Below are 72,089 nucleotides of genomic sequence, written 5' to 3' on the forward strand. Positions count from 1 at the left end.
TGGCTAGGTGTGTTAAAAGGATGAATTTTTTGCTTTTATAATGTGATCGTTATTGTATATAGAAAATTCCAAACTTACCTTATCCAATCTTGTTCAAGATACGAATATGAGTGAATATACAAGACTATCACCTTCTTTAGTCATATTTTTCGAATTTTCTTATGCGCTAAAAAAAATTGATCTAAAAAATACAAGATTAAATTAATGTGAAAAACAAATTGTACGTGGGATCGCTATAGTATTGAAACGGGATGGAGTATTTTTTAAATGAATATTTTTTGGTGAATTATTTTTCACAAGTGTATCGCGTTAATATCCCTATTATCTTTTTCATTTTTCCTTGAAATGAAAAACCATATCATATTTTATGAGGAAAGCCAAAATCTCCTTGAAATTACTATACTAAATAAAATCAAAGCCCAAAATATAATGGGCCTTGCATATATTGGATCAAAATCTTGGACCATCAACCTATAACTACTCCATTAACACATATAATCATTGACAAAATAGCCAATTTTTAACTCATGTAATTAAAACATAGTCATTGTCATGAAATTTTAAATTTTATAGTAATATTTGAGAACTTTGTTATGAAGTTTCACCTTGTACATTTTATAATTCGATGATAATAATTATTTTTCAATTACAAGATTACAAAGTGCGTAATGAACACTATTTCTCTCATAACTTTGATCTCTAATGTAACGTGTTCAAACTCATAACTTATATATCATTTATACTTAGAATCAATGTTGATGTTTGTTTAGTTAATTATCATTACAAGTACTTTTGAGTTTGTTTGCGTGCATCTAAATTAATATCGAAAAATTATCTAACTGCATTTCTCTTTTCTTTCGTAACATTCATTACTTATTTTGCCAATGAAAACTAGGATTTAAATCCTCATGACATTACCTATCGTCCTCTTTGACCTAATGGACCTCGCAAATTTATTTCTTGGTCTATACCATCATCAAACCTGAAAACACGCGAAACATATGAATTTCTGATGTGGGGTTCATTGGTCCATATTCATTCCTTCTTCAAAAATTTGTCAGTCTAGAAGTATATTGATCCTTTTCTTTAATCGCCCACCTTCACCACGTAGTGTTTGGCATATAGAAGTACACCTATATACCCTTTTTGCCCATACAAATCCCTTGAGTATATTCTCATATCCCTATATGTACTTCCACCTAACAACAAAGCAAGCAAAACGTGTTAAAAACTTAACAAATGTGAGGGGAAAAAACAACCTAAGATCTTGTAATCATGTATTGTCTTCTTTTTTTTTTTTTTTAAATTGTATGATTGACAAAACTCTCATAATTTGCATTGCTTTGTTACTATGTATACCTACCAACCATTTAGGGGTAAAGCAAATAGTAGAAGAATTCTAATGGTAAATAAGTTGCCTATCATCTCTATTTTCATTATGATCCATCATATTTGGTATATGTTTTTAGTTTCTTACTCGATGTTCGGTACTTGTATTGAGGATCGATTAAATTTAAATTTGTAGCAGTAAAACACTCTCTAACAAAGAGAAAATTCACACTCAAAGCTCAAACTCGAAAACTCTTATTAAAAATGATCATATTTCAATATATGATAGTTAGCTTGGAAACATTATTGATTAATAATTTTTTAATCTCCAAATTATCTATAAGAGCCATCTATTGCCCTTAAAATACAAGTGATTTATTTTATACATTGAAATTAGTGTAATTATTTCATCATAACCGCGATTTCTAAGATAAAACAACCTGATAAATTGTGATTTAATGGTGCAAGGTTGAGAAATCTCCGGGAAAAAGGGAATTGCTCGGATTGTAAGCATCTAATTCCAAGTACAATCGCATACCCAATATAATCTCAAAGGTAGAGTCTGAGGAGAATTAAGTATATATAGATCTTATTCTCACGTCATGAAAATAGAAAGACGGCTTCCGATAAGTGAAGTATGAGATTTTAATATTTCTTTTAATCCTCATATAGAATTTCTGACCATAATTTTAGAAACAAAATGTGGATCTTGTCTGTTCAATTTAGCTCTGTTGCTACTGCAAGTCTGTAACAAAACCAGAGCTGCAAAATCTCTGCAAAAAAATAAAATAAATAAAACACATAGGTGGTGGTCTACATTGGAATTTTCATATATTCCTTTGTCCAAAGGAACATATTACTCCCTCGATTTGTATGTCGATGTTTTACTGGATACAAAGTTTAAGACGTTAGTTTGACTTGTATAACATCATAATGTTACAAGTCATAGGTGAACTAATCCAAGTTCGAACTCATATTTATCATTTATACTTAGAATCAATGTTGACGTTTGTTAAGTTAATTATCATTACAAGCTGCTTTTGAGTTAGTTCGCGCGTATCTTAATTAATATCGAATATCAAGCATGTTTCATAGTATAAGTACATTTTAATTATCCATTAAGACTTAGGTAAATAAGAGGAAATTATCTAACATTTCTCTTTTCTTTTGTAACATTAATCACTTATTTTGCCAATGGAACCTAGGATTTAAATCCCCTCATAAATTTGTTTCTTGATCTATATCATCATCAAACCTAAAAACACGCGAAACATGTGAATTTCTGATGTGGAATTCATCCATGATGTCATGTGTATCCCTTCTTCAAAAACTTATTAGTCTTGAAGTATATTGATCCTTCTTTTTAACCCGCCCTCCATCACCACAGCCTATAGAAGTGCACCTATATACCCTTTTTGCCCTTACAAATCCCTTGAGTATATTTTCATATCCCTATATGTACTTCCACCTAACAACAAAGCAAGCAAAACGTGTTGAAAACTTAACAATCAATGTGAGGAAAGAATTCAACAACCTAAGATCTTGTAATCATGTATTGTCTTCTATTTTTTATTTTTAAAAATATTATATGATTGAAAAACTCTCATAATTTGCATTACTTTCTTACTATGTATACCTACCAAGTACCAACCCTTTAGGGGTTAGAGCAAATAGTAGAAGAATTCTAATGGTAAATAAGTTGCCTATTATCTCTATTTTCATTATGATCCATCATATTTTGGTATATGTTTTTAGTTTCTTACTCGATGTTCGGTACTTAAATTGAGGATCAAATAAATTCAAATTTGCATCAGTAAAACACTCTCTAACAAAGAAAAAATTCACACTCAAGACTCAAACTCGAAAATTCTGATAAAAAAATGATCATATTTTAATATATGGTAGTTAGTTTGGAAACATCATTGATTAATAATTTTTTAATCTCCACAATTATCTATCAGAGCCAGCTATTGCCCTTAAAATACAAGTGATTTATTTTATACATTGAAATTAGTGTAATAATTTCATCATAACCGCGATTTCTAAGATAAAACAACCTGATAAATTGTAATTTAATGGTGCAAGGTTGAGAAATCTCCAGGAAAAAAAAAAGAATTGCTCGAATGGTAAGCATCACTCGTGTAAAAAGATTCTGAAACTCAGATAACGGACTCATCTTCCATTCGTGATGTATCTAATTCCAAGTACAATCACATACCCAATATAATCTCAAAGGTAGAATCTGAGGAGAATTAAGTATATATAGATCTTATTCCTACATCGTGGAAATAGAGAGGCTGCTTCCGATAAGTCTAAATTCGAAGTATGAGATTTTAATATTTCTTTTAATCCTCATATAGAATTTCTGGCCATAATTTTAGAAACAAAATGTGGATCTTGTTTGTTCAATTTAGCTCTGTTGCTACTGCAAGTCTAACAAAACCAGAGCAGCAAAATCTCTGCATAAAAATAAAATAAATAAAACACATAGGTGGTCTACATTGGAATCTTCATATATTCCTTTGTCCAAAGGAACATATTACTCCCTCGATTTTTTACTGGATACAAAGTTTAAGACGTTAGTTTGACTTGTATAACATCATAATGCTATACAAGTCATAGTTGAAACGTCTCATTGATATCTATTCTAACAAGATGGATATACATGAGAGATACAAAGCATCTGCCCCAAAAGATAATGTGGTCCGATACCCTTGCTAGATTCATTGTAACTCTCCTAACACCCAAGCATGTGGTCGATCAATCGTTGAAGTGTGTGAATATCATGAGGGACTACACCGGTCAGAAAATAACCTTACTAACCTATAATGCATAGAGTAACTCTATACCTATGTTATGTTGATGAGAGGTAACAAGTACTTGGTGAAACACTCGAGGGTGTACACAGGCTGACTCTGACACCATCATTATAGACTTAAAGAAAACACCATTGGTCCACATTAGATACCATGTGTCCCAATAGCTCAGAACTTTTCAAAACCATACAAGTGACAAGTTGTGGCCATGGAGGACCACTTGCTTCTAAAAAGAAAGACTTCCCAACATACAGAATGACAAACAAATTATTGTGTCACAACTTGTAACACTATAGATGGTCAGCATTCAATCTTTACAAACACACATTTCAATTGAAAAATTCTAGTCCTTACCTTTATCCTATTGAGCAAAAAGTAGTTTATACTTCTGTTGCTCGGACTCTTCAAAAATGTCAGCGGATGCGTGTCGGATTCTCCAAAAGTAGTGTATTTTTGGAGAATCCGACCCGGGTGCGGCAACGAAAGTGAAGAGTCCGCACAACTTAGGTTTATACTTGGCTATCAATATCATTTCACCTAGATTATCAGTCATAAAAAATGCAGAAAATTACTCTTAATAAGACTAACATTAGCAGGCATTCATGGATCCAAACAGTGTTTTTGAACAAGTTCAGGTGTCTATATGAAAGTTCATGGAGATAAAGAAACCGAACAAAATTCCGTGCAAGCACGATTATCCATTTGCTCATTTATATACATGAAGATTAAGCACTTTACTGAACCATAACGCATCAACACATGCTGATATTATGGCAAAACAAGTACTTGCATAATTCAAGAATCTTTCAACACAAAAGAAGAGCCATATTACCATGAACCAGTAGCAATTGCAGCAGATTCAAATGTAACAGGATTGGACATAATGCTTCGCATAACATTAGGAGAATCAGACCACAAACACTATGCTGCTCAGACTCTGTCGGATCCTCCAAGAGTAGTGTATAACATTAGGAGAATCAGACCACAAACACTATGCTGCTCGGACTCTGTCGGATCCACCAAGAGTAGTGTATAACATTAGGAGAATCAGACCACAAACACTACGTAGCTCGGACCCTGTCGGATCCTCCAAGAGTAGTGTATAACATTAGGAGAATCAGACCACAAACACTATGCTGCTCAGACTCTGTCGGATCCTCCAAGAGTAGTGTATAACATTAGGAGAATCAGACCACAAACACTATGCTGCTCAGACTCTGTCGGATCCTCCAAGAGTAGTGTATAACATTAGGAGAATCAGACCACAAACACTATGCTGCTCGGACTCTGTCGGATCCACCAAGAGTAGTGTATAACATTAGGAGAATCAGACCACAAACACTATGCTGCTCGGACTCTGTCGGATCCACCAAGAGTAGTGTATAACATTAGGAGAATCAGACCACAAACACTATGCTGCTCGGACTCTGTCGGATCCACCAAGAGTAGTGTATAACATTAGGAGAATCAGACCACAAACACTATGCTGCTCGGACTCTGTCGGATCCACCAAGAGTAGTGTATAACATTAGGAGAATCAGACCACAAACACTACGTTGCTTGGACTATGTCGGATCCTCCAAGAGTAGTGTATTTTTAGAGGCTCCGACGAAGGGAGTTGCAGCATTGTTCAGTCCGAGCAACATAGCACACAAGTTAGATTAACCTCAAAGCTGTTCACATATACAAGGAAAAATACAATCTATAACAAGGAAAAATGATATAATCAACAACTAGCCTGAAAAGTTCCATTCTTTAAAGTGTTCATCAATCACCCCTTCAAAGATTGCAACTTTAAGGCAAAATAATCCAACAATTCAATATATCAGTTGATGCAAAATGCACCAATTCTTTAATCCACATAAATATTTCAGTAAGAAACCAACTTTGAAGCCAAAAACACAAAGTTAGCACAAAGAACCAAGTAATTATTTCAGCAAGAAACCAACTTTAAAGCCAAAAACACAAAGTTAGCACAAAGAACCAAGTAATTATTTCAGCAAGAAACCAACTTTAAAGCCAAAAACACAAAGTTAGCACAAAGAACCAAGTAATTATTTCAGCAAGAAACCAACTTTAAAGCCAAAAACACAAAGTTAGCACAAAGAACCAAGTAAATATTTCAGCAAGATAGCAACTTTGAGGCAAATACCCCAAACAATTCAATATATTAATTGGTGCAGAAAACACCAAAATTTTATACTTGCCACATAAATGTTTCAGCAAGACCCCCCACCCCCACCCCCAACATCCTAATACCTCAGCTAAGGTTCCTAAAAGATAACAACTAATCAAAATTCAACCTTCTCCCTATAACTTATTAGTAACAGAGACACCAAGTTTTCCAGCAACAATAACAGTAGTAGCCATATCAATAAACATGCCATGCTCAACAACACCAGCAAGTCTCAAAATTGCATCACTTGCATCTTTCAAATCACCCATATCCTTCTTGAAATACAAATCAATAATATAATTACCATTATCAGTAACATAAGGCTCTTCACCTCCACTTCCACCTGCTGTTCTCAACTTCCCAACACATCCAGCTTCAATAAACAACATCTCAAGCCTCTTCAATGTAAACTCCCAACAAAAGGGCACAATCTCAACAGGCATAGCAAGTCCACTACCACCTATATAATTCACCAATTTTGACTCATCAACAATAACAATAAACTTCTTAGTAGCTGCCTCAACCATTTTCTCCCTAAGCAATGACCCTCCTCTCCCTTTAACCAAATTCATTTGAGGGTCAACTTCATCAGCCCCATCAATTGCTAAATCAACAATAGGGTGTTTATTCAGATCTGATAAAGGGATACCAAGTGAAACAGCTTGTTCATGAGTAATCTTTGAAGTGGGAATCCCTACAATGTTCTTTAACTTACCACTATGTAAAAGCTCAGCTATTTTGTCAACAGCATGCTTTGCTGTAGAACCTGTACCTAGACCAACAACCATACCAGACTCCACAAACTCCACAGCTTTATAAGCAGCTACCTTTTTCAACTCATCTTGAGATAGAATAACAGGGGAAACAGAGGAAGATGATGACACCATCAATGAAGTGTCAACTTTTTTTGTACCAAAAAATTGAGGGTATGCAACAGCCATTGCTAAAAACAACACAAAGATTGAGGAAAAATCAAGAATTCAAGATAAAGATTGAATCTTTAGCATAAAATTGTTAAAGGGGTTGGAGTATAATGAAGAATGAAACCATTAGAGTATATATATAGATGAAAAATCAAGAAATGGAGGAATCTGAATAAAGGGGTTTTCTTTATTTTGAAAAAAAAATTATTATCAAGATTGGAATTTGTGGAGGGGGAGAAGATAATGTTATTTGGCGTTTGGTTTATTAGGGTTTATGGAGAATTTATAGGGAAATTGAGAGGAAAGGAAGGAAAGTGAAGGATTCGTGGGGAGAAAGAGGTGTGACAGAATCCTTGAATCAATAAACAACTAGCAACCATTCACTGATTTTTTTCTTTGGTCTTTCTTATTATCTTGATCTCCAACTCTCCACTATATTTTGTGCGGCTCGTTTCGGGGCAACGCTAACATGACTCGATTTTAAAATTAATATAAAATTTATATTTAGGGTTTAAATCTAAGACGTTTAATTAAAGTAGTGTTTGGCTATAAATTTTTAATAATTTTGACAATTGATAAGTTTTAGCTGAAGTTTCACCATGTATTTCGTCATTTTGGAAAAATTATTTGATTTAAAAAAAATATGATCTATATCTGTAAATTTATATTATCATTTTATAATAAACTTGTTTCGTGAAAAGTCATGATAATGAACGCAATTTATATGAATCTAAAAAAGGAAGAAAAGAAAAGTAAAATACGATTGATTTTGTATACGAAAAACTATTGCTATTACTAACCGTAATTGGAAGTGACTTTGGAGAGCAAGTTCAATTTTTTTTTATATAAAATGTGTATATGGAAAAAAAAAATAACAATAATTTTCTTGAACTTTAAACTATTTATTTATTTCGGATCATAATTTTTTTCAATGATTCACCTAATATGGACTAGAGGAAATATTAATTTATGATACTAGTTTCGAGTGCCACCGTCATATGTCTATAAAAATACTTTTACGTATTTGCTTAATAAAATGATCAAACCTACACATCAAGAAATATGCTAATTAATATAAGATTATTAAAAGCATCTTATCTCTGAGCATTTTATATCCCATACAAATAAAGAAATAATCCAGTTCGTGTATATATATATATATATATGCTATGCCTTTACTTTTGATATTGGCCTCTGGTTTGAAATGAGAATTTTCTACTTTCACATGGTGTGATAGAGATTTTATATATATTATTTTCGAATTTAATATCTCGTATTTGAAAAATCACTTGCTCATTAACTAATTTGTGTTAGTTTCCTATATTTTATTTTGCCTTTCATTCTCTGTTTCACTAATTTATTATCCTATCTTATAAATTATTGTAGTGATTATCTTTAGTATCATAAGCAAAACATGTATATATATCAGCTTAAACAAAGTTTTCTTTTTTGGTATCAAATGTCCGTGAAAAAAACAACTTAAAAATTTATTTATATGTTATTATTTTATTTTATTTTAGAATTTATTTGATTATAAAATCAAACTAATAAAAAGTGTTGCTTTAAATATAAATAACGAGGAACCTGAAAAAAAGTAACCAATAAAAAAAAAAATTGCTGATAAAAGTTATCAACACACTCAAAAAATTTGCGTATAATATATTGATACAAAATCGTTGAAATTGACTATAGAAGCAGATTTGATTCTAAAGTGGGGACAATTATCTTTAGCATAGTTATAAAAATTTTCGAAGCAATGATAAAATTATCTTTATATAGTTAATACGTTACAAATTTGAGCCACAATAAATATAGAAACAATTATTAATACTTATATTAAGATACATTATATCTACAATAAGAGCAATGTTTCTGTGTAAGCTGCTAATATTTGATGCTTTATACACCAAACTATTATAATCGTACAAATTTTATTTTATAATCATATAGCAAATGTCTTTTTTTCCTATTTAATGGGGCCATGTGAAAAGAATCCATAATATAGAGATTAATTAGCTCTAATATTAAATATATTAATAATACTTAGTACTTATAGTAGGTGCAGGAAACAAGGCATGCATCTTGCTTTTCGTTCAATTCTCCGCATATGTACCAAAAATATCTATAATGAAATAATTAAGATTTCTCGACTCTTCATCAAAAATTTCGAATTTGATTTCAGAAATAAATTTTTTTTTGGTAGAAAGTGTTTAGTACTTCCCTTAATTAATGAACCTATCTAGTGTAAGTTCAAGATCAAACTAGTAATTTTGATTTTTTTAATTTTAATTTGAAGTATAAAGTTTAAGCTTTAAAAATAAAAAAATTCTTCGATATGAAGCTAACACAAATTCAAAATAATCTGAAAGAAAGGTAGTTTGTTGTTTTATGGGTAGCAATTACTAGCAACAATATGTGGGAAGTCTAGTTTTGCTTTTGGACATTGAAGGGATTATTCTATGGATATTCTAATCCATTTTGTAATGAGATTAGTGTCATTATTTGACTCTAAATTAATTCTCTCCATAATTCATGGAGAGGCGCAAGTGATTCATTCCAACTTTTTTAGCTTAAAAATAATATTTTATACATTAAACATGGAAATGAAATTCATGTAGTCCACATACTTTTCATAATTTTCATGTGTTTTCTTATGAAGAGAAATGTGTCAAACTTTGAAAGTGGTGAAGTAAACGTGTTTTTCTATCTTTAATTCAGATGTCAAAGTTCACCATATGAATTAACTAATCAAACTGTAAAATAAATATCTTCGAAGTCAAACATACTTTCTTGTTCTAGGTAAAATCTTTGTATTTGGACAAGAACTCAAATGCCATCTTGAATTAAAATAGAGTGTTTGACCATTCCAATATAATTCAAAGTCTTATTTGCCTAGTCAAATGGTCTTCTCTATTTCCATTTATTTGTTTTCTTTAAAAGAAGAAAAATCATTTTCTAACTTTTGATTTGGATAAGTTTCAATTCAAGTCCTCTAAATTTTAGTAAAAGTTTAGTTCTTGGTCCAAAGAACCCAATGTCCAGTTGATAAAATGGACCTTGAGTTGTCATTTTACACCCCCAAACTTCCGTCAAATGCACTTTTACCCCTCTTAGTCAAATACACCTTTTTCACATGTTTAAATATAGGATTTGGAAGATTAGAGAAGAATATTTATTGCCCAACTACCCAAATGTATGTCTTGTAAGAGCAAATCAAATTATTTGTAATCTTATTTTCTTAGTATATACTTCATATTTTTCTTTAAGCGGTTATCACTTATACACATTTCAACTATTTTATCATAAAGACGGGGGAGTGATTTATTAATTATTTATTGTGAGAAAGTGAGAGTGGGAAAATCTGAATCATTTCCGTTAACGACAAGGATACATATGAACTAAATTATTAACGGAGGTCAAATTTGGACCTTTTTATACTATGAAAGTGAGTTTAATCAAGTGAATGTTGTTGAAAAAACTCAAAAACAATGGTAGGAACGAAAATGGGTAGTTCAAACTTCATAAAACATTATGTTAGTTTTAAGACATTGATATTTCAAACTTCAGGAAGACATATTTGAAGTCCGTCCTCGATAAATCAAACTTCAAACATGTATATCGAAAGTTTGGTCTTGACAAGCCAATCTTTTAACGCGTATGTTAGAAATTCAAACTTCAAATGTGAATTTTGCAACTTTAGTCTGAAGTCATAGCCCAGCAATTGGATCCACTCAAAGCCCAATGAAATATTGATACACTAAGGCCCATTGGGTTATCACTAATCATACCCAGACAGGCCCAATAGGCTACTTGAAATAATAGCACATTATTTTTCATCAATTTCTTCGTAATTATTCGTTTCATATTTCCTTACAATTAAAAAAAGAAGAAGTGATCAACAACAACGAGTCCGCACCTTAGTCCCAGTTAGAGGTAGGCTATATGAATCCTCACTGACGATGTTATTACTAGACATATTGATCAAATTATTTGTCTTCAAAATGAATATAACACTATTCTATGTGCCAAAGGTTATTGTGCTAAATGAATTATTAGTTCCAGGATCTTGGTTATGTTCAAAAAGAAGTATTTCAATTTTCCCGACAGAGAAATAGAAACATATATGTGTATCGCGTGTGAAATACGTCTACAATAAGTTCTATATAAGTTCTTAGCTTTGACATTTAGTGTACCCTAGGCGAAGTCAGAAATTTTGACCTTAAGGGTGTTTAAAATTACTTTTAAAGGTCATGGTATATATGTATGAAAAATAGCATTTGACCTACATACATAGTGTTCAACTGACCACTCTTCGACATACATATAGCTTCCTCCTGCTACATGACACGAATTCAGATTAGTCAGCCAATTGATTTCTGGAAAAAAATATATAATGTCTTCTATGCAACATAGAGAAGCAAAAAGAAGTTAAAAAAGATATGAATGTATTGGAAATAAGAAATGTAGTAAACTTACATTAATCAACATCAAGATCAAGTGTGTCAGATACTTCAATATGCATTTTTGGAAGATTCGATACAGATGTGACAGTATTTTTGGAGAGTCCGAGCAATATACAGTTATGCATGAAATTAATCTCAGAGAAAAGTGAACAGCTTAAAGTAAACAACAATGTACAATGACAGTGAAAAAAGTGTTGAGGCTTCACTTACTGCATAGCCTCTCAAGCTAGCAATGGCTCCCAACAACACTGCACTCGGCGTTGTATACTGCAACAACAGCACGAACGTATACATATGATCACCCTCGAGAAGAAAATTCATCCAATCAGCCAACATAACGACTCCAATCCCCAACAGAGGAAGCACGAAAAGTCTAGCTATCGATATTCCAATCACAGTCCTAAGTTTGCTAAGAAGTTTGAAAGTTTCTTTTGGGACAATTTAATGTTTTTTTGTGAGCAAGAACTAATCAAAAAATTGCTAGTGAAAGAAATTTAAGCAATGGGAGTATAGTGTTGTTATTAACTACCTCACTCAATAATCTAAACATCTTTTTCTTCTCGGTAGAGAGTGCTTTCCTAATTAGAAGGCCCTATACGACACGAATTCAGATTAGTTAGAAAGTGAATTTCCCAATATTATTGAGCTTGTTGGAATCAAGAAAAGCTATAAATTTTGATTTCTTCTTTGGTAGAGAGTGCTTTTCTCTTTAGTGGACCCTACACGACACAAATTCAGATTAGTCAAAAAGTGAATTTTCCAATATTATTGAGGTTGTTGGAATCAAGAACAACTATAAACTTTGATAAACTTAAAGCAACTTGTTTTCACAGGTTGTTCGGACTCTTTAAAAAATATTGACACATTCGATGCACACGTCAACAAAGTGTCTTAAGCAACATAGTTTACAAGACTATATTACCAATATCAAATTCAACAATTTGGTATTAGTAAAACATAATACAATATCAAGACTAATAAATATTTGGAAGTGTCATGTTTATAGCATATTTTATGGAATATTAATGAAAATAAATCACCAAGAAACAGGGTAAACTATAATCATTATCATAAGATCAATTAAAATAGTAATATGAAATCTGAGAAATCACATAAAAAAGTTTATTTATATTAGTTTATGCATACGTAAAAAGTTGCCAAATATTGTTATCCCTTATCAGTTATCACATAGGACTCGAAAGTGTGAGAAAAAAAAAAATTATTCTTATTAAAATAAGTGTAATTTTTCTATGATCTAATAAAAAGCCGCTAGACGCTCTATCTAGTGATAAATTTACCCCAAAAAAGTGTAATTTTTCTATGCATCTACTAAACACAAAAAATATATATGAAAATCACTTCTTTTCTCCCGAATAATATTTTTTAGTTGTATTATATGTCGATACATCTCATCCAAAGTTGCATTCAACTCCACTTTTCATGTGAAATTTTCATGGAGTATCTTATATAGTTATTGCTATTTGATATGTATTCATTTTCTTAATATAGTTTTGCAAATCTCTATCCATTTCGGAGTAACTTCAGATATGAGATGTTTGAACGTTATTTTGACAAGGTCTAATTTTAGAGAAAAATGTCTGAGATTTAGAAAAAAATAACTTAATTCAATCACATGGATGCAATCATATAAAAATGGTTGAACTTCAACCATTTTGAATTTCGGCCGTATAAAATCTAATTTCAAACAACAACGCATATCTAAAGTTATTCCTAAATTGGTAGACTGACATTTTTTTATGCACTACGAATATGACTTAAATATTAGTATCCCAAAATTGAGTATTTGTGCACTTTGGACCCATAGTTTGCCATATCTAACCCAAGTCAAATTTGCGGCCCATTTTAATGGCCCAATTGATTTAAGAAGAACAGATGCCAATAAGCCCAAACTTGAACCTTGTGGGTTATATCAAGTAAGCCCAACTTTAAACATATTACCAACTGCGCGAATGAACCTAAGATGTCTGGTAACCTGTCTTATTTTTACGATTATAAATTTAGATCTTTATTAAGGGTTATTTATAAAAAAAATCTGTGGCTTGATAATGTAAGCACTTTTTTCAAATTCGTCGATATATATAAGTTAAACTCAAATGTTAGTAAAGTCTTCCTCAATCCTCAAACGGATATATAATTAATATACACTATTTATATTTAGCATGTAGTTATCATTTAGACGACTTGATTCTTGAAAAAAATTATTTTATAAAGTCATTGTATATCACTCTATTCATTCTAATTTATGTGATACTATTTGATTAGACGTAGAATTTTGTTTTTGAAAAAAGACTTTCGAATATTTGATCTTAAAGGATGATATTCTTTTTGGAACGAATGGAAGGAGTAGTTTGAACTAGTTAGGAACTAACTAGATAGTTGAGAACTATATAATTCTTCTCTGACCACGCATCTATCTCAAACTCCAAAAGCAACTAAAATTTGTCCTTTTTTTTCCAGGAAAAATACATTATAGTATCCCAAGATATTTATATTTTTGATGATAGATATTGTAAGGCTTTTTTTTTTTTTCAAAAGTAATTTTGATGTTAGATGACTCAAAGGTTGTTGTATTTTTCTTAGGATTCCCCTGATGTGTGGGACAAGAAAGTACCCCTTTCAAACACAATAGGCAGTATGACTTGTCATTTCAATCTGTCAACTCATCCATTTTGCACCATAACTTCACATAATTTCCATCTCTTTATTTTCTTCTTTGATCCCTTTTTTAAGGTGAAAAATGCATTCTTATATTACTCATCATAAACTTCCTATATAGTTGATGGATCATATGTTGTTTTTTTCCCCATTGAAACTTGTGTCTTCATTTGATCTTTTCTTTTGGAGTTCCTCTATTAACCTTAGTAGGGTAGTTTCAACATGATTTTGTAAATAGATTCTTTATATATGTTTACAAGACAGAGCAAGATTGCATACCCTACACTTTCCTTTTTATATTTAACTTGTGAAATTATACTAAATGTATTGTGTAACAGTTCAATTTATTAGTGATATTGTCCACTCTGAGTATAGGTCAGCACGACTTTAAAACACGTCACCTTACGTAGTGTGTAAGGTTGCTTATTTATATATCCAATATCTCAATCATGTTTTGTCGATGTAGAACTTCTTATCTTAAGCTAGGGTATCATATACACCCTCTCTTATGGACTCAGTGTTCTCGATGAGTTTTGCCCCACCGCATGACCCACATCAACAAAACTGACACAAGAGTGACTCTGATATCATTTGTAACATCTAAGACCGCTAGTGATAATGTCCGCTTTCTGTCTAGACCCACACGACTTCAAAACATATCATTAGTATGTAAGACCTACTTAATTATACTCTCAACATCTCTCCTGTGTTTTACTGATGTGAGACTTCTAATCTTAAGCTAAGATGTCACGTATTGTTACTGTACTATATTATACAATAACATGGTCCCAGTTGTTCATTTTTTTTAACATAGTTCCCTACTTTAAATCAGGTATGAGCCACTGGAAATGAAAAAAAACTCTTATTGAGAGTATCACTTTTAAAAATGGTTCCTACAATGCGTAAATCAAAATTTACTCGAATTTCAATACTAATACCGAATATCAAATAGAAAAAAGAAATTTCCTCTGAAGGAAGAAAAGAAAATCAACTTTCACTTTGTGAGTTGTGACCAAGACATTAATTACTGTACTATACTATAAATTGTGACTAATTTGATTTTATATTATATGTCCTCGTCTCTAAGTTTATGATATGAAATTATGAATATTGTGATATTTGAGGGCGGGCTCATAAAGGTGGGTCAAGAAAAAATTGACAAACTTCTTGATTGATAAATTTTTTAAAAAGGGTTTATGTAACACTTTAAATTAATCTCATATCGAAAAAATTATATTACTATATATAAGGCATAACACAAATTTATATGCTACATACATTTTTGAGTTTGATCATGGCATAGCCCAACGATTGAAGTCATGAAGAGATACGAGTTATAGATTTCAAGTTTGATCCTTACGTGTGAAATTTTTTTTGATAGGAAGAACTCACTCTTTTAATTAACCTTATACAACATGAATTTAAATTAGATATATCCCCAATATAATACCAAACATCGAGTAATTAGAAATAGAAGGAAGTCATCACAACCACTTATACCTATAATTTGACAACAAATTTCAGCAAATTTGTACTTCTTTTTAATTTCTTGAAGTTTACGTTAAAATAAAGTTATTTTTAGATGTATTGAATATCTCCGTTCATAATCAAGAATTTTGAATTTTAACTCCGAAAATTGAGAATTTATCAAGAGCATCATCTTAATGGGGTATGTCCGACATAAATTCAAATTAATCGGATCAGAAAACTCCAAATACTAAATGATTATTTTAAAAAAACAGAGAAAAAATATGTACTTATTTTGAATTGCATCATGTGGTTGGGGAGAAAAGCTAAATAGGATACTTATTTTGAATTGCATCATGTGGTTGGGGAGAAAAGCTAAATAGGATACTTATTTTGAATTGCATCATGTGGTTGGGGAGAAAAGCTAAATAGGATACTTATTTTGAATTGCATCATGTGGTTGGGGAGAAAAGCTAAATGGATACTTATTTTGAATTGCATCATGTGGTTGGGGAAGAAAAGCTAAATAGGATACTTTATTTTGAATTGCATCATGTGGTTGGGGAAGAAAAGCTAAATAGGATACTTTATTTTGAATTGCATCATGTGGTTGGGGAGAAAAGCTAAATTAGGATACTTATTTTGAATTGCATCATGTGGTTGGGGAGAAAAGCTAAATGGATACTTATTTTGAATTGCATCATGTGGTTGGGGAAGAAAAGCTAAATAGGATACTTTATTTTGAATTGCATCATGTGGTTGGGGAGAAAAGCTAAATAGGATACTTATTTTGAATTGCATCATGTGGTTGGGGAGAAAAGCTAAATAGGATACTTATTTTGAATTGCATCATGTGGTTGGGGAGAAAAGCTAAATAGGATATTTTTACCATTTTTGCTTTTTTATTCCTATGGAAGTACAGTCTACACACAAAGATCTGTCCTATTTTCTCTCAATTATTTTTGGTAAACCAATTTTATATTTTACCCTTTAATTTATATATTTAGAGTAATTTCACAAGTGGTACACATATTTTATCCCTAGTGATGACTTCTTTTGTTTCTTAGTAACTATTTTCGACAGATATTCTACTAAAAAAAACTATATCAAAGTAGTTCGGATTTTTTTTTAAAGAAAAGTCATGAAAAAATACTAAAGTAACATGACAAATATTTTTTTAAAAAAAAACAATAACTACAACAATATAAATATTATTATAATGAAAGTACAATCAATAACATATAGTAACAAAAATTGACGATTAAGATAAGAGTATTGTTATGAGTACTAGTATGAAAGTATAAGTGAGACAATACTCATCTATCCGAATATGTAACCTTCATATATAGTCTCTTATCTAATGGCATACCCTCGATAAGCTGAAACTACACCATGTCCTGCCTAATCACATTTCTCCGATACTTCTTCAGTTTCCTAAAATCATTCATAACCAACCTCTTACAACTGTACGTTGAAGCATTTGTACATTTCTTTTTACATGTTCAAACTATCTTAATATTTTTTTTGTATCTTGTCATTCATCAAAACCACTCCCACCTCATCCCAAATATATATTGTTGTGCCCAAAATTACTTTTTTTTACCACACAGGTGTTTGATTTAATGTATAACGAGTGTACGAGATCTTTTGTTTTTTTGACTGTTCTCGCATATATAAATTGTCAACTTGTACAATATTGATAAATGTAATGTCGTATCAGACATAGTTAAGTATACCAATTGTATTTTGTGAGTAAAAAAAATAATTTAATTATGCTCTTTTAGAAATATTTTGAATTATCAGTTATTATGACTATTGTACTTTTATACAATTTTTGATTGTGTAATTAGTTTTTTGGAAAAAAAATATTTAAAGTACATAGGTATGAATTTTTACATTGATCTTGGTATTCGCCATTTTGCCACATAAAATAGAACGATAAGAATACTATGATATTATATATAGAGAATGTAGAAAAGACATACTATCATTAGTCAGTACAAGTTAACCTATACTTTTTATGATTATTTATAAAAAAAAATCACCTCTAATTATTTTATACATAACTTGATTGTATAAATATATATTTTTATAGCGCAAGTGTACAAAAGTTAAACCCTAGAGAGTTTATAATTTATTTGTATGGCTTCGTACACTGCTCTAAATCTATACTTAGATTTTTCATGTTCCCAATTTCCCTCTTTATATATTTCTCTCTTTCTTTTAACTTGCCATTCTCACACACACTTCACTCATAAATTAAAGTATATATAATATAGCAAAATTTAAAATTTAATTTTTCTAGTGTTATTTTATGTCCCATGCATGTTTTCTTCTTCTTCTTTTTGTAGTTCAAAGTATGACTTCATGATATTATTTTTTTTATTTTCTTTGCATCTAATTAAAATTTTCTTCTTCTATTTAGGGCATATGGAGAAAATAAGGAGCTCTCTCCGGTCCAGTCCGAGGCAGTCGAAGGTTAAAAACACAGCTGACGACTCGTTGATTCTCAAGCACGTCAACAAACATTTTTAGAAATTGACGTGTTTGAGATTCAACGATGCGTGAGCTATGTTTAGCTAGAGTTGTCACGTCTTGGACTGAAGGGAGCTCCCTATTATATATCCACTACCCCTTAATTTTTCATGCATATAGCAACATGATGTGTCAATAGTTTGAATTTATGTAAGCTATTTATATAATTTAACATGTTATAATAAATTATGTGTGTTATAATTAAACATTTAAGTGTCATTATATTAAAGGTTGCTTAATTTGACTATGTAATTAAGAATATTATATATTGTCAGTATATATAACTTACATTTGATTTTCCTTATAGATTGAAAGAAGCAAACCTTAAACTTACCTTATAGTAGTTTTTTTTTCTCTATGTGATATTTTCATATATTTCTGAGCCAATTTCTTGATTTTATTTACTTTGCGTTTAATATATATTTTCATATATATTCCTTTTTTGCTGTAGGTTGTGTACAGCCATGGACAAAATTTCATAGTTAAATAAGAAAATCTCATCCTAATTTTATTTAGCTATAGATTAGCGATGGATTATAAGAAAATCTATGTAGTTGGGAGCTATTTAGCTACGGATTATCAAGAATGACGCATAGCAAGAGACGGCCTCAGAAGCAAAGAGAGGCAAAATAATATAATTTATGAATTGGAGATTATCTTGGCCTTTGATGAAGATGAATTGATATATAGACATTTTCTTCCATATCCTAACTCAGGACAAACTATCTTTGGCAAAGTGAAAAGTCGAATTGATTTGCATGTCCTTTTACTTCCAATGCCACTTTCTGGCTTGATACAAATTCAAATTAGTCGATTGGCCCCAAATCAAATACTGAACATCGTGTGAGAACTAAAAAAGTTGTTGAATTTGGTATATGGCACAAGTAGGGTTTATGGAGAAAGGTGGATGAATTCTCTACATGATTAATTGTTCTTGAAATGTATGAGATGGATAGTTATGATCTTATTAATTATTCTTGTAATTATGTGGTTAATTAATGTTACTAATGTTCTGCTTTATGGAATGGAATATCTTATTATCTTATTTCTTGAAACCTACGTTTTTAATCGTAGTAAAAAAATATTCTAAATTAATTAATTAAATTTTATTTAGTGGTTATCCCCTACCCCATTTATTTTCATTTCAAAATCCGCAATTTAATAAATATAGAGATGGATATATGCTCGATCTATATGTCTCTCTTCCTCCGAGCTCCCCTTCTCTCTTTTGAATTAAATATTCGTAAGTTTAAATTTTTAAATGAGATAGTTACACGTTTTTTACTTTTAACAAAAGGTAGATATATGTTACTCCTGTAATATCTACCCTTATTTATCCATGATTGACAGTAAAAAAAGAGAGGCTAAGTTCAAAATTTAAAAGAATAAAAAGAAATAAAACTAAAAATCATAAAAGAAAATTTTAAAAAAAAGTACAAATCCTGAATCCATGGCTGGGGACTCTTGATTTATGCAAGTTTTACTTTATTGGATATCAATGGCTAGGGCAATATTTGAAAAACATGTAACTCTGAAAATTTTCTATTTTTATGATTGCAAATAAGTACTATATTGTCTTTTCCTTGGGAAAGAGGATTAGGTGGGGCACGAAATAGTGGAACCGAGTTCAAAATATAAAGAAGTAAACACACGAAAAATAATTTTTTAAAAAAACAAAAGGATTCAATATCTTCTATACATACATATAAAATAATTTTAATCTTATATATACATACAATACAATGATTTTTTTTACCGAAAAGGATTCGAATGGACTCCCTGCTCCCCACTTGTCTACTCCGATAGGTATTAAGCTTTAATTTATTTGGGAACGATTTATTTCCTAATATGAAACTTTTCTAAACGAATCTAACTTCATCACATTCCAATATAAATATCAAACATTGAACGATTTTTTTTTAGAAAAAACAACAAAGAACCAATATGCATAAATCCAGACACTATTGAACAAAGAATGAAAAGAATAAAAACTTTGTATTTATTCTTGTGTTATAAATATATAATATTGTACATACCAAAAAAAAATCTTTAAAATATTATTCTACGAATGACTAAAAGATATGCAACAAGAAAAGTTAGGGTCAATCCCATATATAAGTGGGATCGATAGAAATGTTTTTGAGAATAAAATCGTAAAGCTAGTCCTAGCTATTGAATCAAATCAAGCAGACAATACTTTAGCCGTTACAGAAATATCTTTAAAAAAATATATTATCAAGCTAAAATTCCCTTGGTTAACTCAATCAAATGAAACAAGATCACAATAGTTGAAATGGGTACACTTAATCCAATAAGTGCAGCCATGCCCAAAACCAAACTAGGTCTTGTATCCATTAATTGAGATTGCAACAATCCCAATGCTTGACAAATATTTGCATCGTAATTAGCGTATATACTCTTTTCCCAATCCATCCAATCAGATGGAGGCTCGTAATTTCTTTCGATCATTTTCATCTCATGAATTCTCTTACGTAAAATAATTAAGTTCTCATCTACATTACGACCATTGTAATAGTTTCGATCTTGAGCTTCTCTCCCCATTGCCAACGTCATTGTCCTCGAATTTCGTGGTGATGATGATGATGATTTTCGTCTTGATGAAAATGGAGAAGATGAAAGAAAAGAAGTTGTTGTTGCCATTATTTAGAGTGATTAATTTTGAGAATTGTATAAATATTGAAAAATGAGATTTGGGTTATAATAGGCTTTGGGTGTTTGTATTTATAGATGTTGGAGACATAGAATAATGTTAATTAATGTATTAATTTAAAAGTATTAAGCCAAAAAATGATTAAGGAAAACCGTGTTATATTAACTGTCATCACCGATAATTAATAGAAAAATAGTTTAGATTATATCATTTGTCAAGTAGACATGGTCAATATATGATTTAGTCTTGCAACTTGCAACTTGCAACTTGCAAATATAATGAATATTAATTGGCAGCGGGCCGAGTATTTTCGCTAAAAGAATTCAAAATATATTTAAAAAATATACTTACTACTTCTATCTATTTATTTGCTTCATAAAAAGTGTCTCCTTTTATATATGAAAACGATTCAATTTTAAATTTTCAATTCTACGACGTTACTCGTACATGATATTTTTAACATTTCTTATCCTAATATATATGATATTTTTTGCTTTTTCAAAATTGTTAATTCGTGTTATTTACCGTACTTTTCATGTAGTTTCTGAATATGTAAATTATTTTTCAAAACTCTTAAGATTATATGTCTAAATTTACGGTGGAAAAAGTACTATAAATTTCAATGTTAAACAAATTTTAGTGCATAAATTCAACTAGTCATTCAGGTAATACGGTTTGACTTTTGTGCAGGTCGGTTCTTTTTTTAATATTTAGTTCTCTGCATCTTCCCATTTTATTTTCCAGGTAGGGTTGGACGTTTTAATGTAAAACATCTATTAAACAATAAATTGAAAAACTATTCATTTGTTTATTTTTGAAAATGAAATCAGAAAGTAGTTGGAAAGACCAGATCACCAGGGTGTTTAATCTCCATACTATATAGTATTATTATTTTATTGGCTGACGCAAAACTGAGATGGAAATAACTCTAAAAATATACTAATCCAAAAGAAAATGACTATAAATCGAACCTATCCAATTTTTATAATACGATAGTTGGCTATTCACGGCCTAGCTATACTTATCCAAGGAACAAAAGGTTTAATTGAATTACACCAATCTCTACTTGAACTGAACAATTTACGTCTCATGAGCTAATTTTTTGAATGAAATTAAGTTCAAAATTTATTTTCTTATCGACCTATCGTAATTGATGTTGAACTCCATGTTATAGTTGACTATAGAAATCCTGCAATAATTATTTCAGTTTTAAGACGTGCTTAACCCAAACCTAGAAGAAGATGACCAACTTTTGTCAATGAATTAATTAATAGAATTCATTTTAAAGTACAAATTCGAATATGATTCTGGTCAACGTTAAATGTATTCAGTTTTGATATCTGCAATTTATCATTCTTGTTTCTGTTTTTCTTTATTATTATTATTTCTGATGTTATTATAACAAACTGATTATAATAATGTAACCAAACACAAACTACTACAACTCTAAAATTCTCTTTATTGACAACTAGATCATAATTTTGGGTGCAACGACAATCCTAAATAACCTTTTCTGAATCAACAAAGAGGATATGGAAAGACATATTATACCAACCATACCTGGTGTAATCCCACGGGTGGAGTCTAGTAACGATTAAAACCATACATTTCAAGGATGAAAATGCCATTTGACACGACCTACTAAACACGTCATAGAAATTATTTGATTCCAATGATCCAATCAACAGTGAGTTTTTTTTTTTTGGTTATGAAAATAGGCCAAAAAGTTCAAACTTTACATTAGAGTTCAGATCATAGTTACCACACTTCACGATTATTCGGGAGTCGAGACGATCTTCATGGAGTTTCTAATGCTTTTGACCCCTAAAGATAACAGGAAGGAGATGAAATTTACTGCATATTAGTAGAATTAGCTCAATAGCTCACATAAGAAAGACCTCCCTTTACTGCACAAGCATCTCCTTTTGATTAGCACCTGTAGGAGATAAATCAATAAAAAAGTCGCATATCTTTGTTATCAACATCATCCATTTTTCCCAAGCAATTTACAAGCCGTCAAGGGTAAACAGATCAAGTGGATCAGCAGGAGAAGATTCCTGCTGCTCGTCGGGTTTACCTTCATCTGAGGGCGGAGATTCAACTTGTTGAGTTGGTTCAGGCAAATCATCATCCTTTATGGGCTGAAGCTTTGCTTCTTCCTCTGGCTCTTCTTCGATATCTTTGAGACGTGGTGGAGGTTCAAGCCGTTGATACTTGGGCTTATTTTTCTCCAGGAGAAGATACGTTGTGTAATACCAAAACATGAGTATTCTACTTTGAGCAGTAATGGTATCACCTATTCGGCTGCCTCCAAATGATTGCCGCTCGAGTACCTATAGAAGCGAAATTCAAGATGTTGCCATACAAGGATGAAAACAATTTGATTCACTGCCAATGCTTGGATTTTGATCAGCAAGCATAAAATGAAGGGAGAGAGGATATGGTGAATTCAATCTTGAAGTTCGGACAGTGAGAAAAAAATATTCTTGCAATGGAACCACCTCCCGAAGATCCAAGAGGGAGCAGTATTCCACTTTTTGAAATGTGAAGCTCTTTTAGTGTTGTCTACTACAGATTTTAGGTATGTATTGACTTCAACTCTCCAGGTTGCCAGTTATCTATGTTTATTATCACCTTGGTTTAGCATTAATCTAAAATAATAACTCTAAATTGAACATAGAAGCTAGTTGACCAGGTGTCAAACTGATGCATGACGCTGAAGAACAACAAAAGGAAGAAAACAACCAAAACAATACGTTTCTGAGTAAAGAAAAAAAATGGAAAAAACAAAACCATGGCTGCAGTATTGCTATTTATAAACAATGTGTTCATCATGTTAACCTTAGTATTTGTGCCTATCAGTCATACAGTAGTCCTTAAATGGTCATGCTAATACTCAGACGTAAAAGGTTCACGAGCCATCTAGAGCTAACCTTAGTTCTCTCTGCACCAGAGCCTCCTAAGGTTTCAATACACCAACATGATTTTCTGGGTAAATTAGAGAAGCTTTTGCCATCTAATTGGAAGTTTTAGTTCAATGATCTAACAATTGATGTCCATACATAAAAATTTCTACAAAAGATAGTAGAGCAATTCAAAGGAGAATCTTATGAAGTAAAAAGGAGTCCTCTGTCTTCACTCACCTGTTCACCAGACTGTACGTCAAATGTGTTTTGATGCTCAAATTGAAGGCCACTAAATTCATTGATGCTAAGCCCCTGAAACGCCCTGAAAGTAACAAGAAATTTGCCAACTATTGAAGCCCTTGGATAGAAAGACTAGTAGACTCAAGGAATGGCCAAGTACTCTGGCATATGAAGGGACATTTAGTACCATCTTATAAGCGAAACTCGAGGAATCCACCGAAAAATAATTGGTGTGTTGTCTGAATTGACATAGGAGCCTCCAAAGACAATAAAAACTGTCATAAGAGAGGGACCTAATGCTAATGCAGCTTCAGTCGTTGGAACCATAGCTCCCACAGTCAAGCCCATAGCAGATGCAGCAAAAGACTCCACCGTCACAATTCCACAGAACTTCCCAAATCTACAAACCAAAGCAGAACGGTTTCAGCACTCAATGTGGAGTGTATTCTAATTTCCAACCTTGTGTCTCATTTTATTGAAATACCATTTACCAAAAGCTACAGATAGCATCTGTCACTGGAGGGGGGAAAAGTCACGGGACCACTAAAATTCGGAAAGTGAATGCAAGAAACAACGAATGAACGCCATAGTGCAAAAAATTGACTACAAAGACCCTTTTCTCAATAAAGGCACAGTAAGACTTCAGAGTAAATACCTTTGTTGAACCTGGCAAATATGAGCTCAGCAAGGTGATTGGTGAAGAAGCTTATATGACATCTTTACTGATGGTTATGAAGTCATTAATTTGATGCTCAGAAGTTAACGAAAGAAGGAATCTATGCATACATGTGTTCCCATTTCAATTGCTTTGTTCAAGAAAGATTTTGACTATCCATAAAACATTAACCACAGCCCTTTTTTCGTAATAAAAATAGATGAACTGATTATGACTGAGATGATTATATCCTTTGCTGCTATTCAACCTAGAAAAATTACTTGAATGTGGATTTTCTAATAAAGATATTAAAAGATGTCTTTCTGAATGCCAAGTTTAATTGAGCTTCAGTTGATGTATTTATTGAGGTATTGTAGCTTAAGGCCTTCTCTATCTTCTCCTAAGTATTAGTCACAGCAGTTTCTCCATACTTTACTCAGCAGCCTCAGAGATCAGCTAGTAACTTAGATATTTTCATTCGTAGGATCTGTTTTGTAATTACTTAGAGCGCCCATGATCCACCAAGTTCTAAATCTTGCATCACTGGCCCTGGGAATTTCTCGGTTATCAAAAGAAGAATTTCTTAAAGCAAGGAGACCTCTGTCCTTGAGAAAAACATGCTTGAATTCGGGGAGATCACATGATATAGCCTTAATAGCTTCACCCTAATCAGCAACACATATATGTAAACAACTCTCAAACGGTGGTAGGGGTGGCAAATGGTTGGATTGGATCGGATTTGGATGGATTGAATATGGATTGAGCAAAAATGGTTTGGATTACAATCCACTCAAATAGAATATGGGTAAATATGGATTTGGTCAAATATGGTTTGGGTAAAATGGTTCTAACCCATTTAAAAAAATCTGTTTTTCAAAAAAAAAAACTACCTCCTCCCCCTGGCACCCCCCACCTTCCACCAACCTACCCCTAAATTTTTTTTGTTTTCCGAAAACAAAAAAAAATCTGTTTTTTCAGAAAGAAAAAAAAAATTTACCCCCAACCCCCCTACCTTCCACCAACCGACCCCTAAATTTTTTGTTTTCCAAAAACAAAAAAAAAATCTGTTTTTTCAGTTAAGTTTGAAAATTAATATTAATTGTTTTATTTTTTAGCATAATTAAGAATTTTGAGTGGAAGTGAAAACTAAGTGATCTATTATGGGTCAATATGGATACCCATATTTAACCCATTTTGACCATATTTGTAGGGACTCTTAAAATAGCTTGAAGCCCATATTTAACCAATTAAAATATGAGTGATCCAAGTCATTAAATATGGGCAAAATGGACTCATTTATTAATATGGGCTCAAATTGCCACCCCTAAACAGTGGTAAACTCACCTAGAAATGGTAGGATGAAGTCGAGCCATTGGGTATAGGATGCCACCAAAGAGTAACGGAAATGCTGCTCCAACAGGAATCTCAGCAATCAATTTGGAAAGCAAATATGGTCCCAGAGCATAAAACCCTTTTGCACGCTCTCTATCAACAATTGCTCGTTCCTTGGGAAAGACACCAACTGTTTTTGTGAGAGCAGCCATAGCAGTGTTTATTGCAGCAACCTACGCATGAACACATGAAAATGGGAAGGATATTGGTTAAGAACCCCATCGCCTCATCAATTTGGCACTTGTACTTTCAAGTATGACGTTTTTTAATCGCTGGAAGTATGACATTTTCACCCAATTTTGGTTACTTTCCCACAGATTATTAGCTGGGCAATTGGTTAAACTTTAAAGAATAAGAAAATATTGCTTTTGAGCACAGAAAACTCGAGGAAAAGAACAGTTACTCTCTTCCTATTCATGCACAATCAAGAGTACATGTTGACGCTACATTAATCTTATTAACAGGACCTGATAAAATATACTGCCATTTCTCACCTGAAGTAATCCCATCCTGTCTTGTATTGACGTTTGTGATCTGCCCATCCTCCAGAATATAGAACCAAATATCAAAGCTGAAGCAATTGACATCCTTGCCCGAACTTTGTTTGTTGGTCCATCACGAGAAGCCTATTCATCAATTTAATTGATCTAAATTAATGCAAAATTGCTCTAGTATCACTTTCTTTTTCTTCTTCTTTTTTTGCGTAAGAAACGGATTAGAAGGAAGTCCTCAATTTGCAAGAAAATAAATAAATCATATCTATTGGAGATAGGGTAAGCTCTAACTAGCTACATAGCATGGTAATGCAGTAAGACTCAAACAAATGACCTATAGCACACAACAGGCTAAAATTCTCCATTTTACATCTGTTAAATTTTCCAGATAAATGAAGGAACTCCTCCTTATCAGTGATCATTGCTATTTATATGATTTATAGTTCCAGCACTATTTATAATCAGTATGGTAACTACTTCCAATTCCTGTTAAAACAGATTAATGACATCGGATGAGAATTAGATAGATGGGACTCACTTGCATCCATGCACGTTTGAGAAGTAACCTGAACTGCCTCCACCAACCACCTTTACGTGAAATAGATTTCTTTTGGAAGTTTACATGGGTCTTCGAACTATCCCTTACAAGTGAAGTTGCATATAAAACCTCTGGTATCTTTTCTGAGAATGACTCAACTAGACCATTTATTCTCTTTTGAGAAGAATATACACTCTCTCGCGAACTATAGTCTATAGATATTAGATCAGCCAAAAATTCAGCAGGATTTACATGATCTGGACAAATGTACCTGTCATTTAGTAACCACCATCAATACTTGATTAATACATTGCAGTTTTCACTTCACGTGAATCATAGGAAATTAAGCTGGCTCCATATCCATATGGCAATGGCTTAACTTAAATGCATAAATTTACACAAGCAAACATGTGTGCACGCACACACATATATACACATCCCTCTCCCCACACCCTCCCACACAAAAATAACCAGAAAGAAAAAACCAGGAGTATATGTTACATCATAAAGTGTTGCAACTCGCACCCTAAATTCATATAGGGTATTTCCTTATCATGCTACTTCATGCTCATTCCAAGATCGAAGTACCTATTCTACATATAAGAATCCCCTTCTTTACATGATTTCTTCTCCTTATAGATAGATATAGCATCTATGATTTTCGCCTTACCACATTCTAACTTGATATCTATGTGTTTAAGAATAAAATGTGACACTAAAATCACCATCAAGTTTATCAAAGGGACATTTAGCTCTACTTGAAAGAATACATGTTTCAATTAACAGGCACCATGTAGACATATATGTTGTCAGACCACAAACCGCACAAATAAGTTACAGTTCCAGGAATACAATGCCTGATTGAGAACCAAAGCACAATACTATAAGGTTATAAATTATACAAGTAATTTTGGGAGTAGATCATATAACAAACCCGAATTTCGAGAAGTATGCTAGTACTTCATCACGTGCAGGACCAGCATAAATGAGCGAGCCCCCTGCCAACAGAACAATGTCATCGAATTTTGCATACACAGACCCTCTAGGCTGGTGTATAGAACATATAACAGTATGTCCATCTTGTGCAAGTTGTCTTAAGGTTTCCATCACTCGCTCTGCTTGAAAAGCATCAAGTCCTGAAAGCAGGGTTTTGTGGGGAACGAGTAAAAAGGTGAACAAGCAACCATTGAAGTAAAACCTTGTCTTCGCATTAGTATTATGACTTCAATAATATATTCAATTATTTCTACTCAAAATCAAAATTTTCCTAAATTATAAACGTACTTCATTTTAGATTTAAAGAGCTAGTAATTTTTTTTTTTTTTGAAACTGGTAAGATTGAATTCTTCAGCATTAAGGGTATGCTGGCTACCTCCAAAAAGGGATAATTACAGATTTCCTATCAAATCTATAATCTGGTCTATATCATCTATACAAAGCTGTTTACACCAAAAAAGTAAAGATACTATACAATTTCATTTAACTTTGTAGATGGAATTGGATCTATCTTCAAAACATCTTCCATTTCTTTCCAGACTGACCACCATACACATGATGGTTTACTTACAATGCAGGAAGAGATGGTTATTTGTTTCCCCTGTCAAGTTGCACAAAAAACACCTAGGAACCAGTTGTCTGCCTTTCTTTTGTAGAACTTCTTCTGTTAAATATCACTAACCAGGTGAAACACTTTACTTTTGTAGGAATGTCACTCTTCCAAAAGTAGTTCCAATTATATTTTGGGGCCCCTGTCATCCCCATTAGTCCTCTTTTGTAGGCATTGTTGACTGAGAAGACTCCATCCTTGCTATGTTTCCACAGGATCTAGTCTGTTGTTGTAGTTATAGTCATTCCAGCTAGTTTTTCCAGTAGCGCTGCCACCCTCTCCACCTCCCAGTCATTAAGTAGTCTTCTTAAAGATATGTCCCATCCCTGTTCTGTCCAACAATCACTCACTCTAGCATCAGGGTTCTCACAGATTAGAAACAAATCTGGAAAAAGTTCTCTAAGAGAGGTTTGGTCTATCCAACCATCTTTCCAAAATTTAGTTTTGTTTCCATTACCCACCTTAATATACATATTTCCTTCCATTTGTGGCCATAGGTTCCTGATTGTCCTCCATACCCCCACCCCATATGGTTCAGAGGTGATTTTTGTGCACCAGGGATTTAGTTCTCCATATTTTTGCTACTATAACCTCCTTCCAGAGAGCTGCATCTTCCTCAGTGTATCTCCATAGCCATTTCATCAAGAGGCTTTCATTTTGCAGCCTCAAATTTATCCCTAAACCCCCTCTTTCTTTGCTAAGAAGAACATTCTTCAAGTTGACTAAGTTATAACCCTTTCCCTCCTTATTGCTTTTCCATAGGAAGTTCCTTCTAAGCTTGTCTAGTTTTTTCACCACCTTTGCTGGGATTGGAAACAAGGACATCACATAGGTTGGTAAAGAGTCCAGAACAGAGTTTATGAGGATCAATCTACCCCCTAGGGATAGGTATTGTGCCTTCCATCTAGCAAGTTTCTTCAACTGCCACCGAGGGAAGTTGATAGTTCATATTTTTTAGAAGTTTGGGTGGAAAACTTTCTATTATTAATATGTGAATGATTCAAAGTATGTTAAACATAGTACAACTAGCTTTCAAGCTGAACCTCCATTGTAGGAGGCTAAAACGGAATCCAGACACCGAAACCATTAACAAAAAAGGCATGACATTAACATAGAAGATCCTTGCAAAAAAGAACACCACTAATATACAAGAGAATAAGCTAGACAAAACTAGGATGCAAATGAATTCTATATGAAAAAGGGAGATATATTCATCAAGTCATTAACTAAATGTATGATATTGGTTTAGCTCCAGTTTGAATGTTTTTCCACCAGAAGCTCATCTTGTTAGCTTTCATTTTATATGTTTATTCCTTCCCCCTCTACACGTAGAAGCTTCTAAAACCAAATGCACTGTTTTACATACAAAAGTACTTCGAAATTGGTACCATATATCTAAATAAGACCCCACAAGATTTCCTTGACATAAAGAGAATCAAGCATACACATTCCAGACAGTACAATAGCACAAGGAATACAGAATCCGAGATAATGGTTTTGAAGTCCTTAATAGCACCATAAGCAAACATTTGTTTTTGGACATTATTGAGTTCAGCATATTGTCTGGGCAAGTAGAAGAACTAATTAAGCCTCTACAAGGATAGAAAAAATATTCAGATCCATTTTTTAGACTTCTCTAGAACCATATAATCACAGGATTTGGATGCCTATGCAAACTCAACAATCTTTTTATGCATCTCATCCGATAATTATTCTGACTTCCACTACATGAAAATTTGACAGAGTCATGTAACTAAGGAGTCAGCTCAACTGAATAATGGTTGTGGCCAGGAGTAAGCACCATTATAAGTGAAAGAAGAGATAAAAGTGAATATTGGGAGTCCCTGCTATTTTAACTTCATAGAGAAGACTACACTCTACAGGGAAGCATAGTGGCAAGAAATCTATAGCTATCCTACTTTAAAACCTTTGATTTTATAAAGACTCTCCTTGGTTTGTATGTGCTTCTAGAAATGTTGTAATGACTAGTCATTGGTGAAAAATTAAAGCATATAATAATGTCAACCAGACAAAAATAGTCACTGGTCAACTGAGTTGAATAAAGGCAGAAAAATTGGATGATACCATCATGATCAAAGCATAATGCCAGCAAACGTGGACTAGAAAAAGCAATAGCATAACTTACCAGTGGTAGGTTCATCAGCAAAAACTACAGATGGACTGGCAATAAGCTCACATGCAAGTGACAGGCGCTTCTTTTCACCTCCACTAATTCCACGAACTTTTGCATCACCAATGCGTGAATCAGCACAACTGACCTTTTAAAGAGACATGAAACCAACACTACTGAGGACAAAGTAGAGAGATTTCTCCACTAAATGCAGAAGTAACACTAACAGATTCCAGATTTTTCAAGAAGCAGAAACTGAAGATAGAGCAGCAAACACATTGAAGAATGAAAAGGAAATTAACATGGATAAGGGATTATTTGTTCATGGACAAATTATTCAGAGATTATAGTGCAAAATTGTAATACAATGGATATTAATCAAAAAAATATTTTGTTTAGTATCGGATGTTTAGTTCATCATATTAAAAGTTGGATGTGAGATGTACTATTTAAAACATTAAGTACCACGATAAGACAAAGGGAAACCTTACCAAACCTATTTTAAACAATAGATTGTTCACATATTCATCTCTCTCTTCTATTGAAGATATGTCCTGTAGCTGCAGTTCAGCTGCAAGAGAGAGAGTTTCTCGAACAGTCAACTGGGAAAAGAAAAGATCTTCTTGTCTAACATAGGCAAACCTGTAGGAGCAAAAAATTCCATCATGTTGTTAAGAATTTCTCTCAAGAGAAAAGTTATCAGTCTAACTGACAGTGGACGTACTTGTATATTTTGTTTGAAAATGGCACCCCATTGATGTCCAAAAGACCAGACAAATTTAACTTAGGTGATGCTTTTGTTTGACCTGCCAGAACATTGAGAAGAGTAGTCTTTCCTGATCCTGATGGACCCATTATTGCTAGCAACCGACCAGGTTTAGCTTCTCCTGTCACATTTTTTAGCAAAAACCGCACCTAGAGTTCGGGGAAGAAAAGATACAGAAAGATTTTGAATGTCAACGTCAATATCATTTGAATCTGGCCCTCAGAATAACTACACAATTCCAATCATGAGAAACTTGCATGTTGCTTAAATCACTAAAACCAGAAATTAGTTATCTCAAAAAGTAAAATGAGCAAAAATTAAAGGGAAAATAAAAGAATATGTAGGTGAGAATTAAAATTAAGGGGAAGCCACAGTTACTTATAAGGTCAATACACATAATTGTGTTACTTACCTTCTCAAAATGAAAAGGCCAAGCCACATAGTTGGTCATAAATTTGAGGAAATAGACTAGATTGTGAAGATACCATCAAAGTTCAAACACTTAAACTGTGAAGTCACTTTGAAGTTTGAAGTAACAATATCTGTTTGGCTACTAAGAAGGAAAGAGGTGAAAGTATGGGTGTTCTTTTCATAGTCATTGAGAATATTCATATTCATTGGTTATAGTCTTATAGAGTTCTAGCAGTACATGTATTTCCTTCTTTCTTTCTTTTTTCTTCTGATAAAACGAGATAAGCAATATATGTATATCTGCTATTGCTAACACACCTGAAATTTCTCAGTTGTTTCCTCCAACAAACCCCGGTATAACTGTTCATTCCCTGTGACTTAACAGGACAATATCTATTATAGTTTACTAGAAGTATCTATATCTAATATACACAAATTAAAGAAAATATATAAGCCTCATCGATAACGGCAAACTGATGAAATCGACTACAGAGAAGTTCATCATCTGGCTAAATGTCATATGTTATTCTACATTTCTACTACACATATAGGAGGAAATACTAGAATCTTAACCTCTGCAAAATAATCAAAAAGGGAAACATGAATCGAACTTCTACACACATTTGGCAACAAGCTCTGAGTTCTATCATCAATTTCAGCTTAATTACACACAATTTTGAATAAAGTAGCCAAATAGAAGAACTATTCATAAGTTCACCAAGTAATCTACTGGAACATTTTATCAACATAAGCTCACATGCTTTTTGGTTCACTTGACTTCTCCAAACGCTACTTCGAAAATTCAATCTATATTCGAAAAAATGCAATGGACTCACTCACCGTATTTGCGGATTTATCAGAAAGCGAGCAAGTGATATTAGTCCATCTAATAGTAACCGGAAGTACTTTTCCAGTAACCGTAGCTTCGTCATTTTCACTTCCTCTCTCACCGTCATCATCAGGAACGTCTTCATTATCCGGTAAAATCGCCGGACCAGGAGAGGAGAAAAGTCGGAGCAGTAGCGCCGCCGCTACAGCCGCCAGTAACTGGCCAACTCCGCTGCCTTTGCCGGTAATCGGCAACATTTTCTCCGTTCACGTTTTAGTTCGTCTTCTTCTCACACTCAGAACTACAGTGGTTCAGTTTTAAGAAGAAAAAAAATTACTAATCAAATAGAGGGAAAAACGACGTCGGTTTGTGGATTTTGAGTAAGACAAAAGTTTGTTGTGAACGAACACGTGTCCTTCAGGAGGAGATAAGGTATGAAGGTTATGATAGTAATTTTGCTACTAACTTGTAAATTGCCAATTTAATTTTTAATTAATCTTAACTCCTAGTATTTTGATAATTTTTCCACAAAGTGTGTTTAAAATCGAAATCAAAATAACAATGGTTTTAAAATAGTGAATATTAAGATATGTGTTAAATTAAAAGATTTGAAAATAAAAGTATATATATTAAAATTTAAATATTAAATGATTAAAAATTATTTATTTTTCTCAACATTTGAATATATAAAAGTATTTGTATTTATTTAAAACTAATAAATATAAAAAATATTTAAAATACAAGTTATTCTTTCTATTCAAAAATAAGAATATGAAGCCAAAATTAGATAGTGTAATTTTTGACCCCTTCATCATAATCTCTAATTTGTTCAATTATTCATGGGCTACATTTAGGTATAAGAAGTTCTCTTCGTATAAAAGAGTGTAATGCTAGCAGAAATAATTAATCTGCTCTCTTAGTCTTACTTTATAACTTGATAAATCATAAGAGAAGAAAGAATTTTTTTCGTAAAAATCATGCTTGTTATCTTCTCATCTAAGTTGTGACCTAAGAGCTAAGAAATGAACATATATCATAGTATTTAAATTCTATGTTTTACACATGTAAGTAGGTGTCGAGGTGATAGACTAATAGTATGTGGGATGGTGATTGGTGTTGATTTATATTGTTGGTTGATAGTACATGCATAATGCATTTGGTGGTGATGATTGATAATATGATGGATATAGTAATAACTAATGGTGGAGTGATGATCAATAATTGTGGTTAACAATATATACTGATTAAATATTTAAAGGGAAAAGACTCAAATATGTTATCGAACTTTGAGAAAAGGCTCATCTGTGACATCTATTTAAAGTTTGATTCATTTATGTCATTTTCGTTTGAGAAAAGGCTCATTAATGTAATTATTTGTTAACTGAAAATAATTTTGGTTTTGCAAAAGCATTTTTACATCTGGTCAATTATGATTCGGCCACGACATTAATTATATCATTTTTTTAAAGGAAAAAAGTTCAAATATACTATTGAACTTTGAGAAAAATGTTAAAATTTTGACTCATCTATGTCATTTCAGTTAACCAATAGTGACATGGATGAGTCTTTTCTCAAACAAAAATAGCATAGATAAGCCAAACTTTTAACGGATGGTATATATAATTTTTTTCTCAAAGTTCGATGAAATATTTGAGTCGTATCCCTTTAAACTATTAATCAAATGACCCCTAATGACCTCTTTATAATTATTCTTCATTCTTTTTCTTTCTTTTTTTCTTTTTGACAATATGGTTCATGAATCGTGACAAATTCAATTATTTCTAAATTGTAATGTAATCTATGACGACCTTTTATTGGTCAAAGCCTTACATTTTTTGTTTAACTTTTTCAAAATATGGCAAAGGCGGATTGCCTAACTTTACTTCAGCCAAAAACTATTTATTTTGAAAATCTTAGATAATTTTATTTTTTTTCACCAAAACAAACAAAAAAAAATTAGTTCATTGGGAACTCTATTTTCAAATAAAGAATTGCTGGATTAATTAACAAGGATTTCTCACCCTTCATCAAAAGTCTTAAATTCGAAGAAATTAAAATAGAAAAGATTCTAGTGGAAGCGTAATCCCATAAATAAATCTTATAATGAGTGAATCTAAATTTAATTGAGTCCTATACAGATATCGAGTAAAAATGTATAGGGAGTCTCCACATTTCTTAAACTTTACAAACTCTAAAATATATTCTTGCTTTGTTTAATATAAAATCATATAGAATATTGAAGATTTGTACAATTGCCACGAACATAAATACCGTCGTTTTCATAAACCTAACTTAAAGTTTATAAAAAATAAAAATAAATAGGTTGGGTAGGGGGTATGGTTACCTAAGAAAGATTAATTATTTAATTAGTTAATAATCATGTTAGGCTTTGTCTTTAGAAGTGTTGAGTTTGAATATTAGATATGAAATTACTTAAAAAATTAAAGGATTTTAAAGGCTTAATATATATATATATATATATATATTATATTATTTTTTTTGTCTCTTTAATACGAGTTTGGATAGACCATGTGAATGTATGAATGACCTGATCTAATTTCTTTTACTAACTACACAACAACGAGTAGATGCATTCTCTGGAAATAAATTTGTTTTCTGTTGGAAGTACCATATTCGAAAATAGATTCTATAATACTCAATTTAAATTTAATTTGACCTCATTATAAATATTAAATATCGAATAATAGAATATGAAATAAGAAACAAGCTGATGACTCTTTTTATGATTTTGATAAAAGGGATGACGAAAGAGAGTGAACAATAACAAATGGCATACTCACATGCACATCATATACATTAGTTTAGATAATTCATGTTAATTAGGTGATACCATTTAGGTTAAAACTTTAGCATCAAAGCAATTAATCAAAGTTTCAAACTCATAAACTATACTGATTAAGACAAATTCAAAGAAAAGTTGTAATTAGCAAAATTCTGAATGAATCTTAATTACAAGCAGCAACAAAGAGAATGAAACAAAATTAAAGCAAACAACATTCAACAAAAGGGTACATACATTATTCTCTAAAATTGTTAAGATATCTAATCACTCTTATTTTTTTCTAAAAAGAAATTTCAAATTTCTCATAATTCTCTTTTTAATAATAGGCATACACCAAAAGGGGACAAAAAGGGGGTGGGGGATTTTAAAAAATGACATATTTTCTTATATTTATAAGAATTTAATTTTAAACAACTTAATAACATGTTTTTAGTCACATAAATATTATGACATGTTTAAATCTGCGAGTTACAAACTCTCAATTTCTTGGAGAGTGGTAGTCAATTCTATTTTCGATGGGCGAGCAACTTATAATTAAATCAAACTTTGGGCATTATTTCCGTAATTTATAATAGCGAGAAAAGAATGTTAGTTTTCAAGGTGTTCAAGAATAATGACACTTAGCTACTTTTTCAATTCTTTGACTTAGGATTAGTTAATTATATCTTTTATTTAGGTAGAAAAGAGATACAACTCAACGTTAAAGTGTCACCATAAGAGATACAACTCAACAATAGAGAGTCACCATTTCAAGTTGAGTTTGACTATCCATAAATTCAATGTGAGTCTTTTTTTAGTTAGTTTTGCTCTTCCTTATCGTCGTTCAATGAGAATAGATAAAAGACACGTAGAACTAACATGAGGGGACAAGAATCACTATATTTGACTAAAAAAAAAGTTGAAATTGATTATGAACTCCGCCACTAAATTATTGTAGCTACAATTTCTTTTAATAATCTATCGCTAAATAGAATTAATTATGAGTTATTCAGTTGCTATTTTTTTTTATAGTAGGAAACTCAGAGGACATATATGAATACGCGTTATATCTTAAAAGAAGTTCAATTTTTTTATAAACTTTGTGTCTAATCAAACATGAATATCACTGAAAAGTATATTTCTTAAATTCCAAATTAGTTAACAATAATATGGTAAAATCTTTAATCATAGCTCTCGTATTCGAAGATATCAAACATCGAACGAGAAAAAAAGTTTTAATTTTTAGCTCTCCCAACTCCCAAAGTTCCAACAAAAGTAGATTTGAGTAAATTCACCTGTGATTTATCAGTCCCACTCTCAATATAAGCACGTAATAAACACATCTCCTGTCAATAGCCCCTATCGTGTTCCCACGCTCTCTATCCGCGAGTAATACAACAAATCTTCCTTTTACAAATAGTACTATTTTTATTTATTTGCTTAGCTAATAGATCAAAAATAGTGATGATTTCCATATCAATTTCATCAAAAAAATAAAAACAAATTATTTAAAAAAAAAAAAACTTTGCTTCCATTTCTGAATCTTCTTTGCTTAATTTTTCATCTTCTTTTTAACTTATTATATACACACACCTCTTTCAAACCCTAGCCCTAAATTCAGATTTCCACAATTTTTTTGTTATAATTAGAAATAAAAATATCAGAAAGTTAAATGATTTACTATTATGAAAAGGGTGTTTTCTTGATTTAGTATTTGTTGAGAAGGGTATTTTTTTTCACTGTTTGGAAGATCTCAAAAATCCTATTTTTGAGAAGAAAAAAAAAAGGTTCTTAATTTTGATGAAGTTAATGAGAATTGTGTTTCAGTGAATTGAAAGATCTTGAAAGAACCCATTTTTAGTTAAAGATTCTTAAACCCATTGTTACCAAAATCATTTTTTTCACAACCCCAGATCAGAATTTTGGAAAATTCTGAAAAAGATTGAATTTTTATTTTTTCTATGTTGAGAGTAGTTTAAAGATGGGAGCTGAAAAGAAATGGTTATATGCACTTTTTTGTGCAGCTTTTGTATCATTTTTGATATTCTTGTCTTCCATTTCTGGTTTTAGCTCATCATACTATGCATTTTCATTACAGAGAAGATTTGCCACGCCTGTGAATCACGGGCCGGGACATCCACCTGCTTTTGCATACTACATTTCAGGTGGAGGGGGAGATAGTGATAGGATTTTTAGACTTTTGTTAGCTGTGTATCATCCTAGGAATAGGTATTTGTTGCACATTGGTACTGATGGGAGTGAAGAAGAAAGATGGAAGCTTGGGATGTTAGTGAAATCTGTGCCAGTAATTCAGGCTTTTGGGAATGTGGATGTGGTTGGAAAGCCTGATCCAGTTACTTATATGGGTTCAACTAATATAGCGGCAATGCTAAGGGCGGTATCAATTTTGTTGAAGGTGGATGGTGGATGGGATTGGTTTGTTAATCTAAGTGCCTCTGATTATCCTTTAATTACACAAGATGGTAAGTTTTTGCTTTAGCTGAATTGGTTATTTGTTTTGTTGGTTTTGTTCATAATTGAGTTTATTTGTTTGGATAAAATAGCTTCCAATCGACTAATTGATAAGGTAGAAGCTCATAATTGGTAAAAAGATTCATGAGTTTTGAATTTTGGGAGTTAGTTTTGCTTAAAGTTTCGATTTTTTCTCCTCTGGATGAGTTTAAGTTTTGGATATGAGCTGTATGTGAGAATCGAAATTTTGATTTTTGGATCTCATTTCACTGTGTACAAGGTAGGGTTAAGGTCTGCGTATACTCTACCTTCCCCAGATCCCACTTGTAGGATTACACTAGGTATGTTGTTGGATCTCATGTCATTGTACTATTGACTAATACTGTATTGCCTGCTGGATTAGTGTATCAGTTTAGCAATTTGTCGCCTAGTGTATTTTAGGTGTGTGATTCTAGATAACGCTCATTTTACATGGAACATTGTGTTTTAATGGTATATGATTGGTGAATGAAGTCGGAAAGATATGACTATTATTTCTTGTCGGGGTAATTACGTGGAAGTTCTCATTCTTATGATATGTGATAGTTTAATGTTGTTTGTCGATATGTATCTGCTTGTAGTTCTGCTCCTCTAAAGAGATGTTGACATTTCGTGTTCAGTCAAAATAAGATGAAACACTAATTGATTGACCTATAATTGAATAGCTTTTCAGAAGACCAGTTCATTTGCGGCAACAGTTTAATGTACCGTTTATGACACCATCTTTACCCCTTGAAACAATGATTCTGCTTGAGTTTATCTGATCCAACTATGCGTACATCTAGCCTCCCAATCTGCAGATGGTTGGCCAACTAATTTTTGCCGACTATTATCTTTATATTAGAGCTATCTTAACTATGCTAGAGGGTGATTCATTTTCTTTTCGTAACACTTGGGGGGCACGAAGGATGTAAAAGTTTCATGTCCTGCTTATTTGCTAAAATTTGGTGGTAGATCTATTCCATGTGATGGAGATTCTTTTTTTAGTTATATCAATTTAAATATGGAATGCACTCAATTGTAGAAGTCATGTGCTGAAAAGGAATTTTCCAAGTAATTATTAGATATGTTCTTGAAGTAGCTTTAGTTTTATTATCATAATTCTCGGTCAAAGACCTGCCTAGTACATAAGACTAGTTGGGTTGGTTATGACTATTGCTTTCTTTATAGAATTGGAAAAAAATCATAACTTTTGTAAACAGGAAAAGATCCCAACAACTTTTCTCGAAGAAATATAACTTTAGCTTTATCAGTTATTGCTTAATGAACTGTAAAAGAAAGGAAGGAAAGTTCGCTTGCAATTAACATCGTGATGAATGTAGGGTTCAAATTTGAATCATGTAGTGGGATATCTATTGAATATTTGATATTTATTTACAGTAATTATCTTGCCAATAACGACCTAATGAGTATAGGAGTAAGAGATGGAGAATAATTTCCGTTGATATTTTGGTGGAGCTATCCTAAACGATAAGATGAAAAGCACCAACTATGTTCAGGAATTTGTTTTAGTTGATTGACGGATTGGTTGAAAGAGCTGGGAATCAAATGAGTATTCCTCTATTTTCCTAAACTATTTAGATGAGAGGGGGATAAAATGATAGTTTCTCCTCATTTTTGATGGGAGGGGAAGGGTGCGGAGGATAATAGGGTCTATGAAACAACCATAACATACCCAATATAACCCCTCTAGTGAGGTCTGGGGAGGGTAGTGTGTACACAAGCCTTACCCCAACAAGGTAGAGATATTGTTTTCGATAGATCCTCCGCTCAAGTAAAAGCATTACAAAGAAGTTCGGAAAAAGAAACAACGGGAGTGAAGAAGCCAAGACAAAATGTTAAACAAAGCATACTAAAAACGAAATAGTTGCTACCACAAAAATAATACAATAATCGAAGTGCCAGAAACAATAAGGTGTATGATAAGTTAGAAATCATCTGTCAAAACAGGTTTTAGGACAGGGTTCTTTTTGAAGAATGGACAGGCGACTTCTCTTAATTTATATGACCATTATAGTCTGCTGATATGCCGAATGATAAGGATAGGCCTTGCATATTGAATCATCCAGGAGTTTCCTTGATGAATGTTGAACCATCGTGTGCATGAGACATCCAGTTGCGTGTTTACTCGGAGATTTGCCTTGTTATGTTGATACTAGGTTCTGCTTGCCTTTATAATATTACTACTACATAGTATATGTGGATTGACTCTGTTGCTCATTTTTCGGACTCTGACATGGTTTCTACTCTGCTTTCAGACTTATCTCATGTCCTCTTATCTGTTAGTAGAGATGTAAATTTTATCGACCACACCAGCGACCTTGGATGGAAAGAGTAGGCAAAATTTTGTTTTCAATTTTTTGGTTATTATTAACACATACATTTGTATGTCCAAAATCTTGAATAATTGTTGTCTAATGGAATTGTAGGGGTCAACGTGTAAAACCCATCGTAGTTGATCCAGGGCTATACCTAGCACGAAAGACACAAATTTTTTATGCCACCGAAAAGCGGCCAATGCCTGAGGCTTTCAATGTTTTTACTGGTAGAGTTCTTATTCATACTGCATTGTGATTAAGTTAACTGATTACACATTTTTTTTTCGAAAATTGATGACTGACCGAGGTACTTAAAATTTCAAATGCAGGTTCTCCTTGGGTTGTCTTGAGCCGACCATTTCTTGAGTTCTGTGTTTTTGGATGGGACAACCTTCCTAGAACCCTTTTAATGTATTTTACTAATGCAGTTTTGTCAGAAGAAGTTTATTTCCATTCTGTTGTTTGCAATTCACCGGAGTTTAAGAATACGACAGTTAATAGTGACATGAGATATATGGTTTGGGATAACCCCCCTAAGATGGAGCCCCTCTTCCTTAACACTTCTGATTACGATCTGATGGCGCAAAGTGGAGCTGCTTTTGCTAGACAGTTTAATAAAGATGAGGCAGTACTTGACATGATCGATCAGAATATCCTTAAGCGGAGCCAGAACAGAGTGACGCCAGGTGCATGGTGCATCGGTGGCAAGAATTGGTGGATGGATCCTTGTTCCCGATGGGGTGATGTCAACATGTTGAAACCTGGACCTCAAGTGAAAATTTTAGGGGATTCTGTACAAAGACTGCTTCAAGATTTGAGTTCAGAATCAAATCAATGCAGATGACGAGCAAAGTACGATTTGAATGTCTGGTATTTCTACTGGCCCTGAGTTGACGACCAGGTTTGTGTACTTTCAGCTTAGATGCATTTTTGGTCCACAATTCTTTATTGGGAGATATGTTCTTCGTTATCCGCTTCTTCAGTGTTCATTTTGAGATTGCAAGTTGGAAGAAGCATCGGCAGGCTCTTTCCAAGTTTTGGATTGGGCTGTGGCCTTCGTACAACATAATCGTAGAGCCACCATATATACTGTCTCTCAACAATAAGAGGAATCTCTCCACTGTACCACATCTATATTTTTTTGATTGTAAGTTATTAATGTCTTCACATCTCGTACATGTATGCCTTTTTAAGTTTTATCATCACTGGACATTGTGTTACACGCAGTTTAAATAGATCGATTATTGAGTTCTCTGTGAACTTTGTTTTTCAGCTTTGGTATCTATGCTATACTTTAGAAGTCAGGTACAAATGCTATCCAAGTTACTACTTTTGGATCTTCGAGCGTTTATGTTGGTTGTAAATGTAGCTACTATTGTTGTATCTCCTTTTATACGCGTTTTAATAGTGACTAGACATATCAACAAGAGTATCAACAATAGATTGAACTACAAGTTGATACCCTTTCTCTGCCTGCCTCTCGAAGGTAGTAGAGTTGCACAGTACGTTAGTTGGTGAGAGGTAGCAGGTATCTCGTGAACATAGTTGAGGTACATGCATGTTGGTGTAGACACCACGATTTTCATTTTGAATTGAATTGAGTGTTTCATTCATGATCAAGAACATAGTGTTGATATCTTGCTGGAAAAGTAGCTAGGATCTTTTAACAACCGTAACAATTATGAATTTTCATAGTATGACAAGCCAAAAAAGTCTAAATATGGTTTAAAAAAACCATGCACTTGTATGTTTTCCCTCATCACAAGTCTAACTTTGGCCTTGGGGCTTTGGTCTAATGGTAAGAGCACAATATTGTGTAGACTCGATGCATATCACGATTTGCTGCAGACAAAAAACAAGATATTGTAGTGGAGCGAGTTATGATTAATCAATTATATGCACGCAAGAGCATGAAAAGGACACGAAGTAATATAAAAACAGTGATAATTAATTATGCTTCTAAAAAAAAATCGAGGTGTACACTAACTAGTCAAAATATTTTACGAGAAGACTAATATTCCTTGTTCATCACGAGGACTTTATGGATTAATTAAAATGTACAAAAGCTCAATTTGTTTCTATCATTTTATGAGTCTCTTTCTTTTTGTGACACACAATAGTTATACCAAATTAATGAATAGATCGACAATTCAGTATACAAAGTATTTCGTGTAAGTATGATTCGAAGAAAGACCATACTTTAAAGAGAAACTTTCACATATAGCAAACAAAAAAATCATATTTGTATGCTATAACAAAGTTTGCATAATTGCGCTTCATAGCAAACATATATATGTATAATTCGCTATACATATATACAAAAAGAAGCAATTGTATAATTCGTTGGTTCCTCTTCAGAATTGTATCAAAAGAGAACTGGGCAGGGGAATATTTTTATTGTATAATTATAAGTGTATAGGACGAATATATATGTATTTGCATGTGTATATACAATTTTCTCGCGCTTTATACAAACAAAAACGCAATTTATACAATTCTGTTGTATAAAACGAGAAAGAGAGAAAGACAAAAGAGAACTGGGCAGGGGAATATTTTTATTGTATAATTATAAGTGTATAGGACGAATATATATGTATTTGCATGTGTATATACAATTTTCTCGCGCTTTATACAAACAGAAACGCAATTTATACAATTCTGTTGTATAAAACGAGAAAGAGAGAAAGACAAAAGAGAACTGGGCAGGGGAATATTTTTATTGTATAATTATAAGTGTATAGGACGAATATATATGTATTTGCATGTGTATATACAATTTTCTCGCGCTTTATACAAACAGAAACGCAATTTATACAATTCTGTTGTATAAAACGAGAAAGAGAGAAAGACAAAAGAGAACTGGGCAGGGGAATATTTTTATTGTATAATTATAAGTGTATAGGACGAATATATATGTATTTGCATGTGTATATACAATTTTCTCGCGCTTTATACAAACAGAAACGCAATTTATACAATTCTGTTGTATAAAACGAGAAAGAGAGAAAGACAAAAGAGAACTGGGCAGGGGAATATTTTTATTGTATAATTATAAGTGTATAGGACGAATATATATGTATTTGCATGTGTATATACAATTTTCTCGCGCTTTATACAAACAGAAACGCAATTTATACACTTCTGTGTATAAAGCGAGAGAGGCGAGCACAGAGAGAGTGAGCGAGAGAGGAGAGTGGCGAGCGAGAGTTTGAGGGAGAGAGGCGCTGGCAAACAGTTTGCTACAGGACACAATTAAATCAAAATGTGATTATACCATTTAATTTGAATTAATAGTTTGCCATTATGTACAATTTTTCCTTACTTTTTAAAAGGTGTGACACAAACATGAGTGGTTGCTTTTACCGCTTGAACTCGTAAAGTCATACAAGATAATTAATTGTATCATTACTCCAGAACTGCCCTTTTCACCAAATTAATCAATATATGATAAAAAAAAATTCATTTTTTTCTTAAAATAATAAAAAGAAACAATTGTTTTTCTTCTCTCATTTGCTTTATCTTCCCTAATTCTCCACTCCGTCCGCCATTTTCTCAGTTTTCAAAAACCCAAACAGTAAATCAGAGAAATGGCTTTCCGTGGATTCCTCAGCCGCATTCCTAAAACCTCTAAAACCCTAATCCCTTCACTTCACAGCTCCAAAAAACCCATAAAAAATGGACCCCAAATCCACAAATTAATCTCCTTTTTTCGAATTTCTACTGGTAATAGCAGTAATACTACTTCTTTACCCTTAAACAGATCAATTCATTACGATTCAGTGAAGAACACCCATCTCAATTCCAATCCCAATCCCCAAAACCCAGAAATTATCCAGGAAGCTGAAAGAATTTGCAAAATCTTACTGAAAAACACCGATGTTGCTGATGCTTTGAGTTCCGCTTCAGTAAATGTGAGTCCTTTATTAGTTATCGAAGTTATAAAGAAGCTCAGCAATTCTGGGATTTTAGCTTTATCTTTCTTCCGTTGGGCTGAGAAGCAGAACGGGTTTGTTCATACTGCTGAGAGTTATCATGGTTTGATTGAAGCTTTAGGAAAAATTAAGCAATTTAAGATGGTTTGGATTTTGGTCAATGAATTGAAAAACAAAGGGTTATTGTGTAAAGAAGCATTTGCACTCGTTTCACGGAGATTTGCTCGTGCAAGGAAGGTAAAAGAAGCTATTGAGGCGTTTGAGAAGATGGAGAAGTATGGATTGATACACGAATTGCAAGATTTTAATAGATTGTTTGATACATTGAGTAAGTCTAGGCATGTTGGGAATGCACAAGAGGTGTTTGATAAATGGAAGAATAGGAAGTTTACGCCTAATATTAAGTCGTATACGATTTTGTTAGAAGGATGGGGTCAAGAAAAGAATTTGTTGAGGTTAAATGAAGTTTATCGCGAGATGATGGCTGATGGTATTGAGCCTGATGTTGTTAGCTATGGGATCATGATTCATGCTCATTGCAAGGTTAAGAAGTATGATGAGGCGATTGAGTTGTTACACGAAATGGAGAGGAAGAAGATTAAGGTGACGCCTCATGTTTATTGTACGTTGATAAATGGTTTGGGGTCTGAGAAAAGGTTGGTTCTAGCTCTTAAGTATTTCGAGTTGTATAAGGGTAGTGGTTTTGATCTTGAGGTGTTCACGTATAACGCGATGGTGGGAGCTTATTGCTGGTCTTTGTGTATGGACGATGCGTATAGGTTAGTTGATGAGATGAGGAGATGCAAGATTGGTCCAAATACCCGAACTTATGATATCATTCTTCACCATCTTATAAAGGCAAGAAGAATGAGTGAAGCTTATACAATGTTTCAGAAAATGAGCAATGATCCTGGCTGTGAACCGACTGTGAGCACATACGAGATAATGGTAAGGATGTTCTGCAACGAGGACCGGACAGATATGGCTCTAAGGGTCTGGGATAAGATGAAAGCTAACGGAGTTCTTCCTGGAATGCATTCGTTTTCCACGTTGATTAACAGCTTTTGTCGTGAGAATAAATTGGATGATGCCTGCAGATACTTTCAAGAAATGCTTGATATGGGCATGAGACCTCCAATTCCATTGTTCGATAACCTAAAACGTGCACTTCTTGACGAGGGAAAAGAGGATACTGTTAAAGCTTTGTGGAGGAAACTTGAGAAACTAAGGAAAAGTTCTTTAGTTGGATAAAGACAAGCTTAAAGTAGGAGTAGTATTATGGATTTCTATGTTCCTTCCTAAGATGAAGAAACATGGTCATTAGGGATTCGTATAGTCGACCTCAACTTGTTTGAGATTGAGACGTAGTTGTTGTTTTCTATGTTTCTTCGTTAATATTGTTAGCTTAAGATGGAATCATTTTGACTATTGAATTTTGTTATAACATTCATATGCTTTATTATGTCCACTTTCTTTCTTGTCCCCGCCATTCAAAATTCATATAGTCGATCCTAACTTGTTTGAGACTGAGACGTAGTTATTACCTTTAATGTTTCTTCGTTCATATTGTTATTCTACACTTCCCTAAGCACGTTACATCGTCTCTAGTTGGTCCAAAACTCATATCAAGCAAGTTCTTGATCCTCGAATCTAAAACTCGAGCATGATCAAGATCAACATGGTTACATTGCAGAAAATCAACATTCTCAAGATCAAACACAGTTTATATTGGATTCTATTCAAGCAATTTGATCGTATTCAAAAACACGAAAATCTACAGAAGTGTTATTTCAACTCGAAAACTATGAAGTAAACTTTTCCCAGAAACAGCAATTTCCAGTATCACACACACACACAGAGACACAATCAATCAAACACGATGCTCGAAATGAACTTAGAGATACCTCAGAATTCACTACGATCAGGGGCGATAGAAACATCAACCTCGGGTTTAACAGGATCGTCATGCATTTCACCATCAATCTCATCAGGTAATGGAATCAAACTCTGTAATCCATGAACAACAACCCAATCATTGTAATACAAATCCGGGTAAGTGATTTCGACTCCATTAACAAAGCTCACATCATTCACCTTCGTTATCGTCAAACTCAACCCATTAACATAGTTCTTAAACTCAGTTCCATTTACCATTTCATTCAAATCAGTCCAGTACAGTACACAAGGAACCAAATGCCTCAAAAACAGCTGCTGATACACAGGGAAATCCCCGGAAAACCCGACAATTGCATCGTCCATCGGAGCAAACACTGTCAATTTCAGCTCCGTATTCTTCAAAAACCCAATCAATTGTAACTCCAAAAACGAAGATATAATCAAATACCCCTTCGATTTCAACATCAACGACACCTCGTAAAACCGAGAAAATGGATCCAACCTGATACATTGAGGGCTCGATTTGAAATTCGGGTTCCGATTTGTTTCCGGTTGAGTGAAATTCTGGGTGAAGAAATCTTCAATTCCGAAAACGATTACATACCCATCATCATAAATCGGCGAACCAACGATTTCAACATTGTTGATAGAAACTCGCGAATCAGAACCGACACTGGTAACATAAAGTGAACTGGAAGGTGACAACGAAGGGATTTTGGAAGAAAACGGAAGGGATTGAAGTGAAGAGAGTGAAATAGAAACAGGGGAGAAATGTAGAAGGATATGAGAAAGTGAAGGCTGACCGAAATCGGAGAAAGACGAATCGGGTGGTGAGAAAATGGTGAGAGCAGAACCAGTAAGTGAATTTTTAGCAGCCCGTGAGATAACTGTATCAGCAATGAGCTCAAGTGTGAGTGACATTGAAATATAGCCGGAGTTAGACAGAGTCTCCGCGGCGTTAATTAGAGATTGGGGAGGTGGTGGTGGAGGCGGAGATTGGGCAGTGGAAAAATAGAGAAGAGAACTGAAGAAGAAGAAGAATGGTTTGAAGGACGCCATTGTTGTTGAGCTTTTCGCCATTGTTATGGAGTTTGTGAGGTTTGTGTAGGGGTTTTAGCTATTGGCGGTTATTTTATGGAATCAAAATTAGTTATAAGTTTGTAGAATTGTACAGTTAAACCCTTTAGTTTTGAGAATTACAAAGTGATGGGAGTATATTTTCTCGAAAACAACATCTCTATACTCTACCTCCCAAAATAGTAATAAGATATGTGTATAGCTCTATACGTTCTTCGTATTCCACTTTTGTAGAATTACATTGAAATGCTATTGATAGACGACAGAAATAAAAATTCAATGAAGGGAAATTCAGATTTATCAAAGAAATTTTTATAAAGTATGTCATAATTCTTTCAAACACCAATCGTTTTATTTATTTGATTTTTCTCCTAGTTTTCGAAATTGATATTTCAGTATGATAAATTTAAATTTACGCTGGAAAGTTCCATAACAACAATATACGTAGTGAAATCCCACAATTGTAATTTGGGAAGGGTAGAGTTTACGCAGACCTTACCACTACCTCGTGGAAGTAAAAAGGTTGTTTCTGGAAGATTCTATGTTTGAGTATAACAAATCAAAATAAGTATGAAATAAAGCAATGACAGTGAAGAAAAATATATAAACTAATACGGAAACAGTAGCAACCACAAAATAGTGCTTGAGTATTGATGAAGGTGCTTTGATTAGTGAATTTTGGCTCTTATGATTCTTACAAACAACTATACTTACCTCAACTTTGGCCGGTGCACTAAAGATCCCGCTAGGGCAGAATCCAAGAAAGAACTGAATTGTGCAAGAGGTTGTTTCCACGACTTAAACCTGTGACCTCTTGGTCATGTTACCGCTACACTTTATCATTGATCTAACTATAGTTATAGCAGATCAATCATCATCTATCATTTTATTTGCTCAAATGTATCATAATCTTTCAAAAACATAGTTATTCACCTAAAAAATATACAATGTAGTATGAAGTTTATTCATCCAATTATTAACTTCTACTAATATTAAATAGAAATAAAAACTACTCTCAAGTTTGAACCACATTTCAGTTGCAATGCATCGAGGCTAACAAAAAGGAGAAAAATGGTTTGTTAACAAAAAGAAGTGAGTTCAATTAGCATATTTTATCAACTGAGATGGATCTAGGATTTGAACTTTAATTTATTGTTCTCGATTTTAGTACAATGACCTTATGTGCTAGTAACTAAGTTTTGAATTTAGTTTTTGTATATATTTAGTGCATTTTAAAGTACATATACATGACTTCGGCAAGAACTATTCAATTCTGATGAACCTATATATTTAAGCCTATACATAGATGAATATATGTAAAATATAGGTAAGTAAAAACATAGAAATCATTTGAAGGAATGATGAACACAACACATGTCTAAGACCTTTTTTTTTGCTACAAAATTTAAAAATATTTTCTTTATTTCTTAGATTTTGTGTCAACCAAAAAGTGCTAACATTATTAATGTTGTAGGCCCACTAGAGATTCATACAAGTAATTGGGCCTTTAAAATGCATCTTAAACACTAAAAATTAGGGGTGCGCATCAGTCGATTCGATTCGGTTTTATGTGTTATTGGTTTGGTTTATCGGCTTTTGATTTGTAAATACATCAAACCGATAACCAAACCAATAACATATTTCTTATCGGTTTTTGGTTAATCGGTTTATGGTACTTAACGGTTCGGTTTTCGGTTTAACCAATAAGAAAATACTCATATATATTAATATACACGATAAGAAAATTTTCATACAAATACCTATGATTTTTCCAGCATTTGGCATGAAAGTAATAATCATAAAAGTAACAATCATTTTTTCTTGCAAGTTTAGACACATTCAAAGGAAAAATTGTGAAAGTAACAATCATTTTTTAGCAAGTCTAGGCAATTGGCACATTCAAGTTAGAAGTGTGCTTGCAATTACAGAATGAAACAATAATTAGGGTTTTAAGTAATACTGAGATTAAAGCAATAGGGTTTGTAAAATGTTATATAATTAGGGTTTACTAGTCTAGGGATAAAATAGTAAATTTAGTATAGTCTTATTGGGTTATCGGTTTAACCATTAACAAAAATCATAAAATCGAAAACCGAACCAATAACCCAATAAAAAAATTACAAAATCGTTTAAAAATCACTAGCCCAATAACCCAATATTAATAAACCAATAGTGTTTTTTTCGATTCGGTTTATTGGTTAAATCGGTTTTCACACCCCTACTAAAAATTGTCCAAAAATACTGCTAGCATGGTGGCCTCGTTTAAACACCTTCAAATTATCGTAAAAAAAAATTCATATCATGATTAACAATTTAAATCATCAAAAAATTAAATTTCAGCGGTGAAATTACATTTAATATGTTATTGTTCATTCGCAATTATCATCTCTTCACCATTACGCATATGCTAACAGTTTAAATTTGACCATCATAAATCCGATCTTTCTTATTTTTGAAACACCTTAAAATTTTATATAACTTTCTAGACATATATAGAAAGTATATATATATTTTTTAATATTAAAAAGATAAGTGCTTATTTGATTCTACTATAGAAAGTAGCTACAACTAATAACCAAATTGTGACATGTCTATTTTGGAGGCATGCATTATTTTAACGGTGGATTTCTCAATTTCTTGATATGGGGCATGTTTTTGATTTTTGAAAACAAACATTTGACATTTAGGGTGTGTTTGGTAGGGAGGAAAATAATTATTTGATAAGTTTTTTATTTATTTATTGTGTTTGGTATGTAGGTAAAAAAACTATTCTCTTAAAAGTATTTGTATATAATCTATAATACTATAGGGTTAGGATGAATATGAAATGTGTTGGAGAGTGTTGACGATACGATCAATATAAAATATTATTTGTGGAATTAGTTTTCTCTGCTCTCACTAAAAAAAATATTTTCTAAAATTTTAACTAATCGAACATGAAATTTCTTTAGAGTTAGATCACATCTTACGACACTAGGGGAAAGCAAATATATATTTGCGTGTCAATATAAAACTATATAGTGGTAGATAATTAAGGATTATTCAAGGTTTCTAGAAATAACTATACTTTCTTTTTGTTCTATATAGAATAAATTTTCTTTAACCAAGCATAGAGTCAAGAAAGAAAAATTAAATAAAGACACTCATCGTCTTGATACATATGTATATAATATAATGTTTTTGGTGAAAGTTAGAATATGATATTATGCTAGTCAAATTGGTGGTTTCTTGCGTAGATGGTGTAACATTTTGTGGTTGAAGATTGTTCTTTTTGTTCGATATTCAGTATATGCTTCGAAATTAATTAATTCAAATTCATATTTCATAATGCTTGTTAAAAGTTGGAGATTTATTTTTTGAATTTACGTAGAGGAGAGTATTAAAAACACTCTTAGACTTGACCCGAATTATTTATTTTGTCCCTGAACTATTGACACCCTTAAAAATATCTCTATACTTGACGAACTGAACTTAAATACAACTCTAATCTTGTACATGAGTAAAATACATTCCTACATTCTTGTCAAGTTTATGGGGTGTTTTCAACACTTATCTCGACTTCTTATTAAGAGTCTCGTGTTCCTACCAAAGTTTGAGTCCACTTGCTATGTCATGTGGCAGATTATGAGTGTATTTATTATTTAAGTTCAGTTAGTTAAATAGAAGGGTATATTTAAAGCTATCAATAATTTGAAAACGAAATTAATTATAATTCATGTTAAATTTAAAGATATTTTCAATACCTGTTCGATGAATATAAACAGTTATATTCATTTGGAATTTTCAACCGCGCGTAGAATACGCCGTTGAAACATAAGTAATTTGCATTGACTATAGTGTCTCTAAATTGACCGCTGAAGTAACAAATGAGAAAAGAAAAAAAAAGTTGAACTCATGCCTTTCGTAAAATATTTTTGATTTTCTATCAATATTTAATATCTGTATTGGAGCTTGATAAATTTGAATTTGCTTGACGTATATGATTTATTCGGGAGAAACACTCCTTACCTATCCAAGACTTGAAATTAAATAATCCGATTAAAGGAAGAGCAATCCCAACAATTGCACCACATTTTTTTTAGGTGAAATCCAGATTTCAGAATATAAAGAATTTAAACATTTTAATATATTATACGTACAATTTTTAAATGTTAAAAAGATAGTAATAATAATAAACCCAAAAAGCAGTAGTCATTTGACTCTTCAACAAATTTTATTTTTTTAGTAAAAGTAAAATAATGCCTTTCCCTTTCATAATTTTATAAAAATCTTTTAACACAAAAAGAAAAGAAAAAAGTATTTTCTAAGAAACCTCCTGTTTTTAATGGCTTGATAATTAAGCTAATCAGTAGACTAATTAATCACAAATAGACTAATCAGTAGATATCAATTTCCAAGTGAAAATGACATGAGTTAGAAAATCATGAGTAACAAAATGAAATATTTATTTTTTCCTTTATTCATTTCATTTCCAAGAGAACTTATAATAATTTTCTTTATTATTATTAATAATAATAATATTGACTTGAGATGAATTTAAATATGTTATTTGAAGATTATATAATTGATTTCAACTTGTTTTGTATTGTTTATTTCATTTCATAACTCTTTTATCAATTGACGATAAAAAATAATTATTCTTTTGACAAATTCTAAGAATAAGAGTTACTATCAAAAAAATTCGATGAATATCCTATTATCATGATATCGAAAATATGAAATTTCTGATAGAAAATTCATCGAAAAAATAGTTAGTTACGTATTATGAGGGAGAAAATTAGTTTGGTCCAATAAGGTAAACATAGCGTCCAATTTTTGACTTGGTGGAACCTTCCACAGAAAATATAATATAGTAACATATGGACTTGACTTTGACACTCATTTAATTTTAGTCAGAATTTATTAGGTAGGCAACTTTAATTTGTTCTTTGAATACTTCTAATATATCGTTTTAGAAGTTAAAAGATTAAATTGATTAATTATTTTTTTATTTTACTTTTAGAGGTAAGTTTTTTTTTAAGCCTACAAACATCTTAATAGAATAAAATATCTATTTTCTCCCTAATGAAATGATTTAAAACTAAAGTTGACATTTGTTTTCAATAGTACCCCTAACATAATTCTCAAAGAAAAATCTACTTCTAAATAAGAATAATTTAATAAATTACACCTTATATTTTTATTTTAATGAACGTGAAAAGAACTATAGAGACGGTTAAAATGAGACGGAAAAACTATATATTACTCGCTCTGTCTCACTGTATATGAATCACTTTCTCTTTTAGTCGGTCCTAAAAGTATTCACAAATTTCTATATATTTAGTAACAGTTTTACTTTAACATATCTATTTTCTCCTTAATTAAATGATTTATAGTCATACAAATATATAAAGACTTATTTCAAATCACAATTTTTTTTTAAAATTCTTAAAATAGGACGGAGGGAGTAACCATTAATGCACACATCTAGAGCAGGTAGATTTTTAGTCAACATTCTTTGTCATCATATCCCTTCATAAATCATTTCTAATGCACAAAAAATCAAAATTACAAAAAATGTCTCCTCTCTTTGTTTTTCTCTTTGTACTCTCTTTTTTCTCTCTAAAAAATTTAGCAAAAGCTAACAATTTCACAAGCCAAAATAGTTCAATTATTGGTAACACAATTGGTGGAAACAAATGGATTTCAATTGCCTCAACAATAGTTTCTTCAAGTGGTAATTTTGAAATGGGATTCTTCAAACCAGGTAACAATTCCAATTATTACATAGGTATATGGTATAAAAAAATAAGTAAACAAACTATAATTTGGGTTGCAAATAGAGAAACACCAATTTCCATATATGAAATGGATTTTGCACAATTCAAGATTGATAATGGTAATTTAGTACTCATAAATGGTACTAAACACATAATTTGGTCCACAAATATCAATTTTACAACAAATTTCAACAATTCACAAGTTGTAGCAACACTATTTGATGATGGCAATCTAGTATTAAGTAATCAGGATATTACCAATTCGACGAATTATCTATGGACAAGTTTTGATCATCCCTCTCATACGTTCATGCCTGGTTCAAAATTCGGTTACAACAAACATACAAGATTTAAACAGGTACTTACTTCATGGAAAAACGTGAACGATCCATCACCAGGACCCTTTACACATGAAGTTTACATGGAAAATAAGTATATTGGACAAGGTGTTAATATGTGGAACCATAGTGTTGTTTATTGGAATAGTGGACCATGGACAGGTAACAATTTTACAGGGGTACCATATCAACCAAATCCTATGTTTAATTATACATATGTTAATAATGATGATGAGGTTTATTATATGTATAATTTCTTTAACCCTTCATTAATATCAAATTTTATTATGGATGTTAATGGACAAACAAAACAAGTATTATGGATGGATAGTACTAATGATTGGAATGTGTTTTACACTGATCCAAAACAAGTTTGTGATGTTTATTCTTATTGTGGAGGTTTTGGTATTTGTAATGAGGTAAACTCTACTTCAACATGTGATTGTTTGAATGGTTTTAAGCCTAAGTTTGAGAAAGATTGGAAATTGAGTAGTTTTTCAAGTGGATGTATGAGGAAAACAAGTTTGAATTGTGGTGATTTTGGTGAAAAGGATAGGTTTTGGATGTATAAGAATATGAGATTACCTACAAATAATGAGAGTTTGGGAGTTGGAAATGAAGTTGAGTGTGAAAGTGGTTGTTTGGAGGATTGTGATTGTGTTGGTTATGCTTATGGTAGTGGAAATATTGGGTGTTTGGTATGGAAAAGGGAGATGTTGAATTTGCAACAACTTTCTCAAGATAATGTTAATGGAAGCACAATTTATGTTAGGCTTGCAGCTTCTGAGTTTTCAAGTAACCAAGGTAATGACTTGCAATTTCTCCTATTTTTTTGAATTTTAGATGCATGATGTACTTTATTTTGTTTTTTTGGTTCTCGTTAGGTGTCTGATATCTGTTTTGGGATCTGACTAAGATGTATTCGCACCACTTTTAGGGATGGGGTGGGGGAAGGGGAAGCTTTTCCTACCGAAAACGACTTCAATCTCAAAACTTGAACTAGAGACTAGAGACATCTAGTTGAGGATAGATGAATACTTAACAGTTACCACTCCACCACAACCTTTAGTAATACATATCTACAGTTACCATTCCACCACAACCTTTATACATATATATATACTTCAAATTGTTACCTTTGTAGGTAGAGTGGATTTACCTAGTTTATAAAGTTTCTTTTGAGTCCAAATTTGAATTTCATTAATTACTTCTCCTCTTTTTTTTCTCTATTATCAAGAAAATGAAAACCAAAAACACATATTTTCTTTGTTTAACGATCCAGTATCTGAAATTTACTGGCTTGATTAATTTAGATTTACATCGGGGTAAGCCTAATTAAGGTGTTAAATCTCTTTCTATTAATTCATTATTGAATTCGAGACGTCTGGTTAAAAATGGAGGCCATCCCCTCACAATTAGTGACACATTAAAACATAACATTTTTTTTCTTTCTCTCTTTTGTTATTTGTCTATTTATGAACTTGTCATTAATCTTTTCATTTTACTTGGTAATAATGTGTTCTTTGCTCTCTTCATTAACAGATCAAAAGCAAACTTCAACAAAGCTGAAAATTGCAATTCCTATTGGTGTAATTGCTGCACTTCTTATTCTATCATGCTTTACCTACATATACTATAGAAAAAGAAGAAACTCAAAAGTCAAAGGTAACAACAAATGTCTCTTTTTTTTAATGACATTTTTCTCCTTTTTATTAATAAAAATATACAAAATTTAGTATTATCAAGACTCTAAACTCATACATTTTTTTAATTTTTAAATATAGAGAGTACTACAAAATTTCACAGACAGAATACAAAAGGAGAAGGACTAGAATTGATAGATATTCAAGATGATGATATTGAGGTTCCATTCTTTAGTTTTGAAAGTATATTAGTAGCAACAGATGACTTCTCTGAACAAAATAAGCTTGGTCAAGGGGGATTTGGTCCTGTTTACAAGGTATTTATGCAAATATCATTTTGTAATTTATTTTTATATGTGGCGCACAGTTTGAAATTCGATTTGTATAGGGATAGAGGTACAAACAGGTTTGACAGAACCCAATAATTTTGGTTCAGACCTTATATTTTTGTTTAAAAGATCGATGAATTAGTATAAATATTTTATCCAGATCCCAATAAGCTCTCTTTTCAAAAATCTGAAATCTATACACTCAAAATTCTAGTTTGCGGCATGTACTACTTTTCTTATTAGTTGTCATGTCTTTTTTACTGCCACATTTCCCTTTTTCAAACTACTTTGAAATGCTTTTCTTGAGTCTGAGCGTCTATCAGAAACAATTTCTCTATTTCCATGAGGTAGGAGTAAGGTCTATGTACCATCTACCCTCTCTATACTCCACTTATGAAATTACACTACTGAATATGTTAGTAGTATTATATTGTTTTTGCTGTGGTGGCCGAACCTGTGACGTGCACCTAACCAACATAATCACTTTTTAAATAAATATATTGTATCACAGTATTTATTTTTAAAAATAAATAATTTTTTTGTAGGGAATATTTTCTGGAGGAAGAGAAATTGCATTAAAAAGGTTATCAAGTCATTCTGGACAAGGCATAAATGAATTCAAGAATGAAGTAATGTTGATTGCAAGGCTTCAACATAGAAATCTTGTTAGACTTTTGGGTTATTGCATTCAATCAAGTGAAAAGATTTTACTCTATGAGTATATGGCAAACAAAAGTTTAGACACCTTCATATTTGGTTAGTATTTTTATTTTTTAACTAATATCTTTATACTGTCGATGTATATAAGTTAAATTTATTTGATTGTTTTTCTTGCATAAGATCGAAAACGAAGCGTATTATTGGATTGGAGAAAAAGATTTGAGATTATAGAGGGAATTGCTAAAGGACTTCTTTATCTACATCATGATTCAAGATTAAGGATCATTCATAGAGATCTCAAAACAAGTAACATATTATTAGATGAAGAATTGAATCCAAAAATATCAGATTTTGGATTAGCAAGAGTTGTTGAAGGGAAAATTACACAAGCAAATACAAATAAAGTGGTTGGAACCTAGTAAGTACTCATAACTCCCTATTGTGATGTGACCCTTCTCCAGAATCTGCTAATGTAGGATGTTTTGTGCATCCGAGTTCAGACTGTCCTTTTTAAAATAATTTGCCAATTGTGTTGATTTTCTTGTTCATTAATATGTTTTTGTTGATACTATTAATGCAGTGGTTATATGGCTCCGGAGTATGCAATAGACGGATTATTCTCAATTAAATCAGATGTATTTAGTTTTGGAATAGTTATACTCGAGATCATCAGTGGAAGAAGAAATACTGGATTTTTTAATCAAGAAGAAGCGTCAAATCTCTTAGGCCTTGTGAGTGAATAATTACTTAAATTCTTGCTTTTTTTTTGCAACACTGTCACGGAGTTTCAAACTTCATAGGTTAAACTCCAGTACATTGCCATGGAATTTCACCTATGAAATTTGAATCGATCTCCATGACATTTATTTTTCAATTACATGACTGAAAAGTGACTAGTCCGCGCTATTTATTACAAAACTTTATGTTAACATAAATATGTGAACTATAATTTAGGCATGGAGATTGTGGACAGAAGATAAGTCAATGGACTTAGTGGATCAATCACTACATAAATCATGCAACAAAGAGGAAGCAATTAAATTGATAAATATTGGGCTTTTATGTGTACAAGAAGATCCAAAAGATAGGCCCAATACATCAAATATAATAATGATGCTTGGTAGTGAAAATTCCAATATTATTTCACTTCCAAGACCAAATCAACCAGCTTTTATGACAAGAAAATGTGGTAATAATGACACATCTTCTTCTTCTAATGCTAAGTCTGATGGTGTCTCCAACAATCAGCTTACAGTCACCATTGAAATGGGTCGATAACGCACTACTAGAAATCAGTCAATTTTTCATCATGAACATGTTCATTGAAAAATCTATCGAAAATATTTCTGATAGAACGTCTGTTGAAAATTGACTGATTTAAGACTGAGATGCCAACAATTTTGACATAGCAATATTGTAGTTTTATCTTTACTTATTCAATGTATATATTCAACTTAAGTATGTACTTTAGAAACATCTTTAGTAATTAAATTATGTATTTTTACATGGCCATTTGCTCTACTTTATTTTATTTTTGATTTTTCATTCGGTGTCTAAAGCTCATATTGGAGCTCTGACGAAATCTGAATCACGAATTGCAGAGTCCATTCAGAGGTGACACTTCTAACAGAATTCCTACCATACCTTGGACTCGAACCTAAAACTAGGGATGGCAATGGGGCGGGGGCGGGGCGGGTTGAGCTTAACCCGCAAAAATTTTAATCCGCCCTGCCCCGCATAACAACTCTTTTCATTTTCAATCCGCCCAACCCCGCCTTGCATGAACCTACCCCGCATAATTTTTTTAATATTTTCTTTTTCTAGTTAGGTTTGATACTAAAAATAAAATTCATAAAAATAAATTAATTTTTTCATTAAGTTGTATTAATTTAATAGGATAGTGACTTAAATTTATTTTTTAGAGGTCAATTAGGAAACATGTAAGAAATTGTATTATTTTTTATTGAACTATTTTCATTTATTATCTTGAATATTTTAGTAGCTTTAATGAAATTATCTTAATAAATGATGTTATATCACTCTTATAACATGTAAAATTTAAAATTAAGTTTGAACCCACATAAAATCACATATACCCTCCCCGCTCCACATCCAATTCGCCCCACACAACCTTAAACCCACCCCGCACCATATTGCCTTAAACCCACCTCACCCCGCATCCACCCCGCCTCATTGCCATCCCTACCTAAAACATTTAATTAAGAGTGAAACGGTCTCATTACTGCACCACAATCTATGTTGGTGCCATTTGCTCTATTTGTTTGTTCCTCTTGTAATTTACTATTGCAAAATAGGACAATTGAATGTCAAAAAAAAACATTGCTCTCCATTAGAGGGACATTATGTAACAACTATAACTGTGTCTCTTGTATGTAGGGTATATATACTAAGTCTCCATACATGAGGACTTTAGTACTCAGGCAAAAAAACAAAAAATTGAGTTGTCTATCAACAACTAGAGAACCTACTCTTTTATATATATTTTTTTCACCCGACCTACTCTTTTATATATCCTCACTCTTTCGGAGGGTCGGATCTAAAATTTTAAGTTTATAGGTTCTGAATTATTTAAAAAGATAATTTACTTAATTTTAGATAAATCATGTACGTATATTCAACAGATTTCTTCACACATACAAAATTTTAACTAAAGTTACTAAATTCTGATACATAACTAGAACTCTAACCTCTAGCTTCGCTTCTCCTTATGTTGCATTTGAAAGAAAAGAAAAAGATTGTAATAGAAGTTGCGCGTAATATGATATTAAAGTTGTTTGATATCCCAAGTGGAGCTATAGTATGGTTAGTTGAACATGTTCGACGAAAAAATATACTAATATATATTATAAATTTAAAGTACGCTTAACAAAATTCATGATTTCACTATCGGATTTGGTTCTTCTAAAGTAGATATCTATAAGATTACAACATTTTACTTCTGATTTAACAATTTGGTTAATCATTGAAGCGCGATAAATTCTAAAGTTGATATATCTAAGATTACAACATTCTACTTTTCATGTAACAATTTGGTTAATCATTGAAACGCGATAAATTTCATCAAGTTTAAAACTTAACTTTTAAAATTTCAATATTCAAAAAAATATGTGAACATACCCTTGTGATGAATTATCAATCAATTTTGGACTGAAAATATGATTTGGATTATTCTTTTTGTTTTGGTGCACAAAGAATATTTTTAATTGACTTATTGACTTAATTTCCTCCATTCAAATATGAAGTTATTTGTTGAAGTACTGACAATTGATTAGTCATTTCCTTAACCTTCCCCCACCTTTATAGTACTAATGTTTTAACAATATCCAAAGCAAATCAAATTTGGGCCACTTGGGCCTGTAAAATTATGTACCCAATATGTTTTTGTCCCTTTACTAAACTTCTCACTTCATATTTTGAATTTTTTGATTAATACATAGCTATATATATTATGTATTTGTTGATTTTGCTTTCTTTGTCTTTGAAATGATGATGAAGTTGACCAAAGGTCTGCTTCGAGTCTTGAATATGAAAAAACCTTTGGTATGAAGTGCTTTTTTCAAATTAATCTTAAACAATGTGAATTTGAATTAGTTGGGCTTTAATGTCACCAAACATCTGATGGGTACCCAGTATAAAAAGATGATGAAGTAGAAGATGTAAAAAATTATATGCTAATTGTTTCACATGTTTTTGAGAATGAGATGTGATGTTAGTTTCTCGAATGTTGGACAATTTTCACCTAATGAAGTAGTTTTTGAGTTGAGTTAAACGCAAAATTCATGACATAAGAGTCTGACCTAATATATTGATTCTTAATTTATAATTTATATGATAGTCTTTAGCATGCAAACAATATTGATAAATGTCTTACATTGATGAGTAAATGTATTGTTGCATACTTATTCCTTTTGTTCTATTTTAATGCAGGTATCGAACATCCGATAGAAACCTAAGAAAAGATGATGATAAAGTTGAAAATGTAGAAAAATATCTACTAATTATTTCACATTTGTTGAGAATGAGATGTTAGTTTCTCCAATCTTAGACAATTTGCACCTAATGAGGTCGCTGTTGAATTGAGTTATATTCAAAATTCATAAATTCATAAGATATTAAAATTTGACCTAATATATCGATTCTTAATTTATACTCCCTCCGTCCCTTTTTAGTTGTCCACTTTAGAAATGGCACACAGATTAAGGCAACAATGATTAGCACAGTGAAGTTACAATTTTACCCTTATGACAACTTTTCACTTCAAAATTACAACCACTTATTTGAATTCAAGTGAAATAAATTGGAGGGAAACAACATACACTTTTACAATTTTCAAGAAGTGTAAATAAGGGTATAATAGGAAAAAATTTGTTGTCCTTTCTTGATTTGTCAAAATGGACAACTAAATAGGGACAACCAAAAAAGGAAATATGGACAAGTAAATAGGGACGGAGGGAGTAGGATGTTGAGCTTTTATGTTAAGTTGTACATGTCATAAATGTCTAGTCTTGAGTATGCAAACAATATCAATAAATGCCTTACATTGATAAGTAAAAGTTGTTTGTACGCTTATTCCTTTCGTCCTATTTTATGTGGTGAGATTCATACTATCAAGATAGGGGCCAAATAGTAATGAACTAATGATAGATCATCACCGACAAAATTATAATAACACTATCACAATTTTTTTATTTTTAATTAGAGATTTTAAATTCAATCACTGATCACAATTATACCAAAGATCCAAATGATATTATAGATGTAATTTTAAATTAATCGAGATTTTAATACGAATATAAAAAATCAGTACACTAGCACACTTACTTTTTTTAATTTTTGTGAATTTTCGTGCAGGCTATGTGTTATGTCTTAGACTGGTTGCTGCCTCCAAAAATGTCTTGTTTTAAAGTCTATTTGACAGACACAAAAACAAACTCTTTGGATAGAGAGCCAATGTAGCTTTATTCACAAGTCAGTCATATTTCTCATCTTCCTAAGCACACTACCTCTAAAATATATATATATTAAAAATAATAAAAATTATCCATCATGATATAAATAACTTTTGTATAATCATATGATCTAAAAATATTTATAATTTATATCTTTTTGTTATTTACTTTTGATTTTTTGGGTTCTTTATTTATTATTCGATATCTATAATGAAATTCAAAAAACTAAAATTTTGCATTACATAGAACCTACTTGGATGAAGAACTTTATATTCTGAACTTGAAACTCAATCATGTAATTAAAAAAGAAGCTAGTTATGATAATATATAATTATATGTTTTGTATTTGATTGCAGCTGACATCTATATTCTCTAATTTTGAACGTGCACAACTATGTATTTCAACTTACATAAAATTAAACAAATAGACAGATATGTGTTATGTGACATAATATACGTAGAATGCAAATTATTATGTCAAATGTCACATTAAAAATTACGATTATGTATTATGTTTTTAAATTATAAAAAAAGTGTGTTTAGGACTATGAACCCAAAAAGGTTAAAATATGAACTTTGCTTTTTAGAGTTTCTTTATTTTTACTACTATTTTGAGTCAATTATCAATAGAAGATTATTTCTTCTTTGGGACTCTCTTCTTTCAGTCAACTTTAAGTACTTGAATTATTTTTTCTTATATTTAGAAGGTATAAATGCATTTAAATAAAGTAACACATGTAGAGTACAGTACTAGGTATGGGTATAAATAAATAAGTAATAAATTTATATAAAAGTCATTTCTGTTAGTATATCTTTTGACCATACTGTTACTAAAAAAAAAAAAAATACTATATAGTTAGTTGTTAATATTGTATTGAAGATTCTTATTTTTTCTCAACCCCCAACAAAAAAGGGTCAACAAAAGAGAATAATATTTCCTACTTTTTGTCTTAAAAGTTGGTTTCATAAAGTAAAAAAATTCATGCTTGTTCAGTCATTTTTTAACATCCAATGTAATTGGAATATAAAATACTTTTGATGGGATATTATATGGAGTATGATATAATATGATATTGTTCGTTTTGAAATAATTGGTACGATTTTCTTTAATAAGATTTATTTATAGTATATACTATATGTTTTTTCTTTTCAGTTATTAATGTGAAAATTTTACTGAAATATCAAATAATATCTCGCCCTTAAACTAAATTGGACATGAATCGATCATTACATTATGAAATCAAATGCGATTAGCAATGTGTCATGCATATCAATTGAGAATTTATGATTATCAATCGAGATAAATTAGCAAAGACACTAAATTAACCCCACGCGCTATAACATTATCTTAATATCGTTTTGTTGAATCATTGACTCACATATAAATTATTCCGTTAAAATAATTTAAAATTACTCTTTAATATGGTATGATACTTTTAATCTTTATCTTCTATATGTATTTAAATATAAATACAAATAACCAGTAACATGTTGGTACTAATTAATTGACGGAAAAATATTTTTGGCTAGAAAATTTGATCAGAATGATTTTTTTTCTATGTTATTTTACATTTTAAAATATTTTTACCCTTTTAACTTTAATACATTTTAACTAAAAGTGGAAAAAAGATTAATTTATTTTAAAATAAAAAAAATGTTATAATTTTTTTATTTTTCTGATCAAATTCTGACAAAATTTTCTGGCCATTAAGCCCTTCCCTTAATTCACTCATGTTCTGATCAACTTTTAAATTTTCATTATTAAATACCTAAAGTTGAAAGATGAAAATTGAAAGTGAACTTTTTATTTGACACAACTTTTCAAGTATTTCCAACTTGTTTATTGAAATATTTGAAGGTGGAGGAGGTATTTAAACATGAATTTCAGTTGGAAAAAAAAGTGAAACAATTATAGTAAAACCAATTTTTTTAAATTTAAAAATTAAATAATGGACTAATTTATTTATTTATTTTTAGAAATATTATTGTAAAGTGACTGAACCAAGATATTTAATGTCAAGTCACTGTTTCTATTTACATATCGTCCTACTTAAATATAAATGTTCCTTGATATTTTGTCATTTTACAAACTAATATAGAAACAACACTATTCTTCTTATTTTACCTTTGAGAGTTATATTAATCTTGAAAATGACATATGTATTTGTTCAATATAGAAAAACTAAGTTATATTCATTGATCGAATTAACTAATTCTCATTTATTGAAAACTTACTTTAAAGAGAACAATAAATAAATGTACAATAATAATTTTGCCGATTTTTTTAAGAAACGTGAAATCTAAAATTTTGACAATCAAATTGAAGCTGATAAGTATTTTCTCAATCAAAAGTCTAAATCTCGAATTATGATATTGAGAAATCTTTAGTAGGAAGTACCACAATCCTGAATAGGCTTTATCTAAGTATAATTTAGATTAGTTGAACTTTAGTGTGAATATATTTAGTGTGGATATCGAACATCGAACGAAAAAATAAAGATATTTATTAGAGACACTGTAGCACAATAAATTTCACGTGATGGACTGAACAAAAAACTGTTCTGACGAAAGAAAAGAACAAAATGGATTTAAAGTTACGAGAAGTAAATTAAAAAATAAAGGTCAAAAAGGAATTCAACCTTTTTTTTCCAAAGCCAAGACAAATGTTTCACTGACAACCTCAATTTCTTACTTTATTATATTAAATATTAGTAATTAATAAAAAAAAAACACCACATATTATACCTCCCTTTTTCAACAATTTAAAATTTAATAAACAAATACTCTCCTAATTTTAAATTATTTATTGTAATTTCTAAAAATAATTTTTTTTTCCATTTCGCAATTTGTATAAAAACTGTGTATATTCTACACTTTCAGATTTTATTTGTGAGATTATACAAGATATGTTATTGTTGTTGTTAAGATACAACAACAACAACAACATACCCAGTGAAATCCCACTAGGTGGAGTCTGGGGAGGGTAGAGTGTACGCAGACCTTGCCACTACCTCGTGCGAGGTAGAGAGGCTGTTTCCGGAAGACCCTCAGCTCAGGTACGTTGTTGTTAAGATAAAATTAATTATTTTTTCTTAGTTTATTTTAGTAGTATAAATCTGGGCAAAAATAGTAGACAATATATCTTAATTAATATATTCTTTTTAATGAACATATAACAATAAAATACGACAGATAAATAAAGGAAAAAAATAGTAGATAATATCTCCTAATTAATGAAGATAATAATAAAAAAAATATGACAGATCATTTGAGAATTTACAATAGTATAAATCAGGTCAAAAATAGTAGATAATATCTCTTAATTACTATTTTTCTATTAGTAGACTTATAATAAAAAAATACGATAAATAATTTGAAACGGGAGAGGTATCTTTTAAGGAATAGAGAATACATAGCTGCAATTTTTGGCTTCTTTAGGTAATTATTGTGGTGACAGTTGGATAATGAAATTGATTCATAATTTATAGTATATGCAATTATTGAAGAATAAAGATACACATGAACAAACATTCTTTCAAGGTTATATTTTGTTCACTACTCATTCGTTTTGGTATTATGAAAAATCAAGTGCTTATTGATTGGGATATATATATTTTTTATATATATAAAAGTCATTTGTGGAAGCTAATGTGTGTTTGTACCTTAGAACGTGCATATTTGGGTTGTACATTTTCATTATAGTAAGTTTCTCCCTATATTATGTAATGTTATGATGACTGTATAATATGATGTTTATATTGCTAAGATGTTCATATACTGTTTAAATTATTCTTAGTAAATGGTTAGTTCCTTACCTTCTTAGTAACCCCGATGGATTAACCTGTAAATACCTAAGGAAATTAGAAGTCTGCCATAGTCAGGGAACCGAAAGAACTGTGTATTCCAGGGTGTGGTTAAAAAAGCAGGTGATAAGAACATGGATTAAAGAAAAGAGATGATCAGAGTAAAGTAGATGGTTTATTAAATCCTATTGAGGATCATTATTAAGTATTTGTATTATATATTTTCGATTTAAATTTTGAAAAAGAAATTAAGTATTGTGAAGTTAAATATGTATACTAAAGGAGGTTTTTACTATTGGGTAAAAAATGAGGTTTAACGATTTATTGAAATAATGTGTATATAAATGGAGGCGACATATTTAAATGGTTAACTAATTACGTAATTAATACATGAGAACGTACACAACTAATTTATATGTTTAGGAATTCAATAATATCTAAATTACATGTACTGACAACTTAAAAAAAACTCATATGAACTTCCTTTTTTTTTTAAATGAAAAAAAAAAAAAAAAAATTTTGAAAAGGATCATACTATTAAAAAGAATGAATCGATTTTTTAATAGAGTGAAAGAAGAATAAGCGAAAGGAATTTCTTTTATTTCTATTTGTGAAACAGAATAAAGTATTTTAAATTTTAGTAAAAGTTATAAAAAATGAAAAGAATATTATAATTTAATATAATATAAGTCTGAATTAACAAAAAAGAGAAAAGACGATCCATCATTTCAGTGTCCTTCCTCCTGCCTGCAGAATTTTGTGATGCAACATTTTTTCTGTAAAAGATTTTACTCTTTACTGACCATATCTCTGATTAAATTATTTTATGGAGTACTTTTTAGTTTTAAAAATCATTTTAGTGTACTTAATACAAGAATATGTTGTAACCTTTGCTAATTGGATCTTTGAAAATTAACCGAATTCATCGAACCAAATCAAATCGAATCTCATGCTTTAAACTCCTATATTATGTGCAAATTCAAGAAAAAATTGGGTTATGCATAGTCTTATTTTGAATTTTTGCTTAAGATTGTTTTCACGAGTTGAAAGTAAATTATCTAACCTAAATTTTAATCTGAAATAAAAATTTGGTTCATTTTGGAGATCAAGAAAGGAGTCGGGGTATAATAAGAATTTAATTCCTATCTCGATATTATTTGAATTGGTCTCGAAGAAGTTATGCCTACAAAAGCCATAGCCCTTTCTCCATCTTTCTAATTCCTCAGATAATCTTCATGCTAGTATGACTAAGATAAGGGAGACATCTCGTTTCATCATTCATATCTAGTCATCTTAGCCTTGACTAATCGGTCTAAATTTGAATTCATTGAATTCAATTAGCTTCTAATGTGTCATTTTTTATTTTCTCTAGAGTAAGTATTAAATATTCAAACTTCATCAAATATTGTGGGAATTAATTAGTATTCTTATATTTTTAATAAACGATTTTAAGATTTGATTTCAAAAAAGAAATGCATCTTTAATAGTGAATGTACCATACGAATTCGGATTCATCGCACTCTATAATGATACTTAGATACTATCCTTTTGGCCAGTAAATTTTAATACTCCCTCTGTCTTTAATTACTTGTCCACTTTTAAATTGACACACTTATTAAGAAAATAATTAATGACATAATAAGTTTATCATTTTATCCCTATTAATTATGAAGTGGATGAAAAGTTCTATATTTTTCAAAGTAATTAATTATTTAATTGAGGGTATAATAGGTAAAATTTTTTTGTCATTTCTTGATTTATCAAAATTGATAAGTAATTAGGGACAACTATAAAAGAAAAAGTGAATAAGTAATTAGGGACCGAGGGAATATAAATATCGAACGCAAGTGAAAAGAAGAATCGAAGGAACTTTTGTGAAATAGAAAGTGAAGGGGAAAGAGCCAAAAGAAGAACAAAAACAAATCCCTTTGAAATTTGGAGTTTTGCAAATTTTGCAACATTCACACACTCAAATACAAAGAGCCGTTGTGCACAGAAAATATCACAAAACTCACACAAATTCAAGAAAACATAGAGGTATTAGGAAAATGTGTATTATTTCCTCAATTTTAATTTATTTATTTTATTTTAGCTAATATATAGTATGATTTTTCAATTTTGAGTGTAAATAAATAGACAGTTAAATTTGTATAAGATTGAACAAGCAGATTCATTAATTCTATGTGACATGATATGCATAAGACGTTATATATGATTTCGTGTAAGATGCGAGTTGTCATGTAGGATATGTGTGTCTACTTAGTTATTACTCCCTTCGTTTCAAAAGGAGTGATCTGATTTGACTTGACACGGAGTTTTAGAAAATAAAGAAGACTTTTGAATTTTGAGGTCCTAAATTAAAGTTGTGTCAAATGTACTAAATTGCCCTTCAATTTTGTGGCTTTATACATGCCACGTGGAAAACTGAAATTAAAATGTTACAAAAAAATGAAAGAGGTCATTCTTTTTGAAACAGACTAAAAAGGAAAGGAGGTCATTCTTTTTTAAACGGAGAGAGTAATGTTGAGTTTTAAAAGGTGTGAATGGAAAATGAAGAGTTGCGACTTTTATAGAGAGTTGTGACTTTGATGAAAAATTGCGACTATTATGAAGAGTTGTGACTTTTATGAAAAGTGGTGACCTTTCCGGTAAGGCACAATAAGAACATTTTCACACTACCCTTTGTTTTTTATAAATTGAGGGATTTCCTCACATTTTAAAAGAACCAATTTATGGACTTCTTCTTCTACTACTAAATCTAGTATTTTAAGTGTATTTTATTGACGTTGAGTGACTCGCTGACACCAGTGTTTTGGGTATGAATACACTGGTGATTGAGATCATTCTATCCTGGGAGGACATAATCCAAATCAAACCTCGGATACTAGAGTGAAATAATTTCCTTAAGGGGACACTGTGCATTCAGTGGGCTTGATCGTCTTTCTGTTTTTCCAGATTCTGGCATGTGTTACAGACTTTAGATTTGTGAATTACTTTATGTTCTTTTGTTCTTCACTGGTTCATTAAACTTTGGTAACTTCGTGTTTCTGCAAAGTTTGTTAGAATCAGTAAGATTCTTTAAACACAGATTGACAACAATTCTTCTTTAAGAAAAAATATTTCGTATATTTTTTCTAATTTGTTTCTGATTCTAGTTTCTCTAATAGTTTTAATTTTCTAGTTGTGAAAAATGTTCTTAAACTTTATTGTGTCTTACCAAGTTCTTCAAAATTTTGTTCTAAGTATCTTAGGAATACAAGATGTACAACAAGTAATATATACCGATTCGATCCGAGCTCTTCGAATGTATGTTCAAAATAAAAACCATAAATATCAGATAAAATCAAAGTTAAAAAATACGTTTATGTATTATTTGTATTATATGTACCGATTAAATGTAAATTGTGCCAAAAAATTTATATCAAGGATAAATTGCTTACTAACAAAGGTAACTTTATACCTATAAGGACTCAAATCCAAAATCTCCAATTAAATAAAAAAGAGTACTTACCACTCTACTCCGACACTCGTTGTATATCATAGAGTTGATAGATATAGCATGTGACAAAGAGGACAGGGATAGAATCAGCTTGTCAAGTCACTGTTCTTCATTTCAAATTAAATAAAAATTATATTTTTTTATCTTTTGTTTTTTTCACAGTATTTAACATTAAATCACATCATCTCTCAATTCAGAGTTAAAGCTAATTCACTATACAGCTTTGCTTCATTCTACACTTCTCCCTTTTCTCTGTAAGTTAAAAGTCTTCAACTTTTTTCTATTTTTCAATCTTTTGTGTGTTTGCATTTGTTTTGTTTGTTAAAATGTCTCTCTTCCCTTTTTTAAAGACACCCCATATGCTTTTCTTTGTTTTTTATTGAGTTCAAGTGAAGAAAAGAGGGAAAATTAGTGGGGAAAAATGGAATCTTGAAACATCCCATTTGCTTTTCTTTGTTTTTAATGAGTTAAACTAAAGAAAAGAGGGAAAAAGAGTTGAAAAAGATAGAATCTTGAAACACAAATAGTCTTTTTAACCTCCCACATTTGCCTATTTTAATATGTGTTTGTAGTTTTGTGTTTATATTTTACTGTTTCCTTTTGTAGAACTTTTGAAGATATGACTAAAGATGAAGACTTTAAGCTACTCAAGATTCAGGTATTTGTTCCCCTTCGTAAAAAGTTGTGTTTTTTTTCTGTTTTCTTGAAAAGTTATTTGCTTGTTTGTACCCACTTTTTGGTTTAGGCTAATAATTATTTAAGCATTTTTTCTTGGTTTTTTTAGACTTGTGAGCTCAGAGTGAACATACATTGTGATGGTTGCAAGCAGAAAGTCAAGAAGCTCCTTCAGAGAATTGAAGGTGCCTTGCTTTTTTGAGATTATTATAATATTTGAGCTTTTTCTTAGTTTTATTCTTAAAAGTTCACTAACAACTTTTTCTTGCATTTTAGGATGAAATGGTTTTTTTTTCTGAGATTGTTGTAAAGATTCTAGCTTTTTCTTAGTTTCATTCTTGAAAGTTGATTAACTAAATTTTCTTGCATTTTGGGATGAATTAGTTGTTAATTGAGTGATTAGTGTTTCATTAAGAATTTATGTCATGAAAAGACTAGAAATTGATATTGTTTGATGATATTTTTCTACTCTCCTTGGGGTTTTGGTGTTTAATTATTGTTAAGCATGCTTGTCTTTTGTCATAACTTTTATCACTATTTGAAGATAGTTGTAAAGATTGTACCCTTTCTCAGATTTTTGTTTGTCAAGTGTTCACTAACTTCTTATTTTTGCATTTTGAGATGATATAATAAATTAATTGAGTGAATCATGAAAAGACTAGATTTTGGTGTTTTTGATGATTTCTTACTTCACTTAGCCATATGGGGTTGTAAAGATTATAGCTTTTTCTCAACTCCTTCCTTGAATGTTTGATCATGTGTTATGTTTTTTTATTGGTGTTTACTAACTGCTTTTCCTTGCCTTGTAGAGTGTATGAGTAATTCATTAAGTGATTCTTGCTTCATTAGTTCCTTTTGTTGTATGTTTAATTTTGAAGGTTGTTGTTTAATTGTCATAGGTGTTTACCAAGTAAACATTGACTTTGAGCATCAAAAAGTGACTGTTTATGGTAGTGTTGATTCTGGGACTTTGATTAAAAGATTAGTCAAGGCTCGTAAGCATGCGGAGCTCTGGTCTCTGAATAACACTAATCCAGCTCAGAAACAACAAAATCCCAACTGCATCAAAGATAACAACAAGAACAAGCAAAATCAAAAGCAACAAGGTATAATCAAGAATCAGCACCAGCAAAAGTTCAATCTTGTGCCGGAGGAAATTGATTATCTCGATGAAGATGATGATGATGAGGACGACGATGGTTTTCCTGAGGAAGAGATGAGGTTTGTGAGAGATGGAGCAAGACAAATGGCTATTCTTAGACAACAACAAGCAGAAGCAAATAACAAGAAAGCTATGGCGGCTGCTATTGCTAATGGGAAAGTTAACAACAACAATGTTGCTGCTCATGGCAAGAAAACTGGCCCTATTCAGAATATGCCAATGAAGGCAAATCCCGGATGTGGTGGCATTGACCCAAGGACAATAAATGCTATGAAAATGAACATGAACAATGCTGCTTCTGCTGCTCAATTAGGTCCAAATGTCAACCTCAACGAGGCTGCGAAAATGGGAATGGTCGGAGCAAAGGACTTAAACGCAATGATGAATCTTGCTGGTTTTAATGGGAATAACAACAATGGTACTACTACTACGAATAACAACAACAACAACGTTGCTGCATTCTTGAATGCGAATGGATTTCAAGGTCATCAAAACAATGCTATACCGGGATCTTTATCAACTGGTGGTCATCATCATCCATCATCTGCCTCAATGCTAATGAACATGAACAATGGAGGCCAACAACAACAACAGTTCAATCCATCACAAATGCTAATGAATTTTCAAAACAGGCATGCTATGCAACATCAACAACAACAACCTCAGATGATGTACAATCGTTCACCTCTCGTTCCTCCAGCCACTGGTTATTACTATAACAATACCAACAATAATTATGGCCAAGTCCCTTACACTACTTATGCTGATCCTTACTATTACACTTCTGCTGCTGCTAATGCTGATCAATCTGCCACTAATACTCATATGTTTAGTGATGAGAATCCTAGTAGTTGTAGTATTATGTGAGTTGGTTTTTAGTGTGTATTTTGTAATGTGGGAATTGAAGTAATGGTCTGAGGATGAGGAGTATTTTAGGTCCTCAAAATCTTGTTCTAATTAACATCAGAAGATATATGATGTTTAATATGTATTTTCTAGCTACTTGCTACAATTCTATATATTGTTGTATAATTCTCCTTATTTAAGTAGTTTGTATTATTATTATGAAGATAGTGGAAGATTATGTTTTATTAGCAATGTATGTTTTATGTGTTTTTGATGAATATATAGTCAACCAAGACTTGGATATTTAAGATTTGAAGTATTAAAATGGTATTTTGAAGTTGTATGTATTTCTTTATTCTAAATTGAAGTTTTGGTGTTGATTTCAAGTCTTGGTATGGAAACGTCTTTACTAGAGAGGGTCTTCCCTCTCACATGAGATTTTGTAATGTGAATCAGACCAAGGTATGTTTTGTGGTTTTGAGGAAAGTTGAGTCAGCTTAGATTAGACATGGTGTGGAGTGTTTTGGTACTAAAAATGGGAGTTTGAACCGACAATGATTGTGATGGAGTAGTACGTACTTCTTTAATATTAATTGAGATAGAGGTCTTGATTTTGAGTCTTGAATTTGTTTTACCTCTCATGGGATTTTGTAGTGTGAATTAGGCCTCAATATGAATATCAAACATTAGTCGATAACCAACACAAAATGGGAGTTTGAAGAGACGAGGTGTGACATTGGGCAATGTAAAGGTTGTAAGAATTTTTGTTTGTGTTTGGACAGATGAGCAACTTTTGTGTGTACAGCAAAAATATAAATATAGGGAATGGTTTGTTAGGTGGATTGGCACGCGCAAATCACGTGGT

General features: G+C 31.6%; 8 protein-coding genes across 9 annotated transcripts; 4 read left to right on the plus strand and 4 right to left on the minus strand.

The window, feature by feature from the left end:
• Positions 1-6,265: 6,265 nt before the first annotated feature.
• Positions 6,266-7,637, minus strand: LOC102603019 (probable ribose-5-phosphate isomerase 1). Its single transcript, XM_006344151.2, has one exon. The coding sequence runs from the start codon at positions 7,260-7,262 to the stop codon at positions 6,456-6,458; it is 807 nt and encodes a 268-aa protein (XP_006344213.1). The 5' UTR covers positions 7,263-7,637; the 3' UTR covers positions 6,266-6,455.
• A 12,781-nt stretch (positions 7,638-20,418) lies between these two features.
• LOC107060017 (uncharacterized) lies at positions 20,419-21,086 on the minus strand. The gene has a single exon (XM_015307251.1). It carries the CDS (start codon positions 21,044-21,046, stop codon positions 20,621-20,623), a length of 426 nt encoding a protein of 141 aa, XP_015162737.1. The 5' UTR covers positions 21,047-21,086; the 3' UTR covers positions 20,419-20,620.
• A 1,558-nt stretch (positions 21,087-22,644) lies between these two features.
• LOC102603356 (ABC transporter G family member 7) lies at positions 22,645-33,346 on the minus strand. 2 transcript variants are annotated; one of them, XM_006344153.2, is made up of 12 exons: positions 33,036-33,345; positions 31,743-31,933; positions 31,510-31,660; positions 31,034-31,166; positions 28,216-28,417; positions 27,282-27,552; positions 26,744-26,875; positions 26,202-26,422; positions 24,390-24,602; positions 24,200-24,284; positions 23,134-23,389; positions 22,645-22,992 (listed from the first exon to the last, which is right to left on the minus strand). In XM_006344153.2, the coding sequence occupies exons 1-12, from the start codon at positions 33,279-33,281 to the stop codon at positions 22,961-22,963; spliced, it is 2,133 nt and encodes a 710-aa protein (XP_006344215.1). In that variant the 5' UTR covers positions 33,282-33,345; the 3' UTR covers positions 22,645-22,960. The 2 variants fall into 2 exon arrangements, with proteins under 2 accessions (XP_006344215.1, XP_006344214.1); XM_006344152.2 differs by having other exon boundaries at positions 22,645-23,389; positions 33,036-33,346.
• A 3,978-nt stretch (positions 33,347-37,324) lies between these two features.
• Positions 37,325-41,896, plus strand: LOC102603927 (beta-glucuronosyltransferase GlcAT14A). The gene is made up of 4 exons (XM_006344154.2): positions 37,325-38,289; positions 40,576-40,651; positions 40,747-40,862; positions 40,965-41,896. The coding sequence occupies exons 1-4, from the start codon at positions 37,788-37,790 to the stop codon at positions 41,477-41,479; spliced, it is 1,209 nt and encodes a 402-aa protein (XP_006344216.1). The 5' UTR covers positions 37,325-37,787; the 3' UTR covers positions 41,480-41,896.
• A 2,241-nt stretch (positions 41,897-44,137) lies between these two features.
• On the plus strand, positions 44,138-46,029 carry LOC102604267 (pentatricopeptide repeat-containing protein At1g71060, mitochondrial). The gene has a single exon (XM_006344155.2). The coding sequence runs from the start codon at positions 44,223-44,225 to the stop codon at positions 45,816-45,818; it is 1,596 nt and encodes a 531-aa protein (XP_006344217.1). The 5' UTR covers positions 44,138-44,222; the 3' UTR covers positions 45,819-46,029.
• A 340-nt stretch (positions 46,030-46,369) lies between these two features.
• Positions 46,370-47,553, minus strand: LOC102604595 (putative fasciclin-like arabinogalactan protein 20). Its single transcript, XM_015307252.1, has one exon. The coding sequence runs from the start codon at positions 47,541-47,543 to the stop codon at positions 46,473-46,475; it is 1,071 nt and encodes a 356-aa protein (XP_015162738.1). The 5' UTR covers positions 47,544-47,553; the 3' UTR covers positions 46,370-46,472.
• A 5,545-nt stretch (positions 47,554-53,098) lies between these two features.
• Positions 53,099-57,775, plus strand: LOC102604934 (G-type lectin S-receptor-like serine/threonine-protein kinase At4g27290). Its single transcript, XM_006344157.2, has 7 exons — positions 53,099-54,441; positions 55,180-55,302; positions 55,422-55,597; positions 56,155-56,365; positions 56,450-56,687; positions 56,850-57,000; positions 57,224-57,775. Exons 1-7 carry the CDS (start codon positions 53,268-53,270, stop codon positions 57,545-57,547), a joined length of 2,397 nt encoding a protein of 798 aa, XP_006344219.2. The 5' UTR covers positions 53,099-53,267; the 3' UTR covers positions 57,548-57,775.
• A 10,947-nt stretch (positions 57,776-68,722) lies between these two features.
• Positions 68,723-71,472, plus strand: LOC102605275 (putative uncharacterized protein DDB_G0286901). The gene is made up of 4 exons (XM_006344158.2): positions 68,723-68,795; positions 69,148-69,199; positions 69,326-69,401; positions 70,116-71,472. Exons 2-4 carry the CDS (start codon positions 69,161-69,163, stop codon positions 71,243-71,245), a joined length of 1,245 nt encoding a protein of 414 aa, XP_006344220.1. The 5' UTR covers positions 68,723-68,795; positions 69,148-69,160; the 3' UTR covers positions 71,246-71,472.
• The last annotated feature ends 617 nt before the right edge of the window (positions 71,473-72,089 follow it).

Source organism: Solanum tuberosum, unplaced genomic scaffold (assembly GCF_000226075.1).
Source record: "Solanum tuberosum cultivar DM 1-3 516 R44 unplaced genomic scaffold, SolTub_3.0 scf00051, whole genome shotgun sequence".
Lineage (NCBI taxonomy): Eukaryota > Viridiplantae > Streptophyta > Magnoliopsida > Solanales > Solanaceae > Solanum > Solanum tuberosum.

What these genes read in the sequence shown, in the direction of transcription:
- LOC102603019 (XM_006344151.2), bottom strand. Translation starts at nt 7,262, where the DNA reads ATGGCTGTTGCATACCCTCAATTTTTTGGTACAAAAAAAGTTGACACT.
- LOC107060017 (XM_015307251.1), bottom strand. Translation starts at nt 21,046, where the DNA reads ATGGCAACAACAACTTCTTTTCTTTCATCTTCTCCATTTTCATCAAGA.
- LOC102603356 (XM_006344152.2), bottom strand. Translation starts at nt 33,281, where the DNA reads ATGTTGCCGATTACCGGCAAAGGCAGCGGAGTTGGCCAGTTACTGGCG. An exon ending in TTTTCAAACAAAATATACAA is followed by an intron (nt 31,661 to 31,742) that starts GTACGTCCACTG and finishes TTGCTCCTACAG; the next exon opens with GTTTGCCTATGTTAGACAAG. An exon ending in TCAAACGTGCATGGATGCAA is followed by an intron (nt 26,876 to 27,281) that starts GTGAGTCCCATC and finishes ATTGATGAATAG; the next exon opens with GCTTCTCGTGATGGACCAAC.
- LOC102603927 (XM_006344154.2), top strand. Translation starts at nt 37,788, where the DNA reads ATGGGAGCTGAAAAGAAATGGTTATATGCACTTTTTTGTGCAGCTTTT. An exon ending in TCCTTTAATTACACAAGATG is followed by an intron (nt 38,290 to 40,575) that starts GTAAGTTTTTGC and finishes CTCTGCTTTCAG; the next exon opens with ACTTATCTCATGTCCTCTTA. An exon ending in AGCGACCTTGGATGGAAAGA is followed by an intron (nt 40,652 to 40,746) that starts GTAGGCAAAATT and finishes ATGGAATTGTAG; the next exon opens with GGGTCAACGTGTAAAACCCA.
- LOC102604267 (XM_006344155.2), top strand. Translation starts at nt 44,223, where the DNA reads ATGGCTTTCCGTGGATTCCTCAGCCGCATTCCTAAAACCTCTAAAACC.
- LOC102604595 (XM_015307252.1), bottom strand. Translation starts at nt 47,543, where the DNA reads ATGGCGAAAAGCTCAACAACAATGGCGTCCTTCAAACCATTCTTCTTC.
- LOC102604934 (XM_006344157.2), top strand. Translation starts at nt 53,268, where the DNA reads ATGGGATTCTTCAAACCAGGTAACAATTCCAATTATTACATAGGTATA. An exon ending in TGAGTTTTCAAGTAACCAAG is followed by an intron (nt 54,442 to 55,179) that starts GTAATGACTTGC and finishes CTTCATTAACAG; the next exon opens with ATCAAAAGCAAACTTCAACA. An exon ending in CGTCAAATCTCTTAGGCCTT is followed by an intron (nt 57,001 to 57,223) that starts GTGAGTGAATAA and finishes ACTATAATTTAG; the next exon opens with GCATGGAGATTGTGGACAGA.
- LOC102605275 (XM_006344158.2), top strand. Translation starts at nt 69,161, where the DNA reads ATGACTAAAGATGAAGACTTTAAGCTACTCAAGATTCAG. An exon ending in TTAAGCTACTCAAGATTCAG is followed by an intron (nt 69,200 to 69,325) that starts GTATTTGTTCCC and finishes TGGTTTTTTTAG; the next exon opens with ACTTGTGAGCTCAGAGTGAA. An exon ending in GCTCCTTCAGAGAATTGAAG is followed by an intron (nt 69,402 to 70,115) that starts GTGCCTTGCTTT and finishes TAATTGTCATAG; the next exon opens with GTGTTTACCAAGTAAACATT.